This window comes from Mesocricetus auratus, unplaced genomic scaffold (genome assembly GCF_017639785.1).
Source record: "Mesocricetus auratus isolate SY011 unplaced genomic scaffold, BCM_Maur_2.0 Super-Scaffold_100015, whole genome shotgun sequence".
Classification (NCBI taxonomy): Eukaryota; Metazoa; Chordata; class Mammalia; order Rodentia; family Cricetidae; genus Mesocricetus; species Mesocricetus auratus.
Window position 1 is genome coordinate 63,579,226 of NW_024429198.1, and position 70,898 is coordinate 63,650,123.

At 49.3% G+C, this 70,898-nt stretch overlaps 3 protein-coding genes across 16 annotated transcripts in view; 2 read left to right on the forward strand and 1 right to left on the reverse strand.

Annotated features, from left to right (window-relative positions):
• Positions 1-118, forward strand: part of Apc (APC regulator of WNT signaling pathway) — a 113,529-nt gene extending 113,411 nt beyond the window's left edge. For all 14 annotated transcript variants that reach the window (XM_040758056.1, XM_040758059.1, XM_040758063.1 and 11 more), the window contains one exon: positions 1-118. This exon is cut by the window's left edge and continues 7,274 nt beyond it. The gene's annotated coding sequence lies outside the window, so the exon portion shown is untranslated.
• An 8,132-nt stretch (positions 119-8,250) lies between these two features.
• Srp19 (signal recognition particle 19) lies at positions 8,251-12,457 on the forward strand. Its single transcript, XM_040758066.1, has 4 exons — positions 8,251-8,386; positions 8,539-8,614; positions 11,104-11,287; positions 11,976-12,457. The coding sequence occupies exons 1-4, from the start codon at positions 8,346-8,348 to the stop codon at positions 12,107-12,109; spliced, it is 435 nt and encodes a 144-aa protein (XP_040614000.1). The 5' UTR covers positions 8,251-8,345; the 3' UTR covers positions 12,110-12,457.
• A 10,696-nt stretch (positions 12,458-23,153) lies between these two features.
• On the reverse strand, positions 23,154-55,863 carry Reep5 (receptor accessory protein 5). Its single transcript, XM_005065295.4, has 5 exons — positions 55,683-55,863; positions 54,994-55,087; positions 35,847-35,985; positions 27,310-27,478; positions 23,154-24,659 (listed from the first exon to the last, which is right to left on the reverse strand). Exons 1-5 carry the CDS (start codon positions 55,798-55,800, stop codon positions 24,610-24,612), a joined length of 570 nt encoding a protein of 189 aa, XP_005065352.1. The 5' UTR covers positions 55,801-55,863; the 3' UTR covers positions 23,154-24,609.
• Positions 55,864-70,898: the final 15,035 nt, after the last annotated feature.

Genomic DNA, 70,898 nt, shown 5'->3' on the forward strand with positions numbered 1-70,898 from the left:
GGAGTAGTGGAAGTTTTGCTATGCTGCAACTGTTGTATACTCTGGTATTTGAGGTGAGATGGCTGCTCTTTTATTAGTGAGACACATTTCAGAATAAATTATTGCTGTATGTAAACTATTACTGAAATCGGTATTTGTTTGAAGGTTCTTATTTCACATTTGTATTAATAATTGTCAAAAGGGCCTCTTTTAAAAGCTAAATGTAAATTTTTTTCTTCAGATTCTATGCATTAAGAGTAAAACTTCCTCTTACTGTAATAAAGACAATTGAAGAAGATTGTTGACACTTAACCATTCCTAAGATTTATTTTTATGTAATTAGCACCTCTCAATGTTTGGTATTTTTCCACTTCTTTTCTTACTGCGTTGGAGTTTGATTAAAACAAATGCCTGTGATAGCACAAGACAAGGAGCTGTACATACACATAGGACATCTCCTCCTCCTCACGAGGACTCACACTTGAAACGTTGGCTCCTGATGGGCGCTGGCTGTGTCCCAGGCTGCACAGGGCAAGCACTGTCTTACCCCCATCTTCTCCGAGTCCATACTGAGTCTGAAGCCAGGGCCTGCTACCACCCTGTGTGCTAAAACACATCTTTTGCAGCCAGGTGTAATCAGTATTTTCTTGTACTCAAAAAATACAAGTCAACAAAATGTCAGAGGTAAATTTAATGCTGTTATGATAACTTTTTAAGAAAGATATTCCAGAGCCGGGCGATGGTGGCGCCCGCCTTTAATCCCAGCACTCGCGAGGCAGAGGCAGGCGGATCTCTGTGAGTTCGAGGCCAGGCTGAACTGACAGCCTCCAAAACAATACAGAGAAACCCTGTCTCGTAAAACCAAAAAAAAAAAAAAAGAAAGATATTCCGAAGTGGGCCAGCGAGATGGCTGCCCCAGCGAGATGGCTGCCCCAGCGAGATGGCTGCCCCAGCGAGATGGCTGCCCACGGGTAAAGGTGACTGCCACCAAGCCTGAAGACCCAGTTCAGTTCACAGGTCACATGGTGCGAGAAAAGACCAACGCCCTAAATTGTCCTCTGACCTCCACACGCCTGCCATGGCCCGCTCCGCATGTGCCCACGCAAATACCGCAAGGGGGCTCAGCAGTGGAGTGGAAGCTGCCCTCTGGCTCCCACACGCGCCGTAATTCATAAGTAGAAAGCAGAAAGACTCCTGTAATCCCTGCCTGCTGAGGACAACTGTATTTTTAATGGGTACAGTGGTGGGATCTGTTAAGTGACCATCCCCCATATGGCAGAGAGAACCCACCATAATGAGAACACACTGATACACTTAATTAGCCGAGAGTTTCAGTTTTCGTCAAACTATCTGAAGTTGGTTTTTTTCTCTCTCTTTTTTTTCGAACACTATTCCATCATGTTCTAGAAAGCTGCCATAAGCAACAGGAGATGGGAATATAGGTCATAACCCATTTTTCTTTCATTCCTAGTTTTCCATTAGCATTACTGCACGCCAATGTTTACAAGCCACTTCAAGTATTTCTGTGGAAAGGTATGAGGCATTAGTTAGAATAAATTGCCTTTTAGTACATGTCTTTAAAAAAATTTTTGGAAGTAAAAGAGGGGTTCATTCCACCCGTTGGAGACTGAAGTCCCCCGCGGGCAGCCCTACTAGGAAGGGTCTGTCTGTGTTGTCCCTTGAAGATGAATTGTTGGGTGAAACCCTCTGGCGGAGGTTGTAAAGGTAAAGAGGCTTGCCTCAGGTCTGCTTCAAGAAGCCCACTGGCTGATGTCCTAGCCGGTGGCCAGCCAAGTGCTCCAGCCCCTGCTTCTTTAAGGCACACCAAGCCCACTGTTGGGTGGGTTAGTAGTCAGCATGCTATTGAAAGGACAGGAGCCGCCGGGCGTTGGTGGCGCACGCCTCAGGAGCCTATTTAGCTTTGGACTGCAGCAAAGAAAACCCAAGGTAGCAGTTTTCAGACAGGTGTGTTTGCATCACCAGAAGTATTTATTAAATCGCAGTTTGGGGATGTTACTTGGGCTTAGGGTATGGGGACCATACTTGGAGAATTACTGTCCTTAGCAACCACAGCACAGCTCTTAACATTTAAACAACTGGACCTTTAGTCTGCTGAGTAAGCTCTCCTTGGCATAAAAGACTTGAATACTGGGTTGTCCGACTTCATAATCTGTCGACTCACAATAGGGAGCAAACTCATGAGACTAACAGTTCTCAGCATGTCCACTGCATCTGAGGATCACCGTGTACCCCTTTGAAACAGCTCCTGAAAAAAAAAAAAAGAGCCTTAATAAGTAATTTGGGCCGGGCGTTTGTGGCACACACCTTTAATCCCAGCACTCAGGAGGCAGAGGCAGGCGGATCTCTGTGAGTTCGAGACCAGCCTGGACTACAGAGCAAGTTCCAGGACAGTCTCCGAAACAATACAGAGAAACCCTGTCTTGAAGAAAACCAAAAAAAATTAATAATAATTTGAATATACAGTAAGACTGAAAATGGAAACTCCAGATGCGGGTAGATTGGGTGTAGGCGATCAGTTTGTTGGTGCACAGTAGAAGCCAGAAGTGGTAATAAAGTTTACAGGTTACCAGGGCACTAACAAGGTAAACAATGAAATAAAAGAGGCCCTGTAGGTACCAACCAGCACTGTAAGTGTAGTCAGAATTGTCTTTATTGTGTAAAATGGGGATCAGGTTACCACAAAGTTCATTGAAAATGAGTCTGTTGCTGAAAATAGGCAGTTGCCAGGGCTTCTTTGCAGCTAAGAAGAAAATACAGTACCAGAAATGCAAGGATTGAACTGCCCAATGCTAAGACAGGTTTGCATGGTCAGATAATTAAAATCTACCAAACTACTTTTCAACTGTAGAGGAGGCTAAAATAGAGTGCATATTCTTTCTAACTTCCTAGTAAGCCTGTTCCCCTCACATGCTGACCTTAGAAGACTACTTTGTAATGTGGAAATCTATGAACTGTGACTTCTGTAAACCCAGGTTATTCCCCTCCTGTTCTTCTAATCCTGGTCTATGAAAATCCATTCTGCGTTCTGTTAGGCCGCTGATGCATCTTTCAAACTGTATGTTCTATATGTGTAATACTGTTCTTGGTGCTAAATAACTTTCTTTCCTCTGATATTCAGGATAATTTTTCTCTATATTTCTGTTCACTTGTTTTCTTGAACTTACCTGATTGTTATTTTTAATTAAAAATACTTAAACGTATACTAGTGAAGGTTGCCATTGAATATAAACAACACTAATAAGAAAGGATGGGTCTGTTGAAAGGAGCCTCAGCACTACCTGCCCATTTACACATTCTTTTGGGACCTAAACACTTTATCCCGATGATGAACCATTGAACCGTGAGTGTACCCGGTCTTCCCCTGACCATGGCTGTACCCGGAGACCTGTGTGGCCCGGCTTAGATAAAAAACTAAATTGACTAGGCTAGCCAATTTGAGACACAAGTCACAAGTATTGTGGCCTGGTGGGACACACACTTGCAACCCTAGCATTTTGGGGTGTCAGAAGTAGGATGGTTCAAGGTCATCTCTAGTTAGGGCATAGAGGCCAACCTGGGGTACATGATGGCCACCAGCTTACCTCCAGGTCAGCGAGGGATGCGACTCTAAAGGGAATAGCACAGAGAACAACCAGAGTAGGACAGTGAGCCCCTCCTCTGGCCTCCCTGTGTGCGCAGACGCCACACACACACACACACACACACACGCACGCACGCACGCACGCACGCACACGCGCGTGTCCTGGCTGGTGAGCACTGTAGCTGAGTATCCACAGACTAAACGCTGACTACTGTGACTGGTGTAGGGCCAGGGAAGGGAGAAGGGAGCAGATTCAGGAAAGAGGCACGCCGATTTACGTGACAGTCATTGGCCACTACAGTTATCCCCACTAGTGTTTTCCTGACTTGGCCCCTGGTGAACCAGCGCCAGTTCCCGGAGTGACTGGGAGCCAACAGAGCCACGCTTAGGCACATGATAGTTGGTTTTTGGTAGCGGTGGAGAATTGAGTGTGCAAGGGAAGTACTTCTACCCACACTCCTGGCCAGGAGGCTTAGTTTCAAAAACAGAGGGAAGAAAGGAAGGAGTCGCCACCAAAAGAAAGGGAATGGCTCAGATTTCCACAGTAGTAAATGATAAGATTACCACAGAGAGCAGCCCTTGGAAGGAAATAAAATCATTCCATTAGTTTGGTTTTTTGTTTTGTTTTAAGTTCTCTAAAAGATAAACTGTCTTCAGTTAGGGTGACTATTGCTGTGACGAAACACCATGGCCAAAAGCAGCTTGGGGAGGAGAGGGTTCAATTCACAGTTCCTCATCCAAAGGTGTGGGAGCAGGGATTCTAGCAGGACAGGACCCAGCTGATGCAGAGGCTATGGAGCAGTGCTGGTGATTGGCTCGCTCTTCAGAGCTCCACTCCACTCCTCTCTGCTTTGCTGACTGCAACACACGTCTCTCTCTTGGGCTGGTCCCACTCCCTGTTAGCAGCTCTCCTTCCCAGGTATCCCACAGCACTGGCATCCCTAACATCATGCGGGTTCCAAGGAAATCCAGGCTTCTTCACAGCTTCCCACAAAGGCCTCTCTGTGTCTCCATTCAAGAACACCCCTGACACATGCCTGGCCTCAGTGGCTTTCCTTAATCTCAGAGGAAGATCCCATAACCCCCCTCTTCTCTCCTTGACTCTAAAACCAGAACCATGTGGCCAAGGCTGCCAGGTTCTGCTGCTTACTTGGACTGGAAAATGTCCCTCTCACTCAATTACGTTTTCACCAGCTTCCTGCACTGCCATGGCTACCTGCACTGCCTAAGGTTGACTGTCCTGCAAGTGGATCTCTAGACCAGGCTGGCCTCAAACTCAGAGATCTGCCTGCCTCTGCCTCTGGAGTGCTAGGATTAAAGGGTGTGCCACCACACCCAGCTCTAAGCTTTTCTTTCATCCTTTTCCATAGGTTGGAAACTTAGCTGGGTAGGATCTTGCCCTAAGGTCACCATGTCTTTTAGCCCATTTAATCTGTGTATCTCCTTGAACACAGGATTTAGCTCCATTCCACTTCCTAGCGCTCCCTTTCCCCTCAAATTGTACATTGTGTGTTTTTCCTTTCTCAGCTTGCTCCTTTTCATCATTATACGTCTTCATTACAGTTACCACTTAATAACCATAAAACAGAGGCTGTTTTGAGATTTCCTCTGCCAGTGCAGTTAATCCAAAATAGGCTTCACTTTCGTCTCAGGCAGACCTTTCAGACAAGGGCAGAAAGCAGCCACATTCTTCACCAAATATCACAAGACCAGTCTCTAGACCAGATCATTCTAACACTCTTCTCCGCTGAAGCCTCTTGATCCAGGTACCCACAGTTCAAGTCACACTCAGCACCACTGTCTTCCACGTTCCTACTAGGATGGCCCATTAAACAGCACTTAAAGCACTCAGCTGCTTTTCTAATCCACAGTCCCAAGGTCCATATTCCTTCCAACAAAAGCATGGTCAGGCCTATCGCAGCAATATCCTAGTCTTAGTTAGGGTTTCCACTGATGTGAAGAAGACCCTGACCACAGCAACGCTTATAAGGAAAAACATGTAACTGGCTTGCTTACCGTTCCGAGGTTTGGTCTAGTATCATCATGGTGGGACCACATGGTGGTGTGCAGGCAGACGCGGTGCTGGAGAAAGAGCTGAGAGCTTTCCATCTTGAATGCAGGCCAGCGGGAAGTGAACTGAAACATCGGGCGGTATCTTGAGCATAGGGGACCTCAAAGCCCACCCCACAGTGACACACTTCCTGCAACAGGGGCACACCCACTCCAACAAGGCCACACCTCCATGAAATGCTTAGTAATTTTAATCTTAAACTCTTAATCGTACACTAAAAATTAGATTATTCTAACCTAAACTGGGAAACAAGGGTTAGCAGTGAAGTATAAAAGCTTCTAGATGCCTAAGGATTTCTCCCCGGGTAACAGTTGCCTAGGGAAGCAAACACTGGTGAGATGCACATGCTCCTGTACACAGCCCTAATGAAACCCGGTGGGTCGTCAGAACAAAAAGACAGGAGGTAGAAGGAGGTCTAGTCGGGAAGAGGAAGGGCTTTAAGGGGTGGGGGAGGGACCAGACGGTAACTGGAAAGTTATTATCTAGAGACACTGTGTATGATATGAAATTGTCAGTAAAACCCACTGTTTTGTGTAACTAACACATAGATATGCTAATAAAACATTTAAAAATAATTATTTCATCTTTTAGATAGTAAACCACCAAAACAAAGACGACATGATAGCTAAGAGCAGATGAGGGGAGAAAGAAGAATTAGTTATAATGCATAGAATGGTAGAGTAATAACACAAGTGTATTAAGCATATGGTTAACTGCCACCAAACTGGGTAAAGTAAAATCTTCCATTAACAGAAGACACTGAATGATCCAGAGTAAAAATGAAACCACAGTACCTACATCTCAGGAGCAGAGGAAGCGGCGATGGCCAATCTATGCAGAACTATGGTTCTGGAGGAAAGGCATTAAACATAGCACTTGAGGCATAACTGAAACTCTCCTTAAATGCCAAATGGCACACAGAGAAGCTGCTTTGGACATGATTGTATGCACCTATGACCCCAGCACTCAAGAGGCCAAGTAAGGCAGGGGAGTAACAAGGCCACAGTCAGTCTGGCCTAGATACTGGAGCCTTTGTCTTAAAAAAAAAAAAAAATGTGGCTCAGGAGGCAGAAGTAAGCAGCTAGGTCTACATAATGAGATGAGTTCCCTGTCACCAAGGGCCATATAGGGAGAACCTGTCTCAAAAAGAAAAGTCTTTGAGCCTATCTGTTTAAGAACGGATTTAGTTGCTAGGCAGTGGTGGCACATGCCTTTAATCCCAGCACTCGGCAGGCAGAGGCAGGCAGATCTCTGAGTTCGAGACCAGCCTGGTCTACAGAGTGAGTTCCAGGACAGGCTCCAAAGCTACACAGAGAAATCCTGTCTGGAAAAACAAAACAACAAAAAAGAATGGACTTATGTCTATAAGAGAAGAAAAAGCTGCCTACGATTTGGTTTTGAAAGAACAATCCTGTTAAATGAAGCTTCCTCAGAAGGTTCTTTCCTGAAGACCTTGACGGGTGTGAGATCCGTACACAGTAACCGGGAGTTTGGATTACGGAGATTAGAGAAAATTTACTAGTTTTGCTTATGATAAACAGAGTTTGGAATTCTTGGAGTAGTTCAGGCATGAGTGCCTGCAAATGGGAGAAAACATAAAGGAAAAGGAGGCCACACGTTTGTGACGGTCCAGATGGAGTTTCTGTCCCACCTGGCCCCACAGCTGTTTGATCCCAAATGAACACACAGAGGCTCATATTAATTATAAACTCCTTGGCCAGTGGCTCAGGCTTCTTACTGGCTAGCTCTCTCAATTATTAACCCATTTCTATTAAACCATGCATTGCCGCGAGGCCTCCACGAGTTTCTTCAGTGCCCGTCTTCCTTTCTGACATAACTGGCGTTACCAGAAACGCCTGTGTTTCACTGTCAAGAAAAACCCTTAATAAAAATCACTTTAGGGTTGGAGAGATGGCTCAGAGGTTAAGAGCACTGGCTGCTCCTCCAGAGGTCCTGAGTTCAATTCCCAACGTCCACATGGTGGCTCACAACCATCTGTAATGAGATCTGGTGCCCTCTTCTGGCGTGCAGACATACATGGAAGCAAGAAATAAATAAATCTTTTTTTTTTAATCGCTTTAACGATCGCCATAGTCTGCAGGTCTTTTGGAACGTTTTTTGAAGAATCCACTTGAAATGTATCTCCGCGTAACCTGACGGAATTCTGACTATTACAAGTGACTGTCCGTAATGGAGATACAGACATCCGTGACCCCTTGGGGGGGAAGGGGGAGGGTCGAAGGACCCTTTCTCTCCGCAACACCTGCGGTGCCAAAAAACAAAACAAAACAAAAAACCCGCAGAGGCGCCGCTGGGGAAGCCGGACTCCGCCACGGGGAAAGCGGGAGCCGGGACCGCGCGGCTGAGCCCAGGGCACTCACCCCAAACCCCAGACTCTCCTCGGTGGCCGGCCCCCGCCCCACCAGGCGGAGCCTACAGCCAGGGGTGAAGCGGGCTGAGGTAACCCCGACAGCCCCGAAGCCTCCCCGGCCGCCCAGCCGCCCGGCTCCTCCCGAGGCATCTTCACCGGCCCCGCCACGCTCCCGGAACCAACGTGCGAGAGGAAAACCCGCAGCCGGCCGCTTTAGGCGTAGGACTTCCGCCGGAAGGGCGGGCGGTCTCCGAGCTCCGAGTCAAACTTCCGGCCGGCGCGGGGCCTGCGGCGCTGGCGGGGCTGCGGGGACGCCCGTGGAGATGGCTTGCGCGGCCGCGCGGTCCCCGGCCGACCAGGACAGGTGGGTGGGCGCTCGGGGCCGGGAGCGGGGGGGCTCGGGGCTCCGGAACCCGGGAGGGACGGGCGCGGGAGAGGCTCGCCCGGCGCCGTGCGAGCGCCCGCAGCCCCCGAGTCACCCAGCTGCGCGCGCGCGCGCGTGTGTGTCCCCCGCAGGTTCATCTGCATCTACCCCGCCTATCTGAACAATAAGAAGACCATCGCCGAGGGCAGGCGGATCCCCGTGAGCAAGGTGAGCGGGCGGGCAGGGGCGGGCGGGCGGCCTCGGTCTCCGTTCCGCCGCCCTTCCTTGTGCGCCGTCCTCGACCTCCAAAACCAAAGCGCAGCCGCCGAGGCCTCCGTGCTCTGGGCGCATTAAAAAAAAAAAAAAAGGTTGCGGGTGGTGCACGCCTTTAATCCCAGCACTCGGGAGGCAGAGGCAGGCGGATCTCTGTGAGTTCGAGGCCGGGCTGGACCGACAGCCTCCAAAACAATACAGAGAAACCCTGTCTCGTAAAAAAAAAAAAAAAAAAAAAAAAAAAAAGTGCGTCCGTGAGAGGCGGTGTCCGCGGGATGCTTAGGTTTTTGTTTTTGTTTTCTTTTAACCGAGACCGCGACGGTCTCCCCGGCGAAAGCGGGGTGGGTGGTGGCGTTGTGCTCGGCGCAGACTCGCCTCGTTGGTGTCAGGGGTTAAGGCCTGTGCAAAAGGGCAGCTCGGCGGGGTTCCGTCGTCTTCGCTGCTTCTCTTGAAGGGGCCTGAAGTCTCCTTAAAGGCAGCGCCTTTGGAACGGAGGTGTAGGAGTGGGAGTGGAGGTGGCTCCGTGGTGGGTGCTCTTAGCCGGCACCACGCGTCGAAGCCACCTGTCAGTCAGAACACGCTTAGGCAGGTTATTGGATTTTCGGTTTTAAAAAAAGTGTGACCTTTGGGTAGGAAAACCCTAATTTGGAGCCCAGCGCTAAATGAGAGGTCTCACAGAATTTTTATGTAATGCGCTCTGCTTTTAGAGTCATTAAGTTGTATGATCAAATGAGGACTGAAGCAAAGAATTAGCTGTGTGTGTGTGTGTGCGCGCGCGCGCGCGTGCGTGCGTGCGTGCGTGCGTGCGTGTGTGTGTGTGTGTGTGTGTGTGTGTGAGCATCTCTCATTTGGCTGTTACTTCAAAGAGTGAACTCAGTCCAAAATCCACTTTGCCTCTTCCCAGGCACTGTTGAGAATAATGCCAAACATCTAGGTGACGTGACAGGCTTTTAATAATGCTCCCAGGTGCTCTCTGAAATGTTTTTTTTTTTTAAAAGAAAATTCATGGGTGCCGTAGCTAACAAACTTGACAAAAGTCTTTTATTGCATATTTTCATCTGGGGAGTAGAGCTGGTTACAGCACCCGGATTTAGGAAACGGCCTGCCGGAAGATTCCTGTCTCCATCTCTGCCTCCTTCCATGTACAGCGTTATTCACTGTGTACCTTTCTGTCTTTCTCACAGATTCGTAACTCTTTTTGCATGTTCTGTTGCTTGGGAATGAATGCGCGACCTCAAATAGGCCAAGCAAGTGCTCTGTTGCTAAGCAACACCTCCAGTGTAGTTTACCTCTAATTGCTCGAGCAGGAGTTTCTTAGTAGCAGCACCCTTTGACGGTTTTTGTTTGTTGTAAGGGTTTAGTCTGTTTTTGTTGTTGTATATGTGGGAATGTGTACACGTGAATGCGGGTGCTGTGGAGGCCAGAGGAGGTGGTGGATCCCCTGGAGCTGGGTTGCAAGCTTCCTGGCATGGGTGCTGGGAACTGAACTTGTGTCCTCTGCAAGAGCAGTGCGAGTCCTCGGTGCTGAGCAGTCTCTCCAACCCCCATTGACATTTGTGAGTCAGATAATTTTTTGTTGTAGACAACTGTCTGTGCATTTTAAGGTGCATGGTAACATCCCTGGCCTCTATCTGGTAGATAACAGTACCCTTTCTCAAACTATCTTGAAGCAGAACATAAGCAAATGTTCCCAGAATGGAGCGTGAGTAAACTTCCCCTGCTACAATGTATCGCACTGTGGAACTGCATGTGTGAATCCCACGCGCTTTCTTCCGTTTCTTGTTTGAGGCTGCTACACACAGGGCTGTGGGACTGGAGGGATGGCTCAGCTGTTAAACACACTTACTGCTTTTGAGAAGACCTGTCTTCACACACACACACACACACACACACACACACACCCGCGCGGTGGCTCACAACCATCTGTAACTCAGTTCCAGGAGGTCCGTGGCCTCCTCTGGCCCTGCACTAAAGTGGTGCAGAGACACACATGTAAATGGACAGACACTAAAGTGAGTGAGACCCGTATGTAGCGCTGCTGTGAGCACGCCTGAGCTTGTCTCCTGCACTCTGGTGAATGTGCAGGGCCATAGGAAATCCTACGTTCAGCTTCAGTAGGTAACAATTAGTGTTCTAGAATGGTTGTGTGTGTAATCGTTTAACCAGTTTGCATTTAGCTTTTGCTGTGTTCAGAGTATCCCGCTAGGTGCTGGTGAAGTCCTTTTTCTCATGCAGCCTATGTTGGGAGAGAGAAACACACAACTGTTATTCCCGAGGATTTCTTAAACTACAGTAGAAATAAATGGACTTAGTTAAAAAAAAAAAAAAAGGACACTAGGCTTTAGTCTCTGTTTTGCTCATAATATTAGAAATTAGTTGCACAGCCGTATAGTGATACTCACTTAAAACTGAGCTGTCGGTGTTTTTATTTTTTTACTGCTCAGGCTGTAGAAAACCCTACCGCTTCGGAGATTCAGGATGTCTGCTCGGCGGTTGGACTGAATGCATTTCTGGAGAAAAACAAAATGTACTCCAGAGAGTGGAACCGTGATGTTCAGTACAGAGGCAGAGTTCGGGTACAGCTCAGACAGGAAGATGGCAGCCTCTGTCTTGTACAGTTCCCATCACGTAAGCCTCTTCAAATGAATGCATAGGGTCCAGGGGTACTTACCTTGTCCAGAGGGTACACATACCACACATCTGTAGCACTCAGGAAGCTGAGGCAGAAGGATTGCTGCAAGTTCAGTACCTATGTGGGCTATAGAGTTGAGTTCAAGACCAACCTGAGCAAGTTTGTAAGGCCTTGTCTCAAAATAGAAATCTTGAGATATCTAGAGATTAGCTAAGTGGTCGTTGCCCAGCATGCACAGGGTCCTAGGTCCAAGCCCCAGCACAGCAAAATCAGTATGTAAATGAAATCTAAGGAGCAATATTGAACAAAAAAAGCAGACATACCATAGTGCCATTCATGGAAACAAATGTGAATACTACTGTTTATTGATGAATGTATGTAGTAATACGTATTGATAGAAACGCTTTTTTAAATGGGCCAGAAGCTAAAATACCCTCCTTTTTTTGTTGTTATTTTGTTTTGTTTTTAGAGACAGGGTTTCTCTGACTTTTAAGACAGTAGCTACCTAATGGTGAGTAGTAAGGCAGGAAAGGAGTAGCGATCAGAGGACTAATGAACACTGAGCCGCCAGTTGCTGGGACAGGAGCTCTTGGTTCAGACTTCGTGTTTTATAGTTCCGTTTTGCTCATTTAAGCATTTCAGTGTTCTAAGATTGCTGCGCTAACCCCGGCTTCCGGTTTTTAGGTAAGTCGGTGATGCTGTATGTAGCGGAAATGATACCCAAGCTGAAAACAAGGACACAAAAGACAGGAGGTGCTGACCCCAGTCTTCAGCAAGGAGAGGGAAGTAAGAAGGGGAAGGGGAAGAAGAAGAAATGATGCGGACGGGAAGCGCGCAGCCCCACTGTGAGACGTGGCGTCTTCGCGTCTGAGGGAGCAGCTTTGTCTGTCCTTTAACTGAACTGTGAGCAAGTGTGTCCCCATCTTCATCAGCAGCCCTAACATAAGTTTACATCAAAAGTTTGCATCTAGCTTTTATACTGTAAAAAGGAAAGATTGTGTGGAAGAAAGAAGAATATTTTTAACAGATAATGACTGTCCCATAAGGTACTTGAAATCTGTATGTTTGTCCTCTGTGTAAACATATTTCAGGTAAATAAGTTTAGTAAAATTTAAAATACACATTTTGTTCACCTTTTAAGTTAATGAAATAAAGATTTAAACTGACTTGTAGCGTTCACTTGTGAAGCCGTTGTGTCCAGTAGAGGAGACTGACAGAGTAAAAGTGGTTGAAGTGTGGGCAGAAGACAGCCGGGAGGCCGTGAAGGCTCGTGTCCTGTCACCTGCTGTTACGGTCAGCAGTTCCATTAGAAACACGTAGACTTGCTCATGTGTTGGTCTCATGACCATTGGTTCTGTGAGTAAAGGGCTTGCTACACAGCACGAAGACGGAGTTTAGATCCTAGTACACACGCAAAAGCCAGGAGCAGTGTTGTGGGAGACAGGCAGGGCCAGGGCTGGGCTCCAAGCTCAGTGACAGACGCTGCCTCATGAAATAGTATGGAGGGTGGTAAGAAGACACTTGACGTCAACCGCTGGCCACCACACACGTGTGCATGAACACTCATCACAGAAAACATTCCAAAGCCCATGTGGTGTCACTCGGTATAATCTAACATCCTGGAGGTGGAGGCAGGAGGACCTGAGGTTCAAAGCTGGCCTCAGATACATTTGTAGCCAGCTCCAGGTCAGCCTGGACTAAGAGAAACAGTCTCAAGACAAATGAAAGGGGCCTGTTGCCTGAGCACCCGGAATCCACCTTGGAAACTGACTTGGAAAGGTTCTTCCCAATGCATTCCAAAGCTCTTCCTGGAGCTGTGGCTTTGAGATGTTGTGACACACCTGTCCTCCCGAACAGCGTGACTGCTGTGTTGCCCTCCTGAATTCTTAGCAGCAATGAGTAACCACGGAGGCCCTCGCTGAAAGACCATTAGTTTTTAGTCATGGTGGCCCTACCCTAAAGACTTAGGAGTTAACGGGGAAGGCTCATGGGTCCCACCCCTCCCAGGGGACCTGTTGGCAGTTGCTAGGACAGCGCAGTGGTGGTGGCAACGTTTTCTGCAGGAGTATAGCTATAATCCTAAGCCACCCATGCACCTGTAAGGAACCTAATTGTGATGATTTGAATAAGAATGCCCGCATAGACTCACATTTGAATACTTAGTCATCAGAATGTCCATGTAGACTCACATTTGAATACTTAGCCATCAGAATGCCCGTGTAGACTCATATTTGAATACTTAGTCATCAGAATGCCCACATAGACTCACATTTGAATACTTAGCCATCAGAATGTCCGTGTAGACTCACATTTGAATACTTAGCCATCAGGAAGGGGCACTCCTTGAGAAGGATTAGAAGATGTGTCCTTGTTGTAGGAAGATTGTCACCAGGGGCCTCAGGAGCCCAAGGCAGACCCAGCATCTCCCTGCTGCCTGTGGAGATGAAGGACTCTCGGGAACTTCTCCAGCACCGTGGGTGCCTGCATGTCCCCACGCCCCCCACATGTAACAACTAAACCTCTAAAACTGTAAGCAAGCCCCCCAGTTAAATGCTTTCTGTGGCTGCCTTGGCCACGATGTCTCCTCACAGCAACAGAACACTGGCTAAGACACTAAACTCATTAGTTCACCAAACGGGACTTGAGTGAAATCATTGCTTTGGTCTGTCTGAGTTTTGTCTGGGGTGAGCAGGTGTGATGTGGGAGGTCCTGTGATTATGTCAATAAAGCACTGTTGAGCCAATAGGGAACCAAGATAGGAGGGACTAGGAGTCCAGAAGGACTCTGGGTAGGAGAAACACAGAGACTCGAGATGTAACGTCATGGGGTAGGAAGCCCGGAACTTCTCCGGTAAGAGACATACTTAGATTAACAATTATGGGGTAAATACTTAAGTCAGAACTAGCCAGTAAGAAGCAAGCAAGGCCAACAGCTTCATAATTAATACAGCGTCTTGTGTGTTATTTGGAGACTACAACACAGCAGAGCCCAGGCGACTGGCGGGTGATAAAACAAAGCGGCTAGCAAGGAAAAAGCTTCTCTTTACACAGGTGTTTGTTCATCTCCCCAAGAAAAGGGTCACACGCTTGGCTGCCCGAATGTGGAGTAGACAGGACTAACCGTGAGTCTGGGAGTTAAGCTGTCTCTGCTGTTCCTGAAGAGCCATGCAGCTACCTGAAGGCGGAATGCTCCCAGGGTTAATCCCAATGTTGTCATCTTCCTAGCATTGGTGGTGGCATTGTCCCTGCCATGGGTGGAAGGCATGCAGCTAAGCAACTCTTAACAAGGCAAAGAGTCCCCCGGAAGAATCCTAGGGTCACAAAAGAAGAAAGACCTGCCTGATGAATAGGGTCCGCCTAGTGAACACTGAGATGCCCCCAAATGGATGCTGAACTAAAGGCTACATTACAGGGGCTGGAGAGACGGCTCAGCAGTTAAGAGCACCGGCTGCCCTTGCAGAAGACCCAGGTTCCAATCCCAGCACTCACGTGGCAGCTCACAACCGTCTTAACTCCAGTGCCACGGTATCCAAAACCCTCTTCTGCCTCTGTGAGGTGCCAGCGCCACAAGCCACTCCAAGGTATCAGGAAAAGAGAGGCAAGACGTCCATTTGTTTGTACTAAGAATGCATGTGCTGCCTTTATTGCCAGGAGAGTGTGTGTGTGTCTCATTGCAAGTGCTAACAGCCCTCCCTTGTAGGAGGGAGGAGCTTTATATACAGGTTTACAGCACAGTGGAAAAACCCCAGGTAGAAGACAGCATGTTTTCCTCCTGCTGAATGTTGATGTCAGAGGGTCAAGGCCAGGGGAGTAAGCCAGGACTAGAAAACAGGAAGCACTTGGACTGGAAAACAAGTTGCACTTGTAGGCTGACCAGAAACTCCCAGAGACCCCATGAGGTTGGGGCCCAACATCTCCCCCCTTCTTTATATAAATTAGCACCTATCTCAGGTGACTAGGATGTTAATGTTAATCTTAGTATCAATAACCAACCCTATATAAATGTAAACAAACATTTATAAACAATATTTGGGAATGTGGGCGTCATTCTTTCCAAACTACTTCCTGCTGTTAAGGGGTGCTGAAATACCATGGGGATCATGACAAAAAACAAAACAAAACCCAGAAACCTGTTGAAGTTCTTGTTTTAGTGGTCTGCAATGCTGCATCATCTCAGCTGTTTTAGGTGCTGGATCACCTGGGCCACTGCTTCAGGTGGTCTTGCTTCATCAAACCATACTAGTCTGGAAGGAACCCACAGCTTTTTATGTTCTGTGGAAACAAAAGCAGAAATTCTTTTCCCAAGTAACCTGTCCTTATATTTAAATTTAGAAGTCAAAGCATTTCCAAAACTTGCAAGTTGGATTAATTTAGCAACATTAATAATCATTGTCTTTTAGCAGTTTTTGTTCCTTTCTTAGCAATTAAACAATTTAAAGACAACACAACTGTACACAGTATCCAGACTCTCTGTGTATTTCTCATTTTATATACTTTTATCTTTTCCTTTTTTTAACTTAATATCAGTACCTTGTTTATTAACTGTTACCAATTTTTAATTTACCCACTTTTAATCCACCCTCCAACCTAGGGTGATCTCTCAAGCAAAGCCTGGAGATTTGACCATTCAATTTTACTGTTAGACGTTGAGGTGCCTGTTTTTAATTCTTTTCTTTCTCGAGTCCTCTCTTGAGTCTTCTTTCTGGCCAATCTTTCCCTGTCTTTTTAAGTCTTTTTGGATCTCAGTGGAACTTCCAATTGCTATGCCCGTACCACAAGCCACTCCAAGGTATCAGGAAAAGAGAGACAAGACGTCCATTTGTTTATACTAAGAGAATGCATGTGCTGCCTTTATTGCCAGGAGAGAGAGAGAGAGAGAGAGAGAGAGAGAGAGAGAGAGTGTGTGTGTGTGTGTGTGTGTGTGTGTGTGTCTTCATTATAAGTGCTAACAGCCCTCGTAGGAGAGAGGAGCTTTACATACAGGTTTACAGCACAGTGGAAAAACCCCAGGTAGAAGAGAACGTGTCCAGGCCTTCGCCTGACACCAAGGTCAGGAAAGAAAGGGGAACCTGAGAGATCACCCTCTGTTGGAGGATGGATTAAAAGTGTATAAATTAAAAATTGGTAACAGTTAATAAACGAGGTACTGATATTAAGGAAAAGATAAAAGTATAGGAGATGTTGGGCTTCAACCCCATGAGGTCTCTATGAGTTGCTGGTCAGCCTACAAGTGCAACTTGTTTTCTAGTCCAAGTGCTTCCTGTTTTCTAGTCCTGGCTAACTGCCCTGGCCTTGACCCTCTGACATCAACATCTAGCAGGGGGAAAACATGCTGTCTTCTACCTGGGGTTTTTCCACTGTGCTGTAAACCTGTATATAAAGCCCCTCCCTCCTACAAGGGAGGGCTGTTAGCACTTGCAATGAGACACACACACACACACACACTCTCTCTGTCTCTCTCTCTCTCTCTCTCTCTCTCCTGGCAATAAAGGCAGTACATGCATTCTCTTAGTACAAACAAGTGGACGTCTGGTCTTTCTTTCCCTGATACCTTGGAGTGGCTTGTGGCGCTGGCCCCGCACCTTTGTGGGCACCAGGCACACGTGTGGTGCACAGATGCTCACACACGTAGGCTATGCTCTGGGCAGTAAGACGAGCCGCTGAAGCTGAGATGGGGGTGTGCGTCGAGACAGACACAGCGGATGTTAGCATGCGCTGGACTCCGAGTTGGCGAGGAGAGCACAAGGTAGAGGCACTGACGTGCTCTGCCCTACAGCGAGGATGCATGAGGGAAATACACACTAGGCCTGCGCCAGGTCCCCCTTCCTGGGAGCCGGAAACGCAGGGTCAGGAAGCCGAGAGCCAAGGGACAGGAGATGCCCAGCGTCTTGGTGCAGCATAAAGGACACCACAGTAACCAGAATAGTCTGCCTTTGGACTGGTTGGTTTGGAAAAGACTTACTTTTGGACGACAAGGAACGCAGACAGCCTACATGGGCCAGAAACAAGCTGAGGCCGAGGGTGACCCTTAACTGACCCACTTCTGGAGCGCGTGGATTACAGTGCCGTCAGCCTGATGCGTCCCCTGTGGTCCTGGGACTAAGCCCAGGCCTAATGTGCCCGGCATTCTACCAACCAAGCTGCACCCCCAGCAGAGAGGCTAAAACGAATGTTTTCAGTTATTACTTTGTGTGTGAGCGTGTGGGACACGTACATGGAAGTCCTGGGGAGCAAACTCAGATTGACAGGGTTGGTAGCAAGTACCTCTACCCGCTGAGCTATCTTGTCCGCTCCAGGAAAGACCTTTAAAAAAATTTTTTTAAGATTTGTTTATTAAAGTACAGTGTCCTGCCTGCATGTATGCCAGCAGGCCAGAAGAGGGCGCCAGATCTCATTACAGATGTGCGTGAGCCACCATGTGGTTGCCGGGAATTGAACTCAGGACCTCTGGAAGAGCAGCCGGTGCTCTTAACCTCTGAGCCATCTCTCCAGCCCCCAGGACAGACTTCTCATTGTTTTATATTACATTTTCTTGTATAAGTGTGTGCACACACACGCATAAGTCAGAGGACACCTTGCAGAGGCTGGGTCTCTGCTTCCACCGTGTGAGGCCCAGGGATCAAACTCAGGTCATCATTCCTGAAGGCAGAACTGCCTTTACCCACCGAGCCATTTACTACCCTAAGATATAATAGGAAAGAGAGAGCCTGTCACAGCATGACTGTCAAGACAGGGGACATGGCTGCAGGTGGGACCATCCCGGCCAGTGCTATGGGAGCAGAGACTGAATGCATAACTACCCACCGACATGAGCTGTCTTGTTGCTGCAGCAGGATCCCCGGCAAAGCAACTTAAGGGAGGAAGGAGGGGGGTGGGTGAGGGGCGGGGAGGGTTTGCTCCAGCCCGCAGTTGGGGGACACAGTCCATCCTGGTGGGGAGGCCCGGCAGCAGAAGCTGGAGGCATCTCATCACATCACGCCCAGTCAGAGGAGTGGACTGCTTGTCATCTGTTTGCTGTCTTCCTCTTATGTAGCCCAGCCCATGTGATGGTGCTACCCACTGTTAAGGTGGCTCTTCCCCCTCAGTTAACCTAGTCAAGATAAGCCCTCACAGGCATGCCCAAATGTGGGGCCCCAGCCCCTCGAATTTCTCTGCATTGCTTGTCAGCTGACAGCCACAGGTGCATCCTGCCCTCTAGTCCTGGCTTACAGCCCCGCCTTGCCTACCTGACATCAACGTTTAGTACCAGGAAAACACGAGCTCTTAGACCTGGGGTTTCTCCACCGTGCTGTAAGTCTGTGTAGAAGACCGCTCACTCCTAACGGCAGACACACAGGCAGACGCACCCACACACGCAGAGACACAGACACACACACACACACACACACACACACACACACACACACACACACACACACGCATTCTCCTGGCAATAAAGGCGGCAGACGCATTCTCTTAGCACAAATGCTTGGACGTCTTGTCTTTCATTTCCCGATACCTCGGACTTGTTCCTGGTGCGGACGCCACACCCAAAGGCTTGTCTCCTCGGTGAACCTAGATCCTTTCACGATCACAATACTAAGACAGACCACATAATCCGAGGTGACTGGAGGAAAACCAGCCGCTGGTGGATGGGTTAGGATCAGCTGAGGACAGCAGGGAAAGGACCAGCACTACGGAAGGAACAGATGTGACAGGAAGTATCCGTGCCCAGCTCACTGGGCTGGGTTGGGCTGTGTTGACGGGAGAGTTGAAAAGTTTGGTGGGCTCGAGAGAGCTCAGAGGTTCCCAGCACTGACTGATGTGGCAGCTCGTAACTCTCTTAACTCTGGTCCCTGGGGATCCATTGCCCCCTTATAGCTTTACACAGGCAAAACACACCTGTACATGTAAAACATAATAAAAAGTAAACATTAAAAAAGCTTGATTCATCAGGTCCCTGGTATGAGGCCTTAATAGCTTTGCGGAGCCCACACTGTAACAGGATCCTTATGAGGTAGCAGCTGTGCAAATTCACCTTGCACAAGCGGAGTCTGCTAGGGAGGAAACTGTTCCCCCAGCTACAGCTCAGGCCAGACACCGTCAGACTAGACAAAAGCCACATGAAGGCGCAGCCACTCTCCCCATTGGCCTTACTCAGAGCAATGCCAGCCAGGTCTGGCCCCACTGAGCCTGGTGGCGTGGGGGGGGGGGGATGCCAGGCAGCCCTGTGGCCATGCCCAGGATGAAGCAGCAGGATGACTCACTGGGAACGGTCCTGGAACTCATGGAGGATTGTGAATGGGGGCGGCTAAGGAAGTGCCACCTACAACCGCTCTCAACATTGACGCTTTGAGAAAACATTTCCTCTCACCCTCTGCCGGACCCTGCTAACATTTCCCCTCGCAGCTGCTCCATCCTGGGACTAGATGGTGCTTGTTCGGGATGCTGGGTGGTGAGCCTCCAGGGACTCTGGCGTGGCCAGGTCCAGCGTCCTTCCTACGGGAGGCATTAACTCTCATCTTCGGAAAAGGAGGCGGACTCCTTCTGTTTTCCTCCCTTCCCCTGTCACAGGCATGTATGCCCGACACCTTCCCGTCCTGCCAATACACTTCCTAATGTAATCACTAACCTAGGAATTACCATGCAGTCCATCCATGGCTGAGGCCACATGCTTCTGCAGCTAGGTGTGGAGAAGGCTTAACCGCAGCTCGGTGGTAAGGCACTTGCCTCACAGGTGCATGGCTCGTGGTGGGATCCCAAGAGGTGGGGAGGGAGGGAGGGGCCAGAGAAAGACCAGCAAAGATCCCTGGGAGCTTGTGAAAAATGCAGTATCACTGGCCCAGCCTAGACTCCCTATGCACCTGAGACTCCCTAGGTGACAGACTTAGCAGATTTCCTAGGGGAGGCCTTACCCTCTCCGTGGAGCAGATGGGAGGAGCGGGGAAGTGAAGGGATCGGGAGGAGAGGAGGGAGGGGGAACTGGGATTAGAATGTTAAAAAAATAGATTAATAAAAGAAATGCAAAAAAAAAGAGACACAAGTGGAATGAATTGGAAAAAAAAGGAAAGAGACGGACTCCCTAGGCAACTCTTACATGTATTAAAGTTGGAGAAACTAGGAAGTCTGTTGAGTTTACTTTTTATTATTTTCTGGATTTATTGGTTTCTTATCTTATAAAATAGATTTTGTTATATTAAGTGGAAACTGCTGTTTTGAAACTGAGTATTTTGTACTTTTATTTGCTTTGTTTAAAGAAATATGACACTGACTCAACTGCCGATTATCAGTTGCCACGGTGTTCTCTCTCAGGGCCGAAGAGGACTCAGTGGGTAAAGCTGAATAGACCTGACAAACATTGAGATTGATTCCTGGAACCCAGAGTTGGAAGGAGAGAACTGACTCCCATTACATCATGCCTGTGCACACGCTACACACACACACACACACACACACACACACACACACACACACACACACACAGAGTAGCGGCTCTCGAGTCTATAATCCCAGCATGAGTTCAAAGCCATCTGGTCACCTAGCAGATGCCCCTGGCCCTAGCAGTCAGGCGTCGGGGAGAGGCGGCCACAGGGGCCTCCGCATCCACGCGGCTCTCGTACCCACCCCTAACAAAGACGAGGTGCTAAGGCGGGGCTGGAGCCGGGACCACGTAGGTGAGGAGCTTTGGTAGCGGTTTCTGCCTGGGAGTAGGACTTCAATGGGCGGAGTCCTGCTCATAACCATCCTAAACTTGTGCACCAGAGGGAGGCAGGGTGCTCCCCAACCCTTGCATCAACAGTACCCAAGCTCAGTGCAGTGGCAGGGGCGGCAGGAGCCATGCTGCCCTCAGCCTGGCGTGGGGCAAATCCACAGAACTGGCTACATCCTGGTTTCAGAGAACAAGTTCCCTGGTCTGGTTCTTGAAGGCCCAGCATCTTCCGCCCACCCCCCCCTTGCCCCTCCCCCCGTAGTGCAGAGCATCTAGTGGGCTCGGCTCAGCTGCTCTGCAGGACCAAGATGTCTCCAAAAGCAGATAATCCCTGTGGGGTCCCGTCGATGGGATAAGCCCGGGATTCTCACCCCTACAGCTGTCTAAAGCCCAACGGTATTCCCTTTCGCAAGACGCCCCCGGCGCCAGCACCCGAAGTCTTTACCCAAGCGTCCTGCAGCCCTGGGAGCTGAGGGGCTTTCCGAGTTGCTGTGGTTTGCCAGCACCAGTGTTGGGGTGTTTCCTGGGACCCATCTCTAGGCGTCCGAGTATTTCCATGTTGTTCCAGATCCGTAGATCTAACAAGGTCTCCCTCTGGATTCCAGCATTCCCCAGTATCCTCAAGATGCAGCAACGCAGCTGATACATCTGTTGTGAATGTGAGACTGCACGCCTGTCAAACATTGTACTTTCTGGTCTTTCATACTACGAGAGAGTTAAGTTACTCTTATAGTTAGAAGCCAGAAAAACTCACAGGTTGTTTTCAAACATGTTTACTTGTCTGTCCTACCAGGCACAGAACCGTGTTGGTTCAGGACCCGAACTGTGCCTGCCCCACCAAACACCATGGCCACAGGCACACATTTGATCACATCGTGAACCCTGAGATTGCCTTAATTAAACGAAATCAACCTTGGGTCAAGAGGCGGAGCCAGCAACTGGTTGACAGGAAGTGGCCACAGAGAGTAAGAGGGAGTCAGGAAAACCAAACAGAGGAATGAGCAGGTAGCAGTGACAAGGGACTTTGAGTCTGGTGGCGTTTTTGGTTTGGGGCAGCAAGAGAGAAGCCCTCTCTGAGACGCTGGCTAGGGAGGAAGGTCAGCTGGCTGTTTCTCGGCCTCTCTGAGCCAGCAGGTTTTCACCCCAGCATCTGACTCCCGAGTCATCATCAGTGAAATTTAACTTGAGTTTAAAAACAGCACAGCTTTAAGAAACTACTGACCAGAGCGCATCCTCTACTATGTGTCCGTTTGGCTTTGGTGCTGATGGAGTGTGGGGCTCCACCACAGAAGCTGTGTTTCAAAGAACATTCACAGGTTGGGGTGGGCTTTGCTTTCCCCCTTCTTCCTTTCAGTCTTGGTCTCTTAGAACAGAGGGTCCAGAATTGTTTAGAAACTCACTTAGGTGTTGAGGGGCAGTGCCACCCGCCTGCAATCCCAGCTCCGGGAAGGGGGAGGGGGACGGTGGGGAGGACAGCGAGCCTCGACTATACAGTAGACCTACCGATGTTCACTGCACATGTGTGTATGTGTGCGTGAGTGCCAGTGTGCGAGCGCGTGTGTGTGCGCGCACGTGTGTGTGTGTGTGTGTGTGTGTGTGTGTGTATGCATGTGCGTGTGCGAGCAGGCAGAGAGCAGAGGGTTGTTTCCTCCCCGTCTAGGCTAACCCCCACTGGATGTGATCAGCTGGGACGCCCTCTTCAGGAGCCTTTCTCAAACCAGCGTCTAAAGGAAGAGTGAAAACCAAGCGAGGGATGGGGCTAATAAAATTCAGTTCTCACTCAGTATTAGATTTCATCTTATTTTGTGGGAACTTTTTTTTCCAAACCCGATTTTAGCAAAAGTTCAAGGAAACACGATAAGCAAACACCAAACTTGGCCTCGTTACTTATCGCCACCCCCTTATCTGGGATGACAGTATCAGCTTTGAGACATCAGCCGCTCTGAAACGCAGCATGGGCAACACATCCTGGGACCGAGAAGGCTGTGTGTGTGAAGGTGCCCGCCGGCAGGCCTGACAACCTGAACTGGGTCCCACCCCAGGGTTGAAGGAAAGACCCAACCTCTACAAGTTGACCTCTGACCTCCACAAGGGCACTGGGGCTTGTACGCCTATGCCCACACATACAACACACACATACACATACTAAGTGTAATTAAAAACGCCTTAAGATACTTTGAGAGACCAGATAAACATAATCTTTATTATAATGTATTGTCGTAATTCTTCTCTATTCTGGTTCTTACGTTGATCAGTCAACAAACGTGGTCACAGATGTATACGCACAGGAAACAGTCCAACAGAGGTCAGTACTCCCATTTCAGGCAGCCAAGGGAGTCTGGGAACACACAGGAAGGGACCGCAGCACAACAATTTCTATCTGGTGTACCACATCTTGAGGACAGGCGCCACTTAAAGCTATGAGCATTTTCTGCAGGTAAGGATAGAGGAGTCTTTTCCCAAAACAGCATTAATGCTGACCTAAAGGACTGAATTAGGGGGAAAAATTGCTGCAAGAACCCTTTGGAACACTGAAAGTTTAGTAGGAATTCTGTAACTCGGATGCAAATAAAGGCTTTGCTTTCAGCCAGACACAGGCTCCACCCATTCTCAACACGCTAAGCCATGCTGTCATTTTCTCTGTGGAGGGCAGACAGGCAGAAGTCAATTCAGAACTTCTCCCACGAGCAGCCACTTTCACTGCGGAATCGCTATGAAGAAACCTGAAGCCAGAGGCACCTTCAGTGGTCTTCAAAGGGCATGGGGAGGGGAGAGGCTAAGGCAACGCGTTACCCAGTTTGAAGGTGAAGCCGGGGTGACTGGCATCTCGGCATCTCAAAACCAGATGGGTCTAGAGCAGGTGAGACAGATGGCGTTACTGTCCCTGAAGGGGACGGGGGGCTGGCCACTGGTGTGCGTGTTTATTTTCCTGTTCATCACTAGTGTGGCTGCCTGCTCGGCAGGCCGCCCTGGCGTTCAGCATTGGTGTTCAGAACATAACTTCCTTTCTGCATTGTGTCTTACTGTGTTCGTCTGCGTATAACTCTGCACTGGTTTTCTCAAATGTTCCTTGGAAGCTCACACCATCCGGACAGCGCCTACAGGGTCAGCAGGTTACAGGCAGCACACCCAACCCTCTCCTGGTCTCTTCCTCTCAAGCACTATGCATTGTTCTAGCCTGACAGCAATCTCCTGTATATACATATACATATACACATACACATTTGTATGCACAGATACACTGAAAACACGGAGCTGTATAAAATCACACACCACACAAAGCAGAATCTAGTGAGCTCCTAGTTTGTCAGCACAAGAAAAGGCATGCAGGGTGAGCCCCACAGAGCAGAGGGCTTATGGACACAGATTTCCTATCTCGGTTTGCATTTCCTAGAATATAGCGACGTGTCTTTTCCTACTCAGCAAAATATTTTTTAAAAATTTAGACATTTGTCCACTGTGTTAGATTTAAATGAAAACGCTCCCTACACATATGACGATAAAAGCAAAAACAGCTTACAACACATTCCATTTTTAATACATCAGAAAGTTTCCAAGGCAACATTACTCAACGCCTATGCCGCTGTCCCTAAGCGTAACGCGGACTCTGAGGCAGCGTCCAGGCGGGGGCTCAGGTGCTCTTCTTTTCCTCGCCCAGTAAGTTCACCGTCGCTTTCTTGACTGTTGGGGGGAAAGGAAATTGTATCAAGAAGCTTTTAGAGTGTAAGCTCCCCGGAAACTAGACAAAGTGAAGTCACTAAGCCGGATGGCTCATGGGCGGATGAGAACGCACTGAGGCTTGTGGTCAAGGCTACGAGGGCTTCCAGGAAACGGACACAGCGCCTCTGTAGAGCACAGATCCTCAAGGACTAAGCAGAATTCTTGAAGGTCGGTCATCTAGCCTCTAGGCTAGTATGACATCATTACCTGCACTATCTGCCCTGTCTCCCTCAGTCATCAAAGGCAGCAGAGGCTGTCACAGAGTCGGAGAAAAGGGACCACGCCAGTACTGCAAATATCCAGACTTGCTCCTGTGCCACTACCCACCCCCAGGACAGGAAAGATGGAGGTGGGGCAGAGTCTTCTGGAACAACCCCCCCCCCCCCCCCGGGAGACTCCACAGGTGGCAGCTGTTTCTGATGGAGTCCAGCGTCCACAAGCTTCCCGGCAGCTGCCTTCCATTCCTCACTTAGAATCACCCGGCAAAGCTGACAAAGAAGGAAACAGTCTTCCTCTCTCAATGGCTACCTCAGAGACACCCGGTGAATCTGAACCGTCCAGTGAACCAGGGAGCCAGCTCTACAGCCCACCTTCGCCGGGTTCTAAAACCCTTTTGGGGTCTACTCTCTAGGTCCAAAGCTAGAAGCGAGCAGTTGGGGCAGGTTTGACGGCCCGGGACACCTGGAATACTCACTGTGTGTCCCTTATATGTCAGCCTCTTTCTAGACAGCTATCCATGCTCTTCCTGTCCCATCCACCCCCCACCACCGCCATGTCTCTCTCTCCTACTCACTGAGAGATCAGAAATAAGGGGAGCGCTTCCCGAAGCTCCCAGTCACACACGCCCAGCGGCCCCTCTGCCACCAGCCTCCACCCTCGCCTCTGTTTACGAGGTCCCAGCTCTGGCCATTCCCTCTGTGGCTGAGAATGTGGCTGTGCGTAGCCCCCTCCCCCTCCCTCTCACCAGCCGCTCAGTGTTCTCGACTGACCATCCCCACTCACTGCTTTGCCTCTCCTACCTTAAGAAAGGTCCCTAAAGACTGCAAGACCCTGTTTCCCTCCATGTAGACACCACTGTCCCTTTCTCTCAAGTCCCTTCAATCGGCGAGTCCCTCCCCAGCACCCACAGTTGCTCTCTTCAGGTCACTTCCGTCCTCGTTGCCAAGTCTGTCTCTCAGTCTTCCTCATCTTACCCAACCCCGCACAGCAGGTGGCGTTATGGCCACCTCACTGGGACCAGGCTCTCTGGCGTTCCTGCTAACCTCATCAGCATCTCCCTGGCTGGTGGCCCACACCCTCAATGCACACCCTCAGCGTAAGGCTGCTCCCTGGGGCTCTCAACATCAGCATCCAGGTGGCCGTCTGACTGCTCCATGCAGGTGTCTAACAGACCCTTCAGACATCTGCCCAGGGCCGGATTCTGGACTTCCCCCTACCCAGCCTTCCCACCTCAAAGGCAAGTCTCTCCTTTCCACTGCTGAGGTTGTAAAACCTGCCCTGGTCTGGCTTCTTTCTCTCTCCAGCTCCTAGCCTAATTCACACACAAATCCTACCTTTAGAAATAAAGTCAAGCATCCATCCCACACTTAACTATTGCTACGTTACTGTTGCTACAACAAATCAGGAAGCTGTCATCTCTAGCCAGATCACAGCACCCTAAACTAGACCACTGACATCCTCTCTTAATCAGTCCAGCCCGGGATCTGCCTCCTGCCCACCTCTCTGACCCTGTTTCCTGCTGTCCTTCCCTGTTCCTCTTATTGCTTCCAGGCCAAACTGTGTCACATGCAGTTCCTGGACAATCTACCCTCGGGTCCCCTCGGTTACTTTTTCAGGCCTGGCTCAGGGCAGCCTTTTGTGACCCCCGATCCTGACTCTCAGCTGACAGGCCTGGGGAGGGAACCCAGCTGTGGAACTGCCCCATCAGATTAGCCTATGGGCGTGTCTCTGGGTTATCTTCCCCATTGGTAACTGAGGCAAGAGAGCCCCACCCACTGTCGTATAAGAAGGGCAGCGGTCAACACAGGCCTGGAAGTCAGCCAGCAAGCAGCATTCCTCGCTGACTTCAGAGGCCAGCTCCTGCCTCAGTGTGCCTCAGCAATGGACTTTGATGAAACAAACCCTTTCCTTCCCCAAGCTGGTTTTTTTTTTTTTTGATGGAAGGCTTTCTCATCACAACAGGAACCCAAACTAGCACAGCCACCTTGGTGATGATTTCCTGATCTCTCTGTTTTAAAAAACTGCTTATCCGTCTTCTGCCTCCCAGATGCTGAGGCTGCAGTCACACCATACATCCTCACACCCAGCAGCAGAAACAGTTAGGACGCCATACTCAACACGGTCAACCCGAATTGAACTACATAGGTGTTTCCCCCGGCTGCAGATGGTAACTCTGAAACACCTCCCCGCAGTGGACAAGTCACTTTTCTAATCTGATGACTGAAGGCCGCACTAAAACTGTCACTGGGAAAGAAGCAGCGGAGACCCCAGAGGACGGGGCGGCCATGAGCCTGCTGTTTGAGCCGGGGACGCCACATCTCCTGCACACACGGTGCCACGCTGCTCCTGGGCCTTACCTTCCTTTGTGATGGTGTCTGCCCCTGGGCCTTACCTTCCTTCGTGATGGTGTCTGCGGTCTCTTTGGCTTTGTCTTTCATGTCCTTCACCACGCTGTCTACCTGGGACTCGTGCTTCAGGAAGATGGGACGGATGATGCGTCTGTAGAGCAGCTCTGCCCCGTTAGATGGGCTCGGGGCCATGCACCACAGCAGGAAGCCACACTGCGGGACAGAGCACTGGTGAGAAGGGGCAGGGCACTCTGGGACGACACTCGTGTCCCCCACCACTCTGGGATAGGAGGTTGTTTCTGACACACCCACCCGTATTTCCAGTGTTTTCTGAAGGCTAACTGGAGGCTTTTCTTAGATGGGAAAACAAACAAATCACAGTCATTAATGAACCAGCATGAGCTACAGAAGGCTGTCTCAAGGGAGAAGGAAGAGGAGAGGAGGTGGCTGGGAATATAGTTCTGTTGTTACAGTGCTGTCCTAGCACGGTCAAAACCCTGGGCACAAGCCCTCGCACCGCAAAAAACTAAGCATGGTGGGTGGTGCCAGCCCATAATTCCAGCACTGCGCCGTGGAGGTAGAGCCAGAGGATCTGGCGTTCAAGGTCATCCTCACCCACACGGGGAAGCTGAAGTCAAGCTGGGATATGAGAGATCATGTCTCAAAGAGATAAGTATGACAGGCGAATGTCCTTATGCATATGTTTCTCTTATTGGTTGATGAGTAAAACACTGTTCGGCCAATAGCTAGTAGACGCAGGAAGACAGGCCGGGCTAGGACGAGGAGAAGGCTGGGGAGAGAGGCAGAGAGGCCACGAGGAGAGATGTTATGTAGCCACTGAAGGAGTAACAGATCCGGACATTCTCCAGTAAGCCAAGACCATGTGAAAATACATAGACTAGTAGTTATGGGTTAACAATTAAGAGGGAGCTAGCCAATAAGAAGCCCAAGCTATCGGCCAACAGTTTTATAACCAATATAGCATCTGTGGGGCTGAAAGAAGAAGCAGGACCTAGGGGGAAAAGAAACTCCAGCTATACAGATAAATAAAACAAATATGAATGGGAGATGGGGAGAATGGCAGGAAAGTAAAGGGAATATAAATGCCATAATGAAACCCACCATGTTTTAAAAATTGTGTACTGTGTACGATTGAAATATGATGCACGTCAAAAAGACAAGCATGGTGTGTACTCACTCATATATGGTTATTAGACATAGAGTAAAGGATTACCAGCCTACAATCCACACCTCCAGAGAAGCCAGGAAATGAGGAGGACCCTAAGAGAGACATACAGGGTCTCCTGGAGAAGGAGAAAGGGACAAGATCTCCTGAGCAAATTGGGAGCATGGGGGAGGGGAGAGGGAGTTAGGAGAAAGAGAAGGAGAGAAGAGGAGGGGAAAGGAGGACATGAGGGAGCAGGAAGATTGAGTCAGGGGAAAAATAGAGGAGAGCAAGAAAAGAGACACCATAATAGAGGGAGCCATTATAGGTTTAAAGAGAAATCTGGCACTGGGGAAATGTCCAGAGATCTACAAGGATGACCCCAACTAAGAATCTAAGCAATAGTGGAGAGGCTGCCTTAAATGTCCTTCCCCTATAAAGAGATTGACGACTACCTTATATGCCATCCTAGAGCCTTCATCCAGTGGCTGATGGAAGCTGAAGCAGAGATCCACAGCTAAGCACTAAGCTGAACTCTGGAATCCAGTTGCAGAGAGGAGTGATGAGCAAAGGTGTCAAGACCAGACTGGTGAAACCCACAAAAACAGCTGACTTGAACAAGGGGAGCTCATGGACCCCAGACTGATGGCTGAGAGGCCAGCATGGGACTGATACAGACCCCCTGCACATGGAGGCCTGGGAAGTCTATAGGGCCTTGGGCAGTGGATCACTATTTAACCCTAGCATATGAATGGGCTTTAGGAGCCCATTCCACATAGAGGGACGCTCTCTCAGCCTAGACACACGGGGGAGGCCCCAGGCCCTGCCCCAAATGATGTAGCAGACTTTAAAGATCCCCCATGGAAGGCCTCACCCTCCCTGGGGAGTGGATAGAGGAAGGGATGAGAGGTTGGTGGGGGGATGGGAGGATGGGTGGGAGAGGGAACTGGGATTGATAAGTAAGATAAGATTTTTTTCTAATGTAAATTAAAAAAGAAATATGGTGCACATGTGTGAGCGCAGCTGTGCGTGTGTGAGCGCGGTACACGGGTGTGAGTGAGTGCGGGTGCGCGTGTGGAGATTAAAGACCAACTTCCGGGCCGGGCGTTGGTGGCGCACGCCTTTAATCCCAGCACTTGGGAGGCAGAGGCAGGCGGATCTCTGAGTTCGAGGCCAGCCTGGTCTACAGAGTGAGTTCCAGGACAGCCTCCAAAGCCACAGAGAAACCCTGTCTCGAAAAAAAGAAAAAAAAAAAAAAACCAACTTCCGGAATCAGTTCTCTCCCTCCACTGTGAGATCCGTGAGTCAAGTCCTGGCTGCTGGGCTTGCAGAGCGAGGGGGGCTGGGGGATGGCTTGCTGCACGAGCATGAGGACCCATGTTTAGATCCCCAGTACCATGTAAAAGGCTGGTGTGTGTGTGTGTGTGTGTGTGTGTGTGTGAGGGTGGGTGAGGGTGGGTGTAAACACATGCAGGTGAGCACACACCCTACACACAGACGCCCAAGCAGCAGGCTGAGAACATGTTTAACATACAAGTTTTCGACAGTGTGGAATATTCCTTTACACTGTGTGGTATACGTCACTGTGACTGGGCTAACAAAGAAGCTGACTGGCCTATATAGCTAGGCAGGAGAGGCTGGGGTGGAGAGCCAGGCTAGGAGGGTTCTGGGGAGAAGGGAGGAGTCGCCAGGAGGTGCAGCAAGTCACACTGGAGGGCAGGTAATGCCGTGGGCCACGTGGCGATACACAGATTAATGGAGGTGGGTTAAGTTGTAAGAGCTACTTAGTCATAAGCCTGAGCTATGGGCTGAGCATTTATAATTAATGTTGAGTCTCCGTGTTGGTTATCTGGGGACTGGTAGCAGGGAAGAAAAGTTTGTCTACAGGTCAGCATGGGCAAGATAGCAAACCTTCAAAGAAAGGAGAGGGATATGTTTCTGGCTGGTATTCTTACACAGTATGACTGATTTTCGGGAATGAATTATCCATGGAGAGACAGATACTCGCTTCTGTCTCTGAGGGCATCAAGGTGAAGTGCAAATAACTCCCAGACTAAGAACTGAAAGAAGTCTGTCTCATGAGTTTAGGCAACTCAGTGTGTTTGGGTTCTTTTTCTGTTCTGTGGGGTTTTTTTTGTTTTTTGTTTTGTTTTGTTTTGTTTTTTAGGAAAATCATGATCTGCTTTTTATGCTTTTTTTTACATTTATTTATTTATGTGTATAAATGCTTTGCCTGCAAGAATGTACTGTGACATATGTGCCCACAGAGGTCATACCCTTCTGGAACTGGAGTTATGAATAGTTGTGAGCCACCATGTAGGTGCTGGGAATTGAACCTGGGTCCTGAGGAGGAGGAGGAGGAGGAGGAGGAGGAGGAGGAGGAGGAGATGCTCTTAGCAGCTGAGCTATCTCTCTAGTCTGTGATGTTTTTTTTTTTTTTTTTTACCAGCTAACAGTAGAGCAACAGTACCATCTGAAGCTCTCACTGTTGGTGGAACCCTCTGAAATGCTATTCACCTGCAGAGACACCACTTGTGAGAAATCCAGCCAGGCAGATTCTCTTTTCTGCATGAATTAAGGCAAGGCTAACAGAGGGGACCAGAGTCGAACGTCTCCAGTTCTGTCTTCAGTGTGATTACTCTGCAGAATACACAACCGCTTATCCACTTGGTGGCTTCCTGGTACCCTCTGGCTACTGTCTTGAGACAGTAAAAATAATTGCTGCCCTCCTCCTACATTCTCAGCACTTTCCAGTTCTCATATTAAAAATAAGGTTAATTACTGCTCAACTCTCAAGGCAATACCCAGCTATCAGCTTTCAAAACTCCACCTCACATGTAACTACTTTTCTCACAGATGTGAGCTCATTTTTCAGCAAGGTCTCCTCCAAGGGCCGGCTGATACTTCTCCCAGAGGCAACCACACAAGCCCACTCTTACCCACGGTTCAGACGAAGGGCACACACTGCTTTAACTGGAGTACTGTGACACTGGCACTGACACACGGATCGTATATGACAAGCCAGGTAACTCTGTCTGCTGCTCCAGAGCTATCCCTGCCCAAGAGTGGGGATACAAACTGACTGTCAGGGACCATCCTGGCAGGAAGTTTATTCAGGCCAATGCCAGGGAAAATGTATTTCAGGGGCTGGAGATGTAGCTCAATGATACAGTGCTTATCTAAAATGCACCAGGTCCTTCAGGGTTCAATCCTCAGAACACACACACACACACACACACACACAGGGTGGGGGGGATATTTTATGTATCTTCTTTTGGGGGGAGGATATTTTATGTATCTTCTTTTGGGGGGAGGATATTTTATGTATCTTCTTTTCCTACAATGAACTGGTCAGAAACTGAAGTCTGTCATTTATGTTCTGAGGACCTGAAAGCAGAAGACAAGCTGTCTGGAGGACAAAACAGGGGAATACGCTCCACACACAACATATACTTGTATGAAATGGCTTTATGTAGACTTGTATAAGTAATGAAGGAAGGAAACAAGTAAATCTAGATTTTGGAAAGCCTCTGCAATATAGCCACAAAAAGGCGACAGGCTAAATTTAAAGCCAACTGTTCAAAAACTAAAATAAAAAAATCAATTGTTCAAGCTGTGCACAATAATTTGAGGTCACCTGAGTAACATAGTAAAACCCTGTCTTTTCTTTCTTTCTTTTTCTTTTTTTCTTTTCTTTTTTTGACACAGGGTTTCTGCCTCTGTCTCCCAAGTGCTGGGATTAAAGCCTGCACCACCACCACCACCAGTGTAAAACCCTGTATTTAGGAAAAAGTAAAACAGAAATGACTGCTCCTCCTGAATCATAAACAAAATGAAAATGAGCAGAGAAGGGGTAAGATTTCCCTGCTTTTGTGTCCCACTAAAGTACACTATTTCCATTTCTGCCCCTGTGATAATGCAGTCTGACATAAAGCACTTTGGGGAATGAACGGGTGTGTTTCAGCTTACATCTCCATCACTGAAGGAAGGCGTGGCAGAAGCTCATGCATGAACTTGAAGCAGAAACCAGGGAGGTACACGCTTGAGGGCTCTCTCAGAGTCTCATGTTCAACTAGCTTCCTTACACAGCCCTGGTCCACCCACTGCCCAGGGAATGGTACCACCCCCAGGTGGGCTGGGCTCTCCCACAACAATTAGCAGTCAGGATAAACCCCCAGAGGCACGCCCACAGACGGATCAATTGAAACCCTCCTCTCCAGTCACTCTAGCCTGGGTCAGCTCCACCACAGCTAGGCCATGAAGTTAAAACAAGAAATGTTGGGCCTGGGGAGAGATGGCCCATAAAGCGCTTGACGTGGAACTGTGAGGACAGAAATCGAACCCCCAGAAGCCATGTCAAAAGCTGGGTGGGCTATAATCGCTGCGCGTGGCGGTTGGAGACAGACTTTCCCCAGAGCAAGCTGGCGAGGCCGACTGATGAGCCCCGGGCTCAGCAAGGGACTCTGCCTTAACACAGAGCCATTGAGGAAAACCCTGATACCAACTCCTGTTCTGCACACACTGTGCCCATCTATGTGAACACAGACAGACAGACAGACAGACAGACAGACAGACAGACAGACAGACAGGCGTGCACACACACACATACACAGAGAGAGAGAGAGAGAGAGAGAGAGAGAGAGAGAGAGAGAGAGAGAGAGGGGATGCTATGCTTTTCTCTAACAAAAGGGAAAGCATCCTTGTGCAGCACTGTGAACATTACATTTCCTTGGGACATCTTTGTAAGGGCATCATTTTCCCATTCAACCAGAAACTCTCAAATGTCTGCTCTAATAACAGCACTGCTCACTGTCAGGACATTACATGCCCATTTCCCTATACAGTCATCTGCACTGGGCATTTTCAACCTTTTAAACCGTCTGCCAGGCCAGGCTTGGTGGCACACACCAGTGTTCACTGTGCAGCAAGTTCAAGGTCAGCCAAAGTCACCAGAGACTGTCTCAAAAACAAAACAAAAGTTTGCCAGTTTAGTGAACAAAATATGAGGCTTTATTATTTTAACTCCCTGTGTTGGTTGGTATTTGTCAACTAGACACAAACCTGGGAAGAGGGAATCTTTTCATTTTAACTATTTTTTATTTTACTGTAGGTGTCTGAGTGTTTTGACTGAATGTGTGTGTCTTATGCTGATAGCAGCCTGAAGAGAGCCCTGAATCCCCCTGGGATTGGAGCCGTGAACAGGTACAACCTGCTATGTGGGTGCTGAGAATTGAACCCAGGCCCTTTGCAAGAACAGCTAGTGTCCTTATCTTTTCAGCCCAAGAGGGAATCTTAGCTGAGAAAATGTCCCCACCAGGTCTGTCTCTAGACAAGTCTGTGAGGTATTCTCCTGATTAATAATCGATGTCGGGGGGCAGTCCATTGTGAGCGGTGTCACCCAGGCATGTGGTCCTGGTCTGTGTAAGAAAGCCAGGAGACAGCCCCCCCTCCAGGTTTACACTTAAGCCCCTGCCTGGGCTTCCCTCCGTGACGGACTGACTGTAAGACAAAGTTTCTCCTCTCCAGGTTGCTTTTGGCCGGCGTTTTAACTAAGACACCCCGTGCCCCACATCGCTGGGGAGGTGCTTCCTGGACACTCATATTCACCACTGTTTTCCTTTTGATCAAATATCTATACAAAAATTCTGCCTGTTTCTTCATTTACAGAACTGTTCATGCATTTTGTATATCAGTCCCTTATTTGATATCAATGTTGTAAATATATATATCCTCCTGGTCCGTCATTATTTTGATGTAGTTTTGTGCTACCTGTTGTCATATAGAGTTCTTAAAATGTTTATCTCGACAAATTCATTAAATCTGTTTCGTGACTTTTGCATTTTCTGTTTCCAGACCTCAAAGTTCAAAACAAAACAAAACGCAGCCTCCTACACTTTTCCTTCTAAATCAGATGTCCGTACAGGACACTGTGAGACTCTGAGGGAAAGCGGGGAGGCTAACCATCAAAGGTCAAGACTTCCCCGTTCCTCAGCCTCTGGTGGGTACAACTTAGAGGCATCTTTGAGGGTGGGGAGGGGAAGGCGGAGCGGAGAGTCATTCATTCACTGCTTCTTCTGCTGCCCCGATCTCCCCGAGCTAGACCTGACTCACACACCGCAACTCTAGCATACACGGGTGTGGCCTTTATTCCATGGCTGGACAGAGTTTATGAATCCCTTGGAGGGAAACGGGTTTTCAGGCCAAAATACTAAGATACTTGATGAGTGTACTGTTTCTAAAGGAAAACAACATAATCAGCCACAGACTCTGTCAGAAGCAAGACCACAACCGAAAGATGCAGAATTTTACACCAGATGGTTCCCAGCTCAAAGCGAGACGGTTGTGCAAGCCTAGAGCCAGAGCTGGACTGAGGACTGCTGGGACCCGCAGAGACGGAGAGAGCCAACTCCTGACAGCGTCCTCTGACCTTCACAAGTGCACACTCACACACACTCATACACACTCACACACACTCATACAAGTAAATAAAGCGGAAATAAGAACCCAGCACTCAGGAGGCAGAGGCAGGGGCATCCCTGTGAGTTGGAGGCCAGCCTGGTCTACAGAGTTCCAGGACATTCGGGGCTGTTACACAAAGAAATCCTGTCTTGAAAAACAAAACAATCAAAAGGCTTTATTCTTATTTTAAGTATATGAGTGTTCAGCTTATGTGTGCCTGGTTTCCACGGAGACCAGAAGAGACTTCAGGTCCCCTGGGACTAGCGTTACAGACAGTTGTGAACAGCTTTGTGGGTGCTGGGAATTGAACTTGGGTCCTCTGCAAGTGCAGCCAGTGCTCCCAACCACTGAGCCTTCTCCCCAGCTACAACAATGGTTGTGTGAAGTAAAGTACAGAATGGATTTTTAGTTTCAAAACCTTTCAGAACAACTTCCACCTTTAAACCATGCCATGCGTACTGTGTATTAAAATGGGCTCAACAAGGCGGGAAAGAGGGCAGCCTAAAGGACTCCCACCTTCTCCAGCTTGCAAGTCTGCAGATCTGGGAAACAGAGGCACTGGCCACATCATGCCCACTGACCAGAAGCAGGGCCTCTCCTGTGAAGACGCCTGGGGAAGCCTCTGAGGACAGCCTGTCCGCTAAAGAACCGCCATATCCACAAAATCAACGGCTTCCTCCCGCTCACTCTCCTCTGGTGCAAGCCAGAAGCCTACAGAGACCCAGCTATGAGTTTCAGCTCCCTGTCTTTCAGCACAAACTGCCCTGGCTCTTCCAAGGCCTTAAGCAAAGGGAGAAATGAGTCCTGCCTTCTTGGCTGCAATCGGAGACCAGAACCGCTATATACAACATCTAAGTCCTTACTCCTCTTTAGCCTGGTATAAGGCCCTAAGATGGAGTCTGAGAGAGGCTAAGGAGACCCGATGTGGAGGGAAGCCGCCTTTAGAAGACACGGTACCTTCAGCATGTAGTAGAAGGGGAACCAGGACAGGAAGAGGTCAGAGAAGAATTCTGCAATACTGAACACGCCATAGACCACCCAGTATGTCAGCCACTGGGTGTCGTCATCTTTGTTGGGGCTCTCGATGGCTTTCATTCTGAAAAGCAACACAAAAGAAAACACGTTGAAAACTAGTGAGATCCATTATCCCTTCACAGCCATTCTCCAGCACCAGGCAAATGTATGAACTGTAGCAAACTTGAACTCCAGCGCTCAGGAGGCAGAGGCAGGAGGCCAGGCCAGGGCTACGGAATGAGACCCTGTCAAAAACAATAAAAACAAATGAAACTTTCAGTAATAGCCCGTGGGATAGCTTTTTTTGTTCTGCTTTGTTTTCTCTTTTAGAGGAAGAAACTGCAGCTTAGAAAAGAGAAATAGCGTGCACTACAAGTGGGTTTTACCTAGGGCCCCCTCCAAAGCCTGTGTTCACTACACTGTGGGATGCTGTCGTCTTAATTAGAAAAACAATTCACCACCAGGCTGGACAGAACCTAGCAAAATGTCAGGTACAAGGTGGACAGTTAATATTTACTAATTAATTTAAGTGCAGCCAAACTCGGTAAAGTGTGTCTGATCTCAGCCCTGCTAAGGCAGACGGGAGACAGAAACAATCCTCCACGGCTCACTGGACAGCTAGCTGTACACTGTGGGAAACAAGAGACCCTGCCTTAAGCAATGAAGAAGGCAAGGACTGACACCTGATATTGTCCTCTGAGCCATGGCAAGCATGTGCCACTCCCTGACACCATGCCCCAAACACACTATGGTTTTCCTTTTTTAAAAGAGAAAACTGTGCGGTTGATCCCAATGGAGAGGCAAACTTGACAGCCATCTTTTCAGATTTCCAGCCTTCACAGCATACCCTACTCATTTCTAAGAAAGGAAGTCCCAGTAGTGTCGTGGGATATTTAACTGTGTAGAGATATGTTACATTTGTTACCACTGCCTGTGTTAATGATGTAAAGATGTGTTACATTTGTTTCTTCTGCTGAGGAATATTACTTTAACTGTGTAAAGATGTGTTACATTTGTACATAAAGGTGTGTTACAGTTGTATTGCATCTGTTTAGTTATGTAAAGATGTGTTGCATCTGTTTCACCCCGCCTGCCTAACGCACCTGATTGGTCTAATAGAGAGCTAAATGGCCAATAGCTGGCAGACAGAATAAGTAGGAGAAATCTAGGCTCAAAAAAGAAAGAGGGAAAAAAAGAAGAGAGGGGCAAGAAGCCCCCAGCCAGCCAGCCACAAGAAGCAGGGAATAGTAGGATATACACAAGGAAAGAAGGTTGAAAAAACCCTGAGGCAAAAGGTAAAGAGAAACAAATTAAAGTTAAAAGAGCTAGTCGTAAAGGAGCTAATTTTGTGTTAAAACAAGCAAACATACAAAAGATGTATTTGTGTGTGCTGACAGACCAAGACCGATATCCAGAAGGATTTCAGAGAAGAAAATCAGTTCTGAGTATTGGGATAATGACTTTTACTTCTTTAAGGTCTCTAATGATGGAGGGGGCAGAGGAGAGTTCTATCTGAAAGCACTGAGTTCCACACTCTGACTACTGCTTCCTATGAGACCAGTTCTCTTTGGAGCTAGATACAAACAGTAAAGTGAACACACTCACTTAACGTCTCTCTTGAGGAAACAGCTAATAGATTTCCTTAGTCTTCTCTAACAATGACACTAACTGTGCTTTAGGGATTAAAAGGCCTTTGATACATACACAGAGACACAGAAGAGACACAAAGCCCATTGGTTGAAACAGACTCATTTGAACTTCCTACTTAAACGAAATGAACTATCAAAAACTAACTACTCTAAGTCAGGGTAACTGGGCACGTTGCATGATTGGCTTTGCAGCACCTCAACATGACTCCACCACTCATTCAAACCGGGGGGCAGGCGTTCTCTCTGGACTTTAGCTCGCTGTGATAAACCTTACTGTGTTCTGTGACAATTACAGCAGTTAGTATATGCAATGCATTTATAAACACAGAGTGGCACAGAATAAATATGTCCACAACAGGTAATCATTATGGTATAGGGAAGTAAACAGAGACCGACTAACAGCCGGTAGAAGGAATGTTACCAGTTAATAGAGGCTAACAGGAGGACAGAGAACTATAGATGGGTTTAAACTGTGCTGCAAAAGTAAAGAGTTAGCTGAAATCCCCCAAGTCCTGTTTGCAGGTTAGTAGAAAAATTTTGGATACCAGTGAAACATTCTTTGGGCCAACTCTGGAAGATACACCAGGATTTATTTATTTATTTATTTATTTATGTGTTTATGTGTTTATGTATTTATTTATCTTGCATTGAGCTGATACGCACACAAGGGCCCTCATGCGTCTCTCCCAGCCCACTGGGGCTCAACAGTTGGTGTGTGTGTGGGGGGCTCCATCCTTGTTGACCCACCTACTTGTTCACAGCTCCATGGTTGGGTGTGTTTGCTTGCTGAAATAAAGCTGAGGACTAAGGGTGTCTAAAGGACAATAAACACACAGGAAGACAGCCAAAGATGACACGGTCGCTACCCATCTTCTCTCCCTCCCAAGCTAAGCATCATTCCCCGATCCAGACTGGACCACGATGCGAGTCTCAGGACTCAGGTGATTACGATGCCGCCATCCAGGTGCAGCTGTAACGCACTCCCAGTAGGGATGCTGACAGCAGACGTGGCTCTGCGGAAGGGACAGTGATTACGCGATTCTTTTGTCGTCCTGCTCAGTTTTGCTATGGATCTGTAATTACTCTTAGAAACGGGCTACTTAGAAAGAAAACTCTGCCTACAGACTAGGATTTTATAGTATCAGATTTGAAAAATCCCTACACCACCATTGTGCCATGTTAGGTGTTGTTTACTTCCTTTTGTTTTTCCGAGACAGGGTTTCTGTGTGTCCTGGCACTCGCTCTGTAGACCAGGCTGGTGTCAAACTCAGAGATCCACCTGCCTCTGCCTCCCGAGTGCTGGGATTAAAGGTGTGCGTCACCACTGCCAGGCTGACCTCAAATGTGACATGAGGCTCTCGGGACTGACTCTCCCACTCTGAGGAGCTGTGACTGCAGGAGTGTGCTATGGCTACTGGTCTCACGCTAGCTGTTTTGATCAACACAGTGCATCTTTTCCTACGTGAACATCACCTATGCACCAACACCACCTCCGCTTACATCTGCAGCCCAGCCTCAGACTGGCATGAGGGAGCTCTGTGAGTGGTCCCTGACACCATTAAACTTTCGCAGCGAAATTCTAAGGAAGCTCCACGCCCTCTCACGCCCAGTGAAGACTCACTCCAGATGCATGGCAGGCAGACACTCCTTTGTACGCTCTCACAGCACTGTTTATGTGGATAACTGGCAGAGATGCTTTGACTAGGGGAAGCCAGGTCCGGGAGATGAATCAGGGTCTCAAACCCACAGAGGTAATCCAGTGCCTTTGCTTGATAAACTCTTGTGACTCCTAAGAGATGTTCATACAGCACAGCTGGGACCAGTGGCATGGGGAGGAAATATGCCTGACAGCATGAAGACACATTTTCCTGTTGACAAAATGAGAGAACATAGCCGGGCGTTGGTGGCAAACGCCTTTAATCCCGGCACTCGGGAGGCAAAGGCAGGCGGATCTCTGTGAGTTTGAGGCCAGCCTGATCTACAGAGCGAGTTCCAGGACAGCCTCCAAAACAATACAGAGAAACCCTGTCTCGAAGAAAGAGAGAGAGAGAGAGAGAGAGAGAGAGAGAGAGAGAGAGAGAGAGAGAGAGAGAGAGAGAGAGAGAGAGAGAGAGAGAGAGCGCCTTACAACTAAATGATGGTTTCTTATTCTTTACTTTCCAGCTTCCTGAGCAGGCGTTGCTGGGCGGGTGGCGGGTACAGCGTTTGCCTAGCATGTATGCATGTGTGTGTGAGGCTCTGCATTCAACCCTAGAGTCGCGAACAAATCACAAACCAGAATCAATGGGGGGGACACCTGAGCCAGAACTGGGCCATCAACCTCTGCACTCTCCCCACGTGCTCTCCGACCCTGACCCGCTCTGTTCCTAGTCAGCACACAGACTTCGGGGCTTGCACGCTGGCTGTAAGGTCTACTCATTTCCTCCATGCTGAGTTCTCCCTTCAGGACACCGTCTCTCAAGAGTAGCACAATGGAGCCGGACGTTGGTGGCGCACGCCTTTAATCCCAGCACTCAGGAGGCAGAGGCAGGCGGATCTCTGTGAGTTCGAGGCCAGGCTGGACCGACAGCCTCCAAAACAGAGAAACCCTGTCTCGTAAAACCAAAAAAAAAAAAAAAAAAAAAAGAGTAGCACAACGGTACTTGCAAGCCGGGGGTGTAGTCCAGTGGTTATCACACTTGCACCGCACATACGGGCCCTGGTTTGAGCCCCAGTACCACAAAACCAGAAGCTTAAGCAATTTTAAAACGCTACATGAAATACATGAATTAATGGTGCCCAACTTTCATCCAGTATTTTGAATTACAAATATGCTATTATTTATATCATTAACAAACCAAAACTAGCAAACAGGAAAGGCAGCCATGGGAAGAAAGGGCATGCTGTCTTAAGGATCTGTATAGTTGCAACTATTGAGACTTTCTTCATCTACCAATTATAATTCAGTTTTCTTGGGAAAGACATCAATTTTTCTTAAATATAGCCATCAATTAGGCACTTCACTTTTTAAAATTATATTTAGTGTGTGTGTGTGTGTGTGTGTGTGTGTGTGTGTGTGTGTGTGTGTGTGTGTGATACCATAACACATGTGAAGGTGTTACAGAACTGGCTCTCTCCTACCAAACTGCCAGGCTTGGAGGCAACTGCCTCTACCCACTATACCGTCCGTCTCCACGTCCCCTCCATCAAACACTCTCAACGCCGCATTAGCTCTTCCAGACTTGAAGGTTACCCCTGCCCTGCATGTATCTCAATAGTCTCTTCATTCACAGAACTGAAAACTGTCAGCCTTCCGTACTCAGTGGAGCACGTATGACCAAGTATGTGCTCTCTGTGAATTTGTACGTGAAGAAAGGTAAACATAACAGAGAAGGTGAATCTAAAACGTCACACATCTTAATGTTGTCCATTCCTATAACGTCACACATCTTAGTGTTGTCCATTCCTATGACGTCACACATCTTAGTGTTGTCCATTCCTATAACATCACACATCTTAGTGTTGTCCATTCCTATGACGTCACACATCTTAGTGTTGTCCATTCCTATGACGTCACACATCTTAGTGTTGTCCATTCCCATGACGTCACACATCTTAGTGTTGTCCATTCCTATGACGTCACACATCTTAGTGTTGTCCATTCCTATGACGTCACACATCTTAGTGTTGTCCATTCCTACGGCTTGGGTGACAAATGACGTTGCTTCCCGGGCTAAGCCACTGCTGTGGCTCTGGAGAGCTAGCAGCATCCGCAAGCTTTTCAACCTCTCTAAAGCAGGGTGTCCAACAGCACGCTGGGAGAAAGCCCTAAGAAAGGGGGACCTCAGCCCCGGACCAAAGCACACAGCAGACGCATTACTCCACCTGTCCTGTCACACAGACATGGACGTCTTGCTCCGAAGAAACCATGCTCTAAGAAAAACATGGAGGAAGCTGCAGAACGGGTTTAGCTTTTGGCCAGGAGAACGAAGGAAGCCAAAGAACACGGCCAGAAACAGATCGCCGCGGGACACAGGCTGCCCTCAATGAGAGCGTCCATGGAGTCTGAGTCCAGTCAAAAATAAGTCTCTGCCAGCAGCAAGTGAAGAAAAGACAGTGGATTTAAAAAGCCAAACCTTGCCAGTTCAGGTTAGTTACACTCTGCTTGGGGAAAACCTGTTCCACTGAACCAAGGCAGAAGAAAAACAAACAAACAAAAAACCCCACAAGCCACACAAACTCACAACGCTGAAGAATAAAATGTCACAGTTCTTTTCATCTTTGAATAATGATATTTTTTGCAGATGGCTTAAGCATGTAAAAGAAAAAATGACAAATAGCAAAAATAACTATGGGGAAAAGGAAAGAAAGAAAATAGTACTTGAGGGCCCTGGTAATTGTTAAATTGTCTGAAAGTCCCAAGGGCAAAGCTGGGAGGTCCTGAGTGTAACCAAGTCAGCTTTCCCTTGGGTGCTGTGAAAAGCATGAACCCCACCTTCACTCACAGACAGAGCACTGGGTTTTAGAAACATCAGCTGGGCTCCAGCAAGATGGCTCCGCTGGTAGAGCCAGACAGCGTGAGTTCCATCCCCTGAAGCCACGTGTAAGACGGTGCTCATGACTGTTCTCCCAGCCCCGGCACTCCAAAAGACAGAAGGGAGGTACAAACAGCACAATCAGAAGAGAAACCCCCACAAAACAAGGTCTGAGGGGAGGGGCTGAGGGGCGGCTCAGCTGGGGCTGAGGGGCGGCTCTTGCAGAGGCCCTGGACTCTGGTAGCACTCCCGCACCAGCTGGCTCACAGCTGCTGCAACCCCAGCCCTAAGTTCTGGAGTCCTCAGACAGCTGGATTCACACATACACTACCCACCCATGCTCTCTCACGCGTACCCAGGCTCACACACACACATAATTTAAAACAATAAAGACAAACTTAAAAAACCGACGAAGTCTAAGGGGTAAGCAGATGGCAGAAATACCCTCTGACCTCCACGCATGTTCATTTGCTCTCTTCTCTCCACACCCTTACTAGAAACAAATAATCCTTTCAAGCTGGGCTGTTTGCCCAGGAGTAACACACCTGGTAACGATCAACCCCATTATTAGCAGGTCTCTGAAGTCTCACACACTTGACAGATACAAACTGCGCTAGCCTGGTTCATGCGCCAGCTCAGTTACAACTCAGTGAAACCAGGAACAGTCCCTCTTCGAAGCACAGACATTACTATCAGTGTCAATCACAGCCATCATTAGGGTCTTAACGAGTCAGTTATATCAACGAGCAGACAAGCATGTCTGTCAAACAATAAACAAGACAGGGATGAGCTGCTGGAGAAGAACCAGGAGGAAGGCAGAGGCTCACCACACGCAGGCAGGCAGGCAGGCAGGCAGGCAGGCAGGCAGGCAGGCAGGCACGCAGGCACGCAGGCAGGCACGCCAGAGTTCAAGGCCCATCCTTAGACGCTTGAATGCGGAGGATCCGGATCACGGAGTTTGCCATGCTGAAGCAGACGCACGGCAGGCACGAGAATTCCTAACAGCCGCACAGCTGTCCTCGTGCCGAGCCGCACACACGGTGGCATTTTAGGAGACAGATGAGGTAGCTCTTCATCGGTGAAGAGCGCTGGCTGCTACTGCAGAGGTTGACCCCAGCACCCACACGACAGCTCAAGAGAGTCTAGAACTCCAGTTTTGGGGGGCCTGGCACCCTCTTCTGGTTTCTGTGGGACACCAAGCGCACACGTTGTATACACGCAAACATGCAGGCGGGCAAAGCACTAATATACATAAAATAAAAATAATTTTCTAAAAAAAATACAAAAGACATTTGAAAGCATATGAACTATCTTGCTCATATATAAATAAGGGAATTTTTTTCCCTCTTCCTAGAAAAAAAATAGAAGGTGAAAAACTACAGGCAGCCACAGGTTTTACTTTATTTGTTTATTTTTCGGGTCACAGGGTCTCTCTATGTAGCCTGTCCTGGCTGTCCTAGAACTCACTTTGTAGACCAGACTGGCCTCTAGCTCAGAGATCTGCCTGATTCTGCCTCCCGAGTGCAGGGACTAAAGACCACTGCCTAGGTCTCCTTTTGCTGTTGTTTTTTGTTTTCAGTGAAGAATATGTGTTTTCAAAACAAGACATACAACCAAGAGAGCAAGAAAGGTTAATAACAGAATGAGTCATACAGCACGATTAGTCTGCGTATTTATACTATGTGCCACGCACCAAACAAAACATAAAGGAGATGGGTAAGTTTCTTTAGTAAGATCCTTAACTGTGTGGAAACTATCTTAAATGTAACTTATGCCTTTAACCTTTGTTTTTTAAACTCCTGTGACTTGTTTGTTTGTGAGGGTGGGGTGTTGTTTGTGCTCGGGTGGGGGTCAGAAGAGAAGACAGTCTGCTCTCTCCTCACACAATGTGGGCGGCAGAGATTGAACTCAGGTCACCAGACTTGGTGGCAGGCGCCTTTTTTTGCCAGGGCCATCCCATCTGCCCCCATTTTACTCTTTAATATTTTCCTGAAGGACCCAAAAGCCAATTCAATGACATGCACACTGTGTAAGTAAGTCCACAGGCAAATCGTACCAGGACCACCACCGTCAATAAAACCAAAGGCTTTATAACTAAACATCTATGTCAAGTACGGTATCATAAAGTTTAATTTCAGCCAAGTGGGATGGCACATACCTAAAATCCCAGGACAGGAGAATGGAGACAGGGAGATAGTGAGTTCCAGACCAGCCCGAGTTACTTACTGAGACTGCTCTCAAAAAGCCAGGCACTGGGATGTACCCCGGGGATTTGATAAATTAAAGTTACATGACAGGTAACCTTATCTCATGTTCACAAAGCACAGATAATGCCTCCATGTTCGGGTATACGGGGCAGAAGGACCTTACCTGAGAGACGGGGACATTCTGCACAAAGCTAATGTGTTCACAGAGCTGATTTAACAAAGAAAGTTAACACCAGAGTTCGATGTCCTTCTCAACATACAGGGAACACGTAAGACCACGTGGGAAGCTTCTGGCTAAAATCCAGGTCAGGGAGCCAGGCTCCGGGGGCTTGCACACCAGGTTCCTGCCCACTGACTGCAAAGCCTTTAGCCAGTTACTGTTACTTCTGCCCCCTGTCGGTAAAAGTGGGAATTGCCATAGCATTTACACAGTAAGATCACCATGAACAGTAAATATTTGTGAAGACCTCAGACAAAATGTATGATGGGGAAGTCCTGTGTATATGTCAATAAAGCACTGTTGGCCAATACGGAAGCAAGATAGGTGGGACTAGGAGTTGAGGAGGACTCTGAGAAGGAGAAACACAGGGAGTCATCGTGTAGCCGCCATAGGGATAGGAAGTCTGGACCCTTTTCTCCAGTAAGAGAAACACTTAGATTAACAATTATGGGGTAAATACTTAATTCAGAGCTAGCCAGTAAGAAACAAGCAAGGCCAACAGCTTCATAATTAATACAGCGTCTTGTGTGTTATTTGGGGACTACAACGCAGCAGAGCCCAGGCGACTGGTGGGGAAAAACCAAAGCGGCTGGCAAGGAAAAGGCTTCACTCAACAAAATGGTGTCAGAAATGGGATTGAATTTCCACGTAGAATGACAAAAGCTTTAAAGGAATTTTACAAAAAAAAAAAAAAAAAAAACGGAGAAAAGCACGGGTTCCTGGTAGCAGCATTTTTCTCAGGTGGGCTCTGATTTGCGAGCTCGCTTAAGGGAGTCTTCCTGACTCAGCATAAAAAAACAAAAAACAAAAAACAAGGTCTTTTAAGAGGCTCTGCTAACGATTGAAAGGTGCGTATGTACAGCTGGAAGTGGCAGTGACCACATCTCCAAGCCGGCAGCTTTTGCTGGATGTCAGCATAGACCGAGACAATGAGCTGGATCACGCTTACGCCCGCCATCTCGGAAAAACTGCAGTTTAAACAGCCACGGTTTTAACAGATAAGACACATGGCCAGAAAAACAAAGATTTACGGTAAAGTCAGACTTGGATGAAGAAAAACCTCTAAAGGTTTACAGTATGTTTTAAAATATATGTAAGATTGAGAGAGAAAAAGAAACGGCATAGTGGTAAATAGAGAAGCCAGCTGTGGTGGTGCACGCCGGTAGGATTTGCTACAGAGGCAGAGGCAGGCGGATTTCCAGAGAAACCCTGTCTCAAATAAATAAATAAATAAATAAATAAATAAATAAATAAATAAATAAATGTAAAAGAAAGAGAATAATAATAATAGATAAATAAATAAACCACATAAAGATGGAAAATACACAGAAAGTCTGGATACTGTATGCTATTGTGTTTTTCAGTTTTTTGATTGCTAAAGAAGGAAAAACTGCTAAAATATACTTGATTATAAATGCTGCTGAATTAATCCAACTTACATATTTCAAAAATGCCTTGACTTCCGTTAAATATAAGGACCAGTTACTTGGGAAAAGAGTTTTTGTGTATGTTTCCACAGAAAATCAAAAGCCATGGATTCCTTCCAGGCTTCTGTGGTTTGATGAACCAAGACCCCTGAAAGCAGTGGGCCAGGTGTTCCAACAATTGAGCAGCCTTACAGACCCCAAAAATAAGGACTTATACAGGTTTCTGAGTGTTGTCATGATCCCCATGGTATGAACAGCGCCCCCATCCAGCAGGAAGCAGTTTGGAATGAGTGATGTCCAAATCCCCATATTGTTTATAAATCTTTGTTTTCATTTGAATGGGGTTGCTTATAATTGGTTAATGATCACAACCAATCTCTTTTTAAAGGAAAAAGGGGATTATGGCATGGAAATGAATACTTGGTATAGTTTCTCATTTATTAATACAAATTCAAGGTCAATTTTGTGATGTGTATATTTCTCCTCTTGATTAAGTATTGTGCTTATACTGATCTTTTAAAACATAATGCATAATTGAATACAGACTATAGATACTTATAATAGTCAGAACTTATAGTTAGGTTAGTTAGGTTTTCTAGATATACAGAAATATATTTGAGATAGATAAACAGTCTTCAAACCTTTCAAAGACCTTCAGAACATGACATTTAAAATGGTTTAGGGTTTTTCTTAACAATGAGAAATGTCTGCTCCTGGCAGCACCAATTACATCTGAGAGGAAGATGGGCATTGAAGAAATTCGTTATGGAGTTTGCTTTCAACATGGCAAGATTAGCCATTTGGACAAGAAACTGCTCTTGCCTAGACTGCTTGACTGTTGCTGTATAAACTGGACATGCAGGACCCACAGGAAAAGTGACTGCTGAACTCAAACAGTCCTTCAGGGTTCTTGATTCACGGAAGAGTCTACGAGACTTTCTGCAGGACACAGAAAAATGACTGACAGACTGCCAATGCAGATGGACAGTTTGAAATTTCCTGCTTTGCTGAGAAGACTTCCAGACACATTATGGCCTATGGCCTGAAGATGGATGCCCCAACATTACAGAGAAACTTCAGGTGACTGTCCAGTGTTTTTATATTTCTTTCTGTGGTCTTTGATGGAGTCGAAAACAGATAGTTATAATCATAGTTTTCCTTAGTTATGATAAAAGATAAGCTACATATAGAACTTTGGACTCACAAGGATGGGATGGATGAGATTTTCTTTAAATCTTGCTGAATGTTGATAGACAAAATGTTGTAACTGTGCTCTTGCTTGATAGCTGTTCTGTTATATATAATTTGACTATGTTAAAGTTAACACCTTTCTTTTTGTTTAGACAGAAAAGAGGAGATGATGGGGAAGTCCTGTGTATATGTCAATAAAGCACTGTTGGCCAATACAGAAGCAAGATAGGTGGGACTAGGAGTCAAGGAGGACTCTGGGAAGGAGAAACACAGGGAGTCATCATGTAGCTGCCATAGGGGTAAGAAGTCCGGACCCTTTTCTCCGGTAAGAGAAATACTTAAATTAACAGTTATGGAGTAAATACTTAAGTCAGAGATAGCCAGTAAGAAACAAGCAAGGCCAACAGCTTCATAATTAATACAGCGTCTTGTGTGTTATTTGGGGACTACAACGCAGCAGAGCCCAGGCGACTGGTGGGGAAAAACCAAAGCGGCTGGCAAGAAAGAGGCTTCACTCAACAGTATGTGATTTTTTTTCAGCTAAATGAAACGCTACACAAGTGTCCAGCAGTTTTGTGAGGATAACACTCTTGGGGCTGGAGAGACCGTGCAGCACTCAAGAGCTCATAATGCTCCTGTATAGGACCTGGGTTCAATTTCTAGCACCCTTGGGTGACTCATGGGTAAACCACCTGTAACTCCAACTTCAGGTAATCCAACAACTCTGGCCTCTTCAGGCATTCACCCATGTTCACATACTCCTACCCAGACACACAATCTAAAATAATAAAAATGAATCTTTTCAGAAAAAAAAAACCTTTCTCTTTTTTGAGAGAATTCTGGCTGGCCTAGAATTCACCATGTAGAACAGGATGGCCTCAGACTCACAGAGCTCTGCCTGCCTCTGCCGTCATGACCAGAGAAAATAGAATTCTTTATACTGGTGCCTCACTTAAATTAGGCTGGGGAACATTCAGAAAGCATCTCTGAGGGGGATGTGAGATTTCAAAACTTTAAAACACAGATGCCAGAGTGATGCACTGTAACATGTTTATCGTCTGTAAGATCAGAACTAACATGCCTAAACATGCTGCTACATTCCTGTGTAGTAAAGGGGGTCCAGATCAAGCCCAGCCCCTGTTTAACCTTGGGAAACATGAATCTCCGTCTCCTCCTCTCCCTTCCTCTGTGCGAGAGAGAGACAGAGACAGAGACAGAGACAGAGACAGAGACAGAGACAGTCAGCCCCTAGACTACCATTTTTCCTCCTCAACTTCCTTCTTTTGTTTTCCTTTGGGGGTGGGCAAAGTCCCAGACTGGCCTTGAACTTGCCACGCAGCTGAGTATAACCTTGAACTCCTAACATTCCACCTCCACTTTCTAAGTGCTGGGATTTCAGGTGTGGGCTCCCCGTGCCTGACCACAGAATGTCATTTCAAACCAAAAGGAGCTACTTACTAGTCAGTGGTAGCATGCCTCAGTAGCACCCACGAGGCCCTGTGTTCAATCCCCTGCACTACAGAAACCAAAAACTAAAACACGCTAAACACTAAGGCTGAATTCCGGCAACTCTAGGAAGGCGGCAGCCTGATTTTTCCTAAGCGCATATGAAATAAAAGGCAAGAAAGACATAGGTGTCTGTGCAGAGTTTTAAATCAAAAGCTTTCTGGGTAGGACAGAAAGTCAGACACCCCCCCCATCGCACCCCTACCAGTAATAAAAACAGAAAGTCATTAGAGGTTGCCTCAAGATTCCCCCGGCTGAACCAGCACCACGCCAGCCACAGTGCCCACGGGTCCCTGCAGGGCTCAGGTATGGGCTTTGTGTGTGAAGGTGCAGAGTCCCAGTCTCTGCTGGTTTCCGGGCTTCCTAATTGAGCCCAGTCATTAAAGGCAGGGCTGCACCAAGTCACAAAATCCACAAAGCGCATGATCCCACCTAATGGAATGCTCAGAGCAGACCCACTGGGTCAGAATGTTAGCTAATCCCTAGGAGCTGAGCAGGGAGTCACGGAAATGACAGTGAATGACTTCCTTTTGGGGCTGGCAAAAAAAGAAAACGTTTCTAATTAGACAGTAGAGATGTTTGCACAGGTTGCGGACATGCCGGCCACTGAAGCACACGCCGGCCTATGGGGAAGACGCGAGTCTGTCCTTGGAGGAGGTTCTGTAGTTGCCTGTGGTAACGGAGGGAAGGGCAGGAAGGTAACTCTGCTAACAGTTCTTGGTGACAAAAAAAGAAGAGGCTGGAACTAGCTTTCAGATCGCCTGTGCAGGCTGGCCAAAATGTCTAGAAGCCCGGAGGTCAGGGAGCTCGAAGAACCGTGCACACAGAAAAGCAGAGTGACCACCGGGAAGGAGGCGAGGGAGAAGCACCGCCCCCTCACCCCCCCCCCTCCTCACCCCCCACCTCCTCACCCCCCCTACCCCCCTACCCCCCCCTCGCTCCTCACCGTTTCCATGCTGCCCTGGGGCCTGCTGCACCTGAGCCTCACCCGTGAGTTTCTCAAGGGGGTGAGTAATGGAAAAAGGCAGGACGCCAAAGGAGCTTTTCCAAATTCCGTTTCCACCCTCTGTAATCTCTAGGCCCAGCACTGACCTTTCTGTGCAATGTACACGCCCCGCCCCTTTCTATAGGGAACGCCCTTTCTGTAGTGCACGCCCCTTTCTGTAGTGAGCGGCACTGGGGAGGAGATACCACCGAGAACAAAGCCGCACAGCCAGGAAAGGAGGAAATAACCTCGGGCAGAGCTTTTAGCAGCATCACCCATCCCCTTCCAGCAGCCATTTACACTAACGCTGGGAAGTCCTAGCATGTGACCGCTTTCTTTCTTAAACCCTCTCTGATGCAATCAGAAGAGGAAAAAAGAAAAACATCTGGCGTGGAAGGTGCACTCCACTCGCGGCCGGCCAGCTCTGCCCTCTGCAGACCTGTCCCCTTTGAACCTCCCTCAGCATTCCTCACACAGAGAGCCAGGCTGCTGCCGCCTCGGGCCATGGTCCTCGCTGCCGCCGCCTCTGCCAGGCTGGTTCCAGAGCACGCCTAAGGTCTTAAATAGCATTGCCGGTAAATATCCAAAGAGCCATGACTGTTACTCTGCACGACGCTGCTTCCTGGCTCTTTTCATTTGAGAGTTCAGCATTCTATCCATGTACTGCCTGGCTCGCTGTTGATGCGGAAGGGGGCGGGTGTCTGGCTCACTCCCGGCCATATCTGAAGGGCTGCACCAGCAGCTGGTATATATGGCTGATGTTGACATCTGCTAAGCAGGTGGACCTCAGGGTTTGGAAAATAACTATCTGGGGGAATGAAGAGACCAGCGAGGGAGAACCCCCAGGGTCCGAATTTGGGTACCCCACAAGTTGGTTTCATGGAACCTAATACCCACTGTGACAGCTCTAAGAGATGGGACTTTCAGGAGGGGGTTAGTTATAGTGCTTTGCCTGACTGAGTGGCTCCAATGAGCCTGTTTGCCTCTCCTGCCATGTGACTACACCACAGGCTGGTGCCGTTTCCGAAGCAGACAACAGTTATCAGATATCAGATCATCACATCAGCTGGCGGCTTGGTCTTGGAATTCTCAGCCTTCCGAAGTCAGAACAGCAAGGTCCTCACTCATCAACCACCGGCTATTATACAGACTGCATGCAGAAACCATGGTGGTGGTGGTGGTGTGTGAATGTGGGTGTGGTATATGCTCTGTGTGTGTGTGTGTGTGTGTGTGTGTGTGTGTGTGTGCGCGCGCGCGTGTGTGCCCGCCCATGTGGAGGCCAGACAAGGACGTCCAGTGTCGTCCTCTACGTCGCCATGCTTCTCCCTTGAGACAAAGCTTATTAGCGCACTAGAAGCTTGCTGTTTCAGCTAGACTGCCTGGCCACAGAGCTCCTGGGATCTGCCCACCTGGGGATACAGGCACAAGCACATATGCCCAGCTTTGTATGTGGGTGCTGGGCACTCATGCTGACCCGCTGAACCATCACCCCATCCCCAGGAAACAATGATCCGAGCATTACCCAGAACCACCATTGTTAAGGACCCTCTTTCTTCTGGGAAAAAAGGTACAATCACAGTAATCATGGCTGAACAATGAACAGACTTAATTAAATAAGTGCTGGCTCTCTGAATGCTTATTGGCTGAGGCCTGTATGCTTTTTGCTGTGTACAAATCCTATTTTTCTCTTGAACGTCCTACACAGAGCAGAGCACCGAGGAGGTCTCTAGACTATTCTTGGGAACAGAAGCCTATTTTCCCCTCCCTCCTGCCCAGTCTCACACTTAAAGGGCACTTGTGTGGCGGTTACTATTGGCGCCTACCAGAAGCTCTCAACACTCCCGCACATGCGGATCCTTTAAACAGTGTAAAAGATTGATCAGCCTTTCAAGACCCCCAAGCCCAGCCCATACCCCAGACCAATTTCATCAGAACCTGGGCGGGGGAAGACAGACACCATCGACCCCAGTGATTACCCAAGTCACAGAATCCTATGCTGACTTTAAAGGCAAACACCAGCGGGAGTGGCGGAGCCACTGAAAGCTACTTTCCCAATTTTTTGCTCAACTCATTAAATGCCTTTGTTACGTCTTCAGTGTTCTTCTAGCTCTTATTAAAATGCACTACAAAGGTCACTTTGTCTCAGGGTATTAAAAACCGAAAAGAAAAGAAAGCATATGCATTTACTGACTAAATTCTAAAACCTGGAAAACCGACCCCCCCTCCCCCGCCACTACCTAGAAGTGGCCAGCTCTACTGTTAGAACCTCCAGCAACAAACAGAAACACTGAACGTCTTGTAAGAAAGAAAAGAAAAGCCAATACTATGCAGCTGAGTATGTAGACAATGAACAAATAAACAAAGAAATAATACAGCTGGAAAATGGCAGTTTAAAAATCATTTTTGACAAGCCTGGTGTTGGTGGCACACGCCTTTAATCCTAGCACTTGGGAGGCAGAGGCAGGTGGATCTCTGTGAGTTAGAGACCAGCCTGGTCTACCGAGCGAGTTCCAGGACAGCCTCCAAAACAATACAGAGAAACCCTGCCTCGGAAAAAAAAAAAAGAAAGAAAGAAAGAAAAAAAATCACTTTGACAGCCAGAACTACACAGAGAAACCCTGTCTTGGTTAAAAAAAAAAATCACTTTGAGTATGACTGAAAAGAGTTCAGCCTAAGATTACTTCTAGACAAGGAAAAACACAACCTAATTCTGTCCCCACTTTTAGTCAAGTGCACTTGCCCATGTATATGAACCTACCTCCATCCAGGACAGACTGTTTTGTTTTGTTTTGGAGACAGGGTCTCACTATGATGTAGACCACAATAGCCTTGAACTCATTAAGATCCTCCTGCTTCTGCCTCCCAAGTATTCACCACCATGCCCAGCTTAGAAACAGACTGTTTTGTTTTGTTTTGTTTTTGAGACAGGGTTTCTCTGTGTAGCTTTATAGACCAGGCTGGCCTCGAACTCACAGAGATTCACCTGCCCCTGCCTCCCGAGAGCTGGGATTAAAGGTGTGTGCCACCACCACCTGGAAGAAAGACTTTTTAAATTTTTTTCTATGTTTAAATATTTTGCCTGCATGTGTGACATATGCAATGTACGCATGTGAACCACACCCATGCCTGGTGCCTGGGGAGGCCAGAAGAGAGCAATGAGCCCCCTGGCACCAGAGTTACAGGCAGCTGTGAGCAGCATCAGTTGCTGGGAACCAAACCTGGGTCCTCTGCAAGGGAAGCCGGTGGTCCTCATCGCTGGGAAAGCTCTCCAGCCCCGAGAGACAGACTCAACCCTCTCCAGCTCACATAAACAATCCGTTGGTGCCAACAAGTAAGTTACATTTATCACACAGTTATATCAAGGAGCACTGACCTAGGAAAATGAAGGTTATTATATCATCAGTGCTTTTAAAAATCCATATTCTTGGAGAAGGCGAGGTGACTCAATAGGGAGAGGGCTTGCTGCCAAACCTATAACCCCGTTCAACCTCTAGAACCCACATGGTGAAGGAAAGAAACAATTCTAAAACACACACCTGAAAATGCCTCAGCAAGTTACCTTTTTAAAAGAATTACAAGTGAAATACTCGACTAGAAAGAGTCAGGTAAAAGAATACATTACAGGGTGACTTTGAACAAGGCTGCTATCAGCAATTAACATCAAGTATCACGAAAAGGGTTTCTCTCTACCTTTAACTCAATGAAAGCCAAACCAATTTGCCTAGCGTGCCTTAGTGATGCTTGGTACAATCACAAAACCCAGAGGCTGCATTGTCAGGTAGTGCCCAGAGGACAAACGCCTGTCTCAACTTGATGCCTGAGGGTCTCCAACTTCACAAGCAAGCGTGTCACGCCAGTAAGCTGGCCTTTACATAAACTAGAACAACTTCGCAAAACAAATTCGCAAAACTAGCTGTGGTGGCACTGCCTCTAATCCCAGCACTGGGGAGACAGAGGCAGGAGGATGAGAAGTTAAACGTCAGCCTCGGCTACACAGCAAGTTAGAGGCTAGCCTGGGCTATTTGAGACTGTCTCAAGAATGAAACAAAACAAAACAACAATAAGAGCATTTTCTCCCTTCCAGCATATGTCAAGTTCCAAGCTGGCCAATGACAGTCACATGGTATATTAATATTATTATCTGTGCCTTGGCCACCAATGAAATGTTTTCACCCTTTATTTTTATCACAATGGTTGAGAAGCTTCAGAAATCAAATGGCTGAAATGTACTAATTTGGTTATCGTATGAAACAAAGTTCATTTGTGGGGAGGAACAATTCTGATTTGGACAGAGAAATGATAAATTATAGAATATCTTCAAAAATAAACGTAAGTTATAAAAATAAATACTCATTAAACCCTGATCTTATGATTCATTTCCTAATTACATGAATAATTTATATAACTGAGGAGCTACATTATGAATGTATTTTATAAGGTTTGTTATGGTGTCTACAAACTTGCTTTTGATGTTTGGCTTTGGGGCTGGAGAGGCGGCTCGTCCAGAGAACCCAGGACACACATGGTGACTCACAACTGTACAAAACTCCAACTCCAGGGGACCCAACACCCCTTTCCAGCCTCCTCCAGTACCAGGCACACATATGGTGGTACTCAGACAGAGACATAACCCCCATACCCAAAAAATAACATTTTTAAAGTTTAAAAAGAAAGCCTTACATTCCTGCCGTTTCCCCTTGTCATCTGTCGTGGGAAGCAGCAAGCGAATGCCATGCAGAGGCCAGAGGACAGCTTGTAGGAGTCAGTTCTCTCTCCTACCTTGTGGGTGGCCGGGGAAAAGCCATCTCACTGACCCAACAATTGGCCTTCTTAAAAATCAGAAAGCTAGGCCAGGCTGATGACTCACGTCTGTAATCCCAGCACTAGAAAAGCTACGGTTAGGGCGAGGGCAGCCTTTGCTACAAACAATGGGTTCTGGCCCCCCATCAGGTCTATAATGTGAAGACCCTAGATCAAATAAGCAAAGCCGAAGGCCCTCACCTGCCCCGAATACGGCTCTGAGTTAAGAAAGCCCTAACTTTCTTAACTGGGTTTTACTGTGTACAAAAACATACGGTGGAAACCACCTAAGGGCAATTCACTCCCAACAGCCTCCAAATGAAGTCCGTCTGCCAGGATGTGGAGAACTGAGTTCCTCCCCAATTTGTGCTGCCTGGAGAAGGTCAGCTCCATGTCAGTATAATCTGATATTAAAAAAAAAAAAAAGACACCTTTTGGCTAGCTGACAGGAGATCAGAGAACAAGTCAAGGCTCCCAAATGCGTCATCTTACGCAGTGAGGACCTTAGCCTTACGGAACATGGACTCCTAGTCTCTAGGACCCCGGGCTAAACCGAACCGGGAGTGTGCGGCTGCAGGGCGAGCCACTTACGAGACGTAGGCTGGGTATCCGAAGCCTATCAGGTTGCAGAGGAGAGAGGCTCCATAGCCGAACACCAGATACAAGGCCACCAGTCCGATGACACCTGGAGAGCGCAGGAGAAAAGCGGGTTGGGTGGCCCGGCGACGTTCTACCAGGCAGTCCCCGCCCACACCCACCCTTGGAGGCTAGGCCTCTCCGGGCGGGCGAGCCTTCTCCTCCGGCCTCGATTACCGGAGAGAACCCGACCACAGGGAGGGAGGGAACCCGACCACAGCGAGGCCCGGCCTGCCCGTCGCCGTTTGCGCTGGGGACACCGGGGAGGCCTCTGCCTCTCCTCCCTGGGCAGCTGGCGCTCTCCTGGGCTGGGCATCCTGGGCAGTCCCCGGCCTCAGCACCGCCAGGAGGGCCCGCGGGGACCGGGCATACCTGGGCAGTCCCCGGCCTCAGCACGCCAGGAGGCAGTCCCAGGCCTCTCCTCCTTCCCAGCGGCCGGGACGCCCCGCTCGGCCAGACCAGGCCACCGCGCGCGGGGTCCGGGAGGTGAGGACCCGCTCCTCCACCCCGCGGGACACCGGTCGGCAGAGGCGACACGTCAGCGCCCGCGCGTCCCGCAGCCCGGGGCGCCCAGGGCCCCCGCTCGCCCTCGGCCCGCTCGCCCTCCGGGCCCCGCGCGCCGCGCCCGGGGCCCCGCTGCCCACCGAGCGCGATGAAGCTCCGGTTCACTCCGGTCTTGGCCTCGAGCTTGGCCAGGAGGTCGGTCATGCAGTTCTTCTCGTGCAGGAAGCGGTCGAACCTCTCCCTCATGGCTGCGGACATGGTCGGGCCGTGCGCCGCCCGGGATGCTCCGAGCAGGCTGGACGCGGAACCCAGCTGACCCGGGCGGGGCGGGACGGGGCGGGGCGGGGCGGGGCGGCACCGCGGCGCGTGCACCAGGCTCCCGGGAGCGCGCCCCGCGCTCGCCCCCGCCCTCCTGGCGCGCGCCCCGCCCCGCCCCCGCCCTGCTCTCTCCGCAGCTGCCACACCCGACCCGGGCCTCCGCCTGGGCTGCGAGGTGCTTCCCCACCCCTGTAAACAGCGGGAGGCTCCTGGTGCCCGCCTGACTTTTTAAAAAATCCAACCGGTGCAAGAAAGACAGGCAGGGTGGGTGACCCCCGGCGTGATGGATGCGCTTCTGCGTTAAACCTATGAGGCCGTTTTTAAGCTCAAAGTGGACGTGGGCGGCGGTCCTGCATGAAGTCTGCCTGCAGACCCGCTCGCCTCCCGTGTGTGCCAGCTTGGTTTTGGAAACTCGCAGGCCCTCCTCTGGGGCAGCTAAGCCTCCCGGTGGGCTAGTGCTTTGTTGCCTGAGGTCCAAGGGAAGGGAAATGTTTCCTGGACCCGATCTTCGGTTCCCTGACAGCACAGTTGTCCTGGAGGAGAGGTGGGCCCCGCACTGTGAGCCTAAAGGCCTCTCTCCGGTTGCCCCAGCGTGGGGTGGCTCCCAAGCTCTTCCTCCACCTAGCCGGGCTCCGGTGAGTGGTCTTTCACACATATTCCTTCAGAACACTCCTGAAGCCGCTCTTTCTCCCACTCCTGCCAAGTTTTCCTCATTGCGTAAGACGCAAAGGCCTCCAGCGGCTACGGAGAATCCCATTTCTCAGTAGAATCCCATTTCTCAGTAGAGGACGTGCGAGGTCCCGTGCACAAACTGGCCCCCAAACGTTTTTCTTTCCTTGTCCGGCACCTCCACAGACAGATGTGTTCCCATTGTTGTCTTCCATGGGGTACATAGATGGGTTGCTCGCTCCGTTTTCCCTATCTGCAAGTTCCTCCTCCAGTTTTACCCTGAGGGTCTTAAATCAACTCTCTCAGCTGCCCCCATCAATATCCAGTTAATCATTGATGAAACTGAACCATAATGTTAATAGTATTATTATGATGGCATCCACACCCAGCTGTCGTTAGCCTACCATTAATTCTCAATGTTGCAGTCAGAGGAGAAAATGCGGGTCAAGCCAGACATGGCTTTGCATAACTGCAAATCCCAGCTCTTCGAAAAGATGAGGCCAGAGGATCAAGAGTTCAAAGATAACCTCGGCTACGTAGGGAGCTTGGGGCCAGCCTGAGCTACTCAAAAACCCTTTTGAAAAGCAAACAGGCAGCACTAGAGAAACGGCCTAGTCGTTAGGAACTGCTCTGACAGGAGATGAAGTTTACTTCCTAGCACCCAGTTTATATCTCTTGTTCCAAGGGATCCAGGCCTTCCGGACTCCGGACCCCGCGCTCAAGTGTACACACAGATGCAAATAATTAAAAATAAATCTAAAAAACAAAGGAATCTCATAGTTTCCAGAATAAGAATTTGAAAACAACAAAAGTGAGTCACCTTGTGCTGTGTCTGTCCTTATCTCCCCTTCCCCCCACCCCAGTGACTTTTTGTTTTCTGAAGAATGCCTCATACTAGGCAGCTGGCTCATAAGTAAAGTGCTTGCTAGGCAAGCATGAAGTAAAAAGCCATGTGCGGTAGCATCTGCATCCCACCACTGGTGAGGTAACTTGCTGGAGCTTGCTGGCTAGCCAGCCTAACTGCATTGGTTAGCTCCAGGGTCAGTGAGAGACAAAATAAGACAGAAAAGGGCAGAGGAAGACAGGGGATATCAAGAGTAGACGCGCCCGCGTGCTCCCACGCGCGCGCGGACGGACACACACACACACACACACACACATACACACACGCACGCACGCACACACAGATGCTGACCCCTGTCCTCCACATGCCCTTATACACACATGCCTGCTGTGTGCACTGCAGGGGTTTGAACAAGAATCCCCGTAGGCTCGTGTATGCGAACACCTGGTGCCTATTTTGGGCTACAGTTTTTGCTTTAGATAACTACAGTCAGACTGGAGAAGCATGAGGCCCTTAGTTCACGAGTCACAAACCTTTTGTACATAGGGAAAGACATGACGCGTAAGAGCCCTGTCTTAGGTCTTAAACTCGTCACGCACTCCTATCCATCCACCGTGCTATGCTCTGGTGCCAGACAGGCTTAGGCCTGGGAACTGACCGGCCACATTGCTGTCTAGAAGGTCAGGGGGAAGGCTCGGCCTGGGCGAGGAGCGGGTAGGGTAGGCTTTGGTGGGTTCTAGGAAGGGAGTCAACTTGACCCCCGGGGGTGACTCAAGAGCTGCCTTCCGTGGAGTGGAGTGGAGAGGTTTCCCCCGGGGAACCGTGCTAGGGTTGTATTTTGCGGGGTTAGAGGATCTGAAGTCATTTTGCTCTGTGTCGGGAGGAGGAGGTGGGGCATAATTTTCCGGGTCACCTTTGCTCAGAACCCAACCATGTACAGGTCCTTACTGTCACCCGACGGACGTCCACGAGACGGCCAGCTTTTGCAGGAGACCCTCAGTGCTCCTCCGTCTCTGCCGGGGGGGTGGGGAATTACGATTGGCACACACCGAAAGGAAATGGGGGGGGGGAGCGACCAAAGCAACGCCTAAGGAGCGCGCCACGCTGCACTGGCTGGAGGAGCATGGACCGGCTGAATGCGACGCAAGAAACAGTGTCATCCCCGTGGGTCACAAGCACACGCAAAAGGACACGGCAGTGAGGGGAGGGACCCGGGATACACAGGGGTTTGGTGGGGGAGGAGATACGAGATGACAATGTGGGGGGAGACTTTGGTCAAAAATTATTTTTTTCTCATGTGCATGAAATTGTTAAAAGGATAAATAAGGCCGGGCGTTGGTGGCGCACGCCTTTAATCCCAGCACTCGGGAGGCAGAGGCAGGTGGATCTCTGTGAGTTCGAGGCCAGCCTGGTCTACAGAGCGAGTTCCGGGACAGCCTCCAAAACAATACAGAGAAACACTGTCTCAGAAAAACAAAAAAAAAAAAAAAATAACAACAAAAAAAACCCAGGATAAATAAAAACCTAAAAACAGAACTTAAAGAAACGAAATGCAGCCGGGCGCGGTGGGTGACACGCCTGCAGACCCAGCTTTTGGAAGGTGGAGGCAGGAGGATCAGAAGTTTGAGGTCATTCCTCGTGGCTACATGAGTTTGAGGCTAGCCCGGGCTGCATGAGGCTCTCTCAGAAAAACACGAGACAGGGCTGTAGCCAGATGGCTCAGGTGGTGGAGAGGAGGCCCGACAACAAGAATTGGATCTCTGGAACCCTCCCTCACAAGAGAGCGCCAAGTCCACAAAGTCACCCTTTGACGTCCATGCAGGTGTACAAGCCTGTGTGCCCCCTCAGTCATACGCATACAATAATAATAAGTATAAAGAAAAACTTAAAAGTAAAAATTACCATGCTTCGTTGAATAACATTTGAATAAAACGGTTTTTTTTTATCTTACGCATTTTCTATTGAAAATACAGGCAAAGCTTTTTATTATCCTTTTCCCTTTATCAAACAGGAAGTTAAGTCTTAGAAAGTCGAGAGCGAACCAGCATGAGGCTCTCCCCTGGCTCGGCTACAGTACTTTTACTCTGAATGAGCTGCCGTACGTCACGGCTATTGCTTGCGAATCTGTAGGTTTTTCTCCACCGGGCATGAAGGTGTCCTTTATCATCCCTTGGCTTCTTAGTCACACCTGCACAGGGACGTCCAGCAAAAACAAGTCATCGGCAGGTGCTCGCTCGCTCTGTGGTCACGACTAGTCAGTCTGGTTTTGACAAACCCCCGCATTCAGGTTTCATTCTTGACTGCAACTCTTCACCGGCCCTGGGCTGTGGGCCCCACCCCAGAGAGCAGTCTGGATTTGCCTAATAGTGTACGAGGTGGCGTGCAGACCTGACTGCCTCCCTCCGTGTCCCCAGGGAGTGTGGTGTATGTCACTGTGTACACGTGCGTGGTGCGGCGCCTGTGCCGAGGCCAGAGACTTGGTCCCTGTCACTCACCTCTTAGTCCTCTAGGGCAGAGAGTCTCACACTTACCCTGGAATGAGGTCAGCAAGCCTGGGCTATTTCCCCCACCTCTGCCTCCTGCAGCACTAGGGTTACAGGCACGCGAGGGGCAAGCCCAGCTTTTTTTTATTGGTACTGAGAATTTGAATGGAGGGTCCCATCACTGCACAGCAAGTGTCCTTAACCCACCTCTCAGCCACTCGGATCCCCTTCTCACTGAAGGGGATCCAGAAGTTAATTTTTTTGTGTGTACACATTCCTTCAAGCCTGAGTTCCAAGGAAATTTAGTTAGCATGAACCAGGAAACCACTGATCTCCATTTTCATTTTCAATTTCTATTGCGGCTGCACCAAACCGTCATAGACGGGGTGACTTTAATACAGCAGAAATGCATTTTTACCTCCGAGCTTGTGTCGGAAGTCTGATCCGAGAGTTACGGGGCTAAAATCAAGGCCTCGTTTTTCAGGACTCGGTTCCCTCCTGGAGACTCAGGGGAAACCTGTTTCTTTGTTCCTTTGGGTGGTTGGCAGAATTCAGTTCCTGGGGTTCTAAGACTGAAATGCCCACTTCCTTCCCCTTTTCCGAGCCTAGCAGTGGCGAGATGAATTCCTCTCACACTTCAAGTCTGTCTTCCCCTTCCTTCTGGCTCATCTATTTTCTACTTAACACTCTTTTAAAAGATTTATTTATTTATTATGAACACAACATCTTGCCTCCATGTATGTCTGCACACCAGAAGAGGGCACCAGATCTCATCACAGGTGGTTGTGAGCCACCATGTGGTTGCTGGGAATTGAACTCAGGACCTTTGGAAGGGCAGTCAGTGCTCTTAACCTCTGAGCCATCTCTCCAGCTCCTACTTAACACTTTTTTAAGAGATATATTTTTATTTTATATGTAAGAGTGTGTTGTCTGCATGTGTGCACATGAACTGTGCCTGAGTGCCAGCAGGAGACCAGAAGAGGGCACCGGACCCCCTGGGTTAACAAATGGCCACTGTGTGGGTGCTGGGAATAGAACCTGGGTCCTGGTGGAGGCCCATAGAAGTGACTCCGTTACATCTTGGCATAAGGTCAAAGAGTCTGGACCTATTATAGCGCCCCCGACAGGTCCTCTGCAAGAGCAGCAAGTGTTCTCTGCTGCTGGCCATCACTCCGACACCAGCAGCAGAGAACACTTTTTAAGGTTGGTTTTTCTCTGGCGTTTGTTGCAGAAAGCTAACAGGATGTACAAGGAAATACATGCAAAGGTTCTCACTGTTAGGGCACTGACCTTTGGGGAAGAGGTTCGCTGTTCTGCCTACACAATGGCCTTACACGAGGCACTATAGGCAGCCTCCAGCTCTCTAGAAAGAGTGGACATGTTGAGATCTGACTGCTGGCGAAGGCCCTGCATTCATATCAAGAGGCAGCCCAGGGCATGCATAGACCTGTGGTGTAGACCTGGACTGACTGAGAGCATGGCTCCTTTATTCACCACCTGAGTGTTCTTGGGAAAAGTTCATGACCTCCAAGAACCCAGCTTCTCTCAGCATATAAATGAGGATAATGTTATCAACTACTTCACGGGTTTTTGGAATAAATAAGACACTCCATTTTTTAAAAAAAGCGATTTTGGATGACCTGGCCTCCAGAAGTGCTGAAGAAATGTGAGCTATGTCCAAAGACTCCATGTAAATGCAGTAGATAGTCACAGAGTTAATGCCTGAAGCACCAACACCCTGAGTCCCGTACACTCAAGGCGGGCTTTGAACTCACTGCGTAGCCAAAGGTGATGCTGAATTTTAAGTTCTCCTGCTTGTACCTTCCAAATGCCGGGGACTGCAGTCACGCAACAGCACACTCGGTTTATATTGTGCTAGGGACCGTATCCAGGGCTTCATACACAGCAGCTGAGGGGCATCTCTCGTCTTTGATCTGTTTTTTTTTTTAAATTCATGGGTTTGATATCCATGCATGCTAGTTTGATTTCCGTTAATTCGATAAACACCACTGACCAAAAGCAATCTGAGGAGTAAACAGTTTGTTCTATCCCGCAGGTTACAATCCCTCACCCAGGAAATCCAGGCAGGGACTCAAGCTGATAACCAAGATTAGCCATCACACTATGAAAAATCAAAATGTTCTAGAAAGAAGTAAAATCAAACTGTTGGGATCCCATTTAGCCCCCCTCAGACTAACCTGTGCCCAAGGGAAATGAACCATGCAGGCTTGCCGGACGTGGCAAGGAACTAACCTAACACCACCATTGGTTGGTCAAAGTCAGGCTGTTCTCTGGCACGCAGCCAACTGACTGATGCCACTGTCACTGAGCTGTCTCCATACTTCCTGCTTCTGGGCTCCCTCTGACTTTCAGCCATTTGGGGAGGTGCTTTGGCCCACAGTCCTTCAGCTCTTGGACATAAATCATCACACAGCCTTGCCAGCGGACTCAAGGACATACTTCTTTTGGATGCAGAAATAACACTTGCTCCATGACGGGATATGCCATGCAGTTCCACGGGAATGAGCACACCACACAGCCTTTCCTCCTTTGCCGACGACAGGCTCTCAAACCAGACGCTGACAGATTTACAGCTAGCTAGGACTGGGGCCGGGGAGGGGGTGGGATGTTTCATTGGGACGAACTTTATTCTATTCCCCCCCCACACATCTTTTTTCCTCTAGCAACTCTTTAATTTGTGCAAAGCAAACAAAACAAAACAACAAAAAAAGCATGTGCTAGGCAAGCTTGCAACGCTAGCACTTGGGAAGCTGATGCAGGAGGATTGTCGTGAGTCTAATATTGTTCTAGGGCAGCTTGGGCTATACGGAGTGAGCCTGTCGGTTAAGAGCAACTACAAGCCGGGCGGTGGTGGCACACGCCTTTAATCCCAGCACTCGGGAGGCTGAGGCAGGCGGATCTCTGTGAGTTCCAGGCTGGACTGACCGCCTCCAAAACAATACAGAGAAACCCTGTCTCGTAAAAACAAAAAAAACAAACAAACAAAAAGAGCAACTACAACAAAACCTGCTAAAAGTAAGACTTCATTAGTCTGAAATCAAGTGTTAGGTTTGTTAGTCAAAAGAGTCATGGGTGTGTGAGTTTAAGACACGCTAAGTGGCCAGATCCCTCCCTCCCTCTCTCCATGTGACAGAGTTACGGAGCAATGCTGTGTTGTGGCTTCACAGACTCTCATTTTTCGTCCGACACAGTGACTTGGCTCCCCCATGCTCCTCATCAACTCGACGATCCCAGTGTTCACACGCGGGTTCCAGGAGTCAAACTCAGGCCCACAAGGGCTTACCAACACAGTCCTCTCCCAGGGTCCCAGCTTGAGTCTTTTTACTGCCAGGCACCCTTCGTTCTCGGTGGCACTGAGCAGCAAAAACTTTTCACCTCCATTTTCTCTTCCCCCAAGTCCCACAGGAGTTGAGAAAGCAGAGACCTCTGGTTGAGTTATTGTTTTTCTGCACCTAATGATTTCATAAATACCAGGAGAAGGAAAACTATGCCCACTGTGGGCGGGCGCATTCCTCGCTCTCCCAGGACTCCCCTGGAGGCCTCACTTGTGACTCGGTCAGACCCCTGAGGACTAGGAGAAGGAGCTCATTAGGGACCTGACCCAGCAGCGCCTGACGACAGTGAACTCCTTTATCTTACAGGGAGACACTTAAAGCTGTATAAATAGACACTTGATTGTTCTATTTTAGTGTAAAATATGCGAGCAGCTGTTACGGCAGAGGCCTCACATCTGTTAGCAGTAAGATTCTGGCACACAGTCCCATGAGTAACTCTGAGGAAAGGAATTCAGTCAGAGCAGCAGCTTAGTGGGCACCCCAAAATAACTTGGGGTGTGTGGCTTCGGGCATGTCAGGCCACAGGCAAAGCCACAAAGTGAGCAAATCAGTTTACCCACGAACTCATCGATGCTTCACACACACCTGAGGAGGGGCTGTGATATATACCAAGTGTGCCGTTTCCTGCCTGAAATTTTCCCACTCCCCTTCCTTGACTTTTTAAACCTACATGCACTCCTACAGCCAATACACTTGCCCTTTGCTCCCTTAAAAAAGAAAATTGGGAGCCGTGGTAGCGGCATACACCTTTAAATCCAGTATTTAGGAGGCGGAAACAGGCAGATATCTGTGAGATCGAGGCCAGCCTGGTCTACAGAACAAGTTCCAGGAAAGCCAGGGCTACACAGAGAAACCCTGTCTCAAACTCCACTCCACAGAAACTGAGATGTTTATTACGTGCGTGCGTGTTTTGTCTGCATGCATGTCTGTGTAGTGCACGCATTCACTGCCTGTGGAGGCCATAAGAGAACACTGTATCCCCTGGAATGGAGTTACAGACGACTGTGAGCTACCGTGTGGTGCTGGGAATTGAACCTGGGTCCTCTGCGTGAAGAGCCAGTGCTCTTGACCACTGAGCCATCTCTCTCTCCAGCTCCACTTCGCTCTGTTGATTTCATTTACTAAACACTCTTTAATTAGTCGTTGAGTCGGGAAGAAAATGGTCAATTCCTATTCACGTATGGAATACAGCGCAGGAGGCAATGTCTCAAACATTGTTTAGTCTGACGGTGTCTCACTATGCAGCGCTGGCAGTTTTGGAACTTGCCGTGTTGGTCAGGCTGGCCTCGAACTCATGGAGGCCCACCTGCCTCAGCACCCTGAGGGCTAGTGCTAATGGCGTGGGCCTCTGCTCCCAGTCCTGCCGGCGGCTGTTGCAGCAAGGCTTGCATTTTAGAGAAGGGACTTCCTTGGTTTGAACCAAACGAGCCAGGGACGGAACTCCAGGCACCAGTGAACCCGCAGTGGGGGGGGGGGTCCCTTGCAGGGCATCCAACTCATCAGGCCGCGCCAGGCAAGGGTAAGACCAGGCCTGAGTATGTGTTTACTTTTGGATATGAGACTTAGCAAACCAACCCAATTACGCTTTTTTTTTTTTTTTGGTCTTAGCATATAATTAGACCAAAAAATTTTCAAGCCTTACGGGAGACTTTTTACGTGTTATGTTGTAGTTACAAGTTTTCAGGGCTGCCCCCCATCCAAGGAGCTGTGAGCACTGCTGCCCTCCCCACATTTGGCTCCGGCTCCATAAGCAATCACTGTTGGTGAAGACCAGTCAGGGCCTGACAGGCCCTGGAGGCAGCCTGCACACTGCAGGACTGAGCTCTGCTCCACCAGGCAGAGCTGGGCAGGAGTGGAGAGGGAACCCAACCCCTGGAGCCCTCTGTTTCCCTGCTCACTCCACAGAGACCCCACCCCACAGAGGCCTGAGTCTTCAACTGTCTGATAGGGTACACCCACCTCAGATTTCTTTGGAACAACAACAACAACAAAAAAAAAATAGAAAACCAAACCTGAAAAAAAAAGTTTTCAGGGCTGTCAACCTTTGCTCTGTTGCAAACTCATCTAGTCTTTTCTGGGCCCTTGCAAACCGTCAGTCACACTGTTGAAGACTTTCTTGCCTTGCAAGCATCAGGACCTAAGCTGGGTCCCTGGGTACCAGGACTGACAGTGTACACTTGTAATCCCAGCGCTGGAGAGGTAGAGATGGGCACTCCCTGGACTCACCAGCCAGTCAGCAGAGTCGACTGGTGATTTCCAGGGTAATGAGAGACTGTGGATGACACCCAAGTTGTCCACTCATCTCATACCAACTTGTGCACACACACACACACACACACACACACACACGCACACACATTAAATTCTTTTCTATAGCCATTAAGAACCAAACACAAGAGCCGGGCGGTGGTGGTGCACACCAAACACAAAATACCCTTGATTTTAACCGAAAGGTCAAGAAGTGATTTAATTTTTAGAAGAAAGTGTCTCCCTGTGTGACCCAAGCTGACTCTGAACCCACAGTTCTCCTGCCTCAGCTTCCTGAACACTGCAAGTTGCCAAAGCCCAGCCCACAAAAACATAAAATAGATAAGCACAATCTGATGAAACATGTAGTGGATATGCTTGGAGAAAACTATAAAACGCAGCTGAGAAACTTAGAAATACATTGGTTCTCTACAAATATATTCGTAAGTCTTCACATGGGCTCAGCGCTGGAGACTGGACAGAACGGCTCTAGACTTCACCAGTGAGAGCAAACGAGCCAGTGAGAGCACCGGGCGGCCGGCAGACGCACATCCGGGAAGAACACCCACGCACACCGAGTAAAAGTGAAATCAGCAATGCATAAAGTCAGTGATGGATGCATACAGGATTTCTAGATGAGACAGAGCTTGTTTTGTGGTTTATTGAGGTTAGTTATTTCGTCGAGCAATCAATCGCAGGACAAACGGAAGCTGCCGGGAGAGGAAGACAAGAACCACAGCCTCTTGCTTTTTTCCATCTTTAGATTGATTTCCTCCTTACATCCAGACCACGGAACTATAAATAAGCCTTCCAAGGTGAACAGGGTGAGGACACTTCCACGGTGTCCTTCAGCCGCTGTTGCCCTACCTCCTGCTCTGTGGCATGGCAAGCCAGGGCCGGGGGCCTGCAGACCCACGCCCGGCTGGAGTGGGGTGCATGCCCCGGACACCTCCACTGCAGACCCACGCCCGGCTGGAGTGGGGGGCATGCCCCGGACACCTCCACTGCAGACCCACGCCCGGCTGGAGTGGGGGGCATGCCCCCGGGCACCTCCACTGCAGACCCACGCCCGGCTGGAGTGGGAACATGCCCCCGGGCACCTCCACTGCAGACCCACGCCCGGCTGGAGTGGGGGGCATGCCCCGGGCACCTCCACTGCAGACCCACGCCCGGCTGGAGTGGGAACATGCCCCCGGGCACCTCCACTGCAGACCCACGCCCGGCTGGAGTGGGAACATGCCCCGGGCACCTCCACTGCAGACCCACGCCCGGCTGGAGTGGGGGGCATGCCCCCGGGCACCTCCACTGCAGACCCACGCCCGGCTGGAGTGGGGGCATGCCCCCGGGCACCTCCACTGCAGACCCACGCCCGGCTGGAGTGGGAACATGCCCCCGGGCACCTCCACTGCAGACCCACGCCCGGCTGGAGTGGGGGGCATGCCCCCGGGCACCTCCACTGCAGACCCACGCCCGGCTGGAGTGGGGAACATGCCCCGGGCACCTCCACTGCAGACCCACGCCCGGCTGGAGTGGGGGCATGCCCCGGGCACCTCCACTGCAGACCCACGCCCGGCTGGAGTGGGAACATGCCCCGGGCACCTCCACTGCAGACCCACGCCCGGCTGGAGTGGGAACATGCCCCGGGCACCTCCACTGCAGACCCACGCCTGGCTGGAGTGGGAACATGCCCCCGGGCACCTCCACTGCAGACCCACGCCCGGCTGGAGTGGGGGCATGCCCGGGCACCTCCACTGCAGACCCACGCCCGGCTGGAGTGGGAACATGCCCCCGGGCACCTCCACTGCAGACCCACGCCCGGCTGGAGTGGGAACATGCCCCGGGCACCTCCACTGCAGACCCACGCCTGGCTGGAGTGGGAACATGCCCCGGGCACCTCCACTGCAGACCCACGCCCGGCTGGAGTGGGAACATGCCCCGGGCACCTCCACTGCAGACCCACGCCCGGCTGGAGTGGGAACATGCCCCGGGCACCTCCACTGCAGACCCACGCCCGGCTGGAGTGGGGGCATGCCCGGGCACCTCCACTGCAGACCCACGCCCGGCTGGAGTGGGAACATGCCCCGGGCACCTCCACTGCAGACCCACGCCCGGCTGGAGTGGGAACATGCCCCGGGCACCTCCACTGCAGACCCACGCCCGGCTGGAGTGGGAACATGCCCCGGGCACCTCCACTGCAGACCCACGCCCGGCTGGAGTGGGAACATGCCCCGGGCACCTCCACTGCAGACCCACGCCTGGCTGGAGTGGGAACATGCCCCCGGGCACCTCCACTGCAGACCCACGCCCGGCTGGAGTGGGGGGCATGCCCCGGGCACCTCCACTGCAGACCCACGCCCGGCTGGAGTGGGAACATGCCCCCGGGCACCTCCACTGCAGACCCACGCCCGGCTGGAGTGGGAACATGCCCCGGGCACCTCCACTGCAGACCCACGCCCGGCTGGAGTGGGAACATGCCCCGGACACCTCCACTGCAGACCCACGCCCGGCTGGAGTGGGGGGCATGCCCCGGACACCTCCACTGCAGACCCACGCCCGGCTGGAGTGGGGGGCATGCCCCGGACACCTCCACTGCAGACCCACGCCCGGCTGGAGTGGGAACATGCCCCCGGGCACCTCCACTGCAGACCCACGCCCGGCTGGAGTGGGGTGTATTTCCCGGGCACCTCCACTGCAGACCCACGCCCGGCTGGAGTGGGAACATGCCCCCGGGCACCTCCACGCTTTATCTTCTCCAGGGACAGGAAAATACTCTTCTGCTCTCGTCTCCGTTTTCTTTGTAAATCAGCACTTTACAAAGTGGATAAAGGCATCTACTGCCAAGCCCAACGACCCCGAGTTCAATCCCCGGGACCCACACGGTCATGCAAAGCTCTCCGAACCTCGTGCCCGGGCCACCGCAGTCACACATCCACGCTCACGCAGGTAAAGTTTTCACAGTAGAGTTGAAAATATATTTTCAAAAAAAAATAGTCTTCACCTACACTGTGTCGCTTCTGCCAAGGGTACGCACAGACGAAGGCTCGAGGCCAAGTAGCAGCTACAGTGACCACACGTGGGGCGGTCTCCAGGAGTTGACTGCGTCTGCAGAGGAACACACACCTGTTTCCAGGCGGGGCTTGTGTGATCTGCAGATAGGGATGTGTAGAGAAAACCATTTATTGAGAGCAGCCTTCCCGCCAGCCTGGTCCCAGAGCCGCATCAGTCCCAAATGAACGCACAGGACGCTGTATTAATTGTGAAACTGTTGGCCTTGCTTGTTTCTTACTGGCTAGCTCTGACTTAAGTATTTACCCCATAATTGTTAATCTAAGTATTTCTCTTACCGGAGCAAAGGGTCCTGACTTCTTACCTCTATGGTGACTCCCTGTGTTTCTCCTACCCAGAGTCCTGCTCGACTCCTAGTTCCACCTATCTTTTTTTTTTTTTTTTTTTTTTTTTTTTTTTTTTGGTTTTTACGAGACAGGGTTTCTCTGTATTGTTTTGGAGGCTGTCGGTCCAGCCTGGCCTCGAACTCACAGAGATCCGCCTGCCTCTGCCTCCCGAGTGCTGGGATTAAAGGCGTGCGCCACCACCGCCTGGCCCTAGTCCCACCTATCTTGCTTCCCTATTGGCCAACTGTGCTTTATTCAACAACCAATAAGAGACAGATTTACAGAGTGGCATCTCCCATCAGGGATGTTATTTCATCAACATCCAGCTGCAAGGATATTTTTTTTATGCCTGGGCCTGTCTCTCCTCTATACACAGCTTTGCTTTCGTGACTCATATTTCTCTTCATGTCCTTCTTTTTTCTCTTACAGACCTATAGATTTGGGAATAGTTAGGGTTTTTAGAAGGGAGGGCAGGGGCTGGAGAGGTGGCAGCATGTTTAAGAGGACCTGGGTTCAGTTCTTGGCATGGGAACATCAATTCATCGATCATCTGTAACTACAGTTCTAGGGCCTCTGAGGGCACCAGGCATTCATGTGTTGCGCAAACACCCACGCATGTTAAATAGATAGATTAAAAAGAGAGAAACATAATAAAGGGGTTGAAGTAACGGGGCTGGAGAGGTGGCTCAATGGCTAAGAGCACGGGCTGCTCTTCCAGAGGACCTGGGTTCAATTCCCAAAACCTGTATGGTGGCCCAGAACCATGCATAATTTCAGTTCTAGAGAATCTGACCCCTTCTTCTGACCTCTGTGGGTACCAGAAGTGCACATACGTACATGCAGGAAAAACACTCATACACATAAAAACAAATGAATTTTTAAAAAAAAGTTGAAGTCAAAATAATGTATTAAAATCGTTACCAATTGATATCAAGTAATTACATTTTATGGATATTTTTTTGGTTTTTCAAGACAGGGTTTCTCCATTTTATGGATTTTTATATTGAGTTGTTGCTTAATTAGAGGCATGGGGTCAGCTATACTTTCTATTTTTCACTGACTGTTGTAGTGTGTGCATGTTCCCGGAATTGTGTGCGGGAAAGCCAGGCCCCGTGCAGAGGTGGCATCTTTGGGATGAGGGTTCTGTCGTCGCGGTAGTTAATTCGTTGGGGGTTACTGGATTGTTGTGGGGGCAATCTTGCTGTAAAACCAAGTGCTCTCTGGCTTTCTTGTTCTGCTTCCTGGCTGCGGCACTGACTGACCCTCCACAGAAGTCAGTGCCAGCTCTTGGAGTTCTAACTCCCCAGAACCGCGACCTAAGGAAGCTCATCTGTGTATTTAGTCTCATGGAGTCCCGGCTGGCCCCGAACGTGTTACATAACAGACCGGTCTTGAACTACAGACGCTCCTGCCACCCCTCCAAGGTGCCAGGATTGCAGGTTGCATCTCTCTCTGTGCCTCGCTTCTTTCAGTCTGTGGCACTCAGTTATTTATAGCCGCAGAAAACTGAGAAGCCCAGGCTGTATCGTTCACTTGTCGGTTATCTCTCAGTAGGATGTAAGCTCTCCGAGAACTGCACCTCGGTTTCATTCTAGTAGAACACAGTTGGGTTATCTTCTTCAACCTCACTACAGGCCCTCTGCTCACCGTGCTCCCACAGGCCCTCTGCTCACCGTGCTCCCACAGGCCCTCTGCTCACCGTGCTCCCACAGAGCCTCTGCTCACCGTGCTCCCACAGGCCCTCTGCTCACCGTGCTCCCACAGAGCCTCTGCTCACCGTGCTCCCACAGGTCCTCTGCTTACCGTGCTCCCACAGGTCCTCTGCTCACCGTGCTCCCACAGATCTTCTGCTCCCACAGGTCCTCTGCTCACCGTGCTCCCACAGAGCCTCTGCTCACCGTGCTCCCACAGGCCCTCTGCTCACCGTGCTCCCACAGAGCCTCTGCTTACCGTGCTCCCACAGGTCCTCTGCTCACCGTGCTCCCACAGATCTTCTGCTCCCACAGGTCCTCTGCTCACCGTGCTCCCACAGAGCCTCTGCTCACCG

Bases quoted from the DNA above. Each gene is read 5' to 3' on its own strand.
- Srp19 (XM_040758066.1), top strand. From the start codon at position 8,346: ATGGCTTGCGCGGCCGCGCGGTCCCCGGCCGACCAGGACAG. The intron at 8,387-8,538 runs GTGGGTGGGCGC...TGTCCCCCGCAG, and splicing joins TCCCCGGCCGACCAGGACAG to GTTCATCTGCATCTACCCCG. The intron at 8,615-11,103 runs GTGAGCGGGCGG...TTTACTGCTCAG, and splicing joins GGCGGATCCCCGTGAGCAAG to GCTGTAGAAAACCCTACCGC.
- Reep5 (XM_005065295.4), bottom strand. From the start codon at position 55,800: ATGTCCGCAGCCATGAGGGAGAGGTTCGACCGCTTCCTGCACGAGAAG. The intron at 27,479-35,846 runs GTACCGTGTCTT...TCTGTCCCGCAG, and splicing joins CCTTCTACTACATGCTGAAG to TGTGGCTTCCTGCTGTGGTG. The intron at 24,660-27,309 runs GTAAGGCCCAGG...TCCCCCCAACAG, and splicing joins AGACACCATCACGAAGGAAG to TCAAGAAAGCGACGGTGAAC.